Below are 68,105 nucleotides of genomic sequence, written 5' to 3' on the forward strand. Positions count from 1 at the left end.
TAGCCTATACATTTTAATCATGTACTTTTCATCAGATTTTTTTATAAATTATAATAAAGAAATGTACAGTATTGTAATGACAATAATGCCACAATGCAAAAAAACACCCAAAGTCTCATCTAGATGTTTGATTCAGAACAATTAAACAAGAAACAATTCAGAGAAGTGTCAAATGCACTGATGCAGTAATTTCCTACAGTTCAAAAAAAGAAATGCATTTCAAGACACCCAAAACAACCACAAAGATTACGTCCAAGATTCTGTTTTGACATCACACCCATCCCTCAACCTCACCCAATAAAAAAACAGATGCCCTGCACACTTATCATCACACTGGAAACCAGTGTATTTAAAGCTTACGGACACTGCAGTGTGCATCAAAACGAGGCTGTAAATATTTTTGAAAAAAGTAGGGGAGACCGACGGACAGAAGCGAACATCTAAGCTGGTTGAACTTGTCTTTCCAGGTTCTTCCTCAGGAATGACAGCAAAAATCTTTATACCACAAGTGTGGGGGAGGCAGTCAATGATGTCATATCAGCAGTCTTTTGGTCCAGAAAGAAACATTTGCCATCGGTGCTTATTTTTCAAGTCTGTCAGGCTGGGATGCATTCCAAATTCAGGTATTTCATCCGCAAGCAAAACCCTGATACCTAGGTGTGTGCGTTAAAGTACAGCCTTGCCAGCTTGTAATAACTTACCTTATAGGGGCCCTACTCGAAAGGGAGCTTTACAAGGATAGTAATACACCCAAACATTGAGATACATTTAAACATGACTTTCTTCCTTTCATAGAATGATAGTAACTATTCACGTTCATTATAATAATAAAAAATACAATGAATGTGACTGAAAGGGCGTCTCCTTTTCTGTCCCACGAAACAGAAAGTCATACGGGTAAGGAACAACATGAGGGTGAGTAACTGTTAAATGATGACAATTTTTATTTTTGTGTGACCTGTCCCTTTAAGAATTGATGATATTACAACAGCGCCCTCGTGAGAAAACAGCGTTAAGACGGAAACACAGCAGAACTGCTGGCCTTCATTTAACATGAAGATGTGTTTTTTTACACTCTAACAAACGGAAAGATATTATATTGTACCCCAAAAACACTTGTGAAAGAGAAAGGAATATACTGTATAGACAGGAAACCAGAATACGTCGCATTATTACTTACCTCTATATTGCGGTGTAAACTTCCGCATAGCCGCAGGGAGGCTCTTGTAAAACTGATGCTCCCGGGGGATGAGGGGCTTGCATATCGTCTGCTCCCCGAAGCGAAGCACACACGAGTGTCCCCCCACCTGGTGCACAAAGGGCTCAAGGAGAACCCCTTTCCCCATATACCCCTGCGGCTCTGTCTGCATCCCCTCGATGGCTGGGCTCATCCTCCGGGGGCATTAGACTCTCACTCCTGGTCCAGTTGGACACCACAAGACGTTTAACGTTAGACGGTTAAAATTACGAGATGGTCTCTCTATATTTCTCTCTGCCTTTCGTTTTTTTCTCGATTCACCCTATCGTTTACTCACGATCAGCGATGTAATGTCAACCGTGCAGTGGAACACTGCAGGACATAAACAAAAGAAGCCGGAATGAGGAAGAAAGACGACACGACAGAGAAAAGAGCTCTGTGTTTTGATTCAAATCCTTTCTTTTATGACACGAGTCATCTAGTTTGTATCTTTCTTATTTAGTTAAGTGCTCTATATTTGTTCTAATGGTGAAATATAAGGGATTACACCGAGAGAGAGCAGTTTAATCGCCTACGTGTCAACCACCTTCTCTCAAACTCGTCTTCTACTGACACCGTAATCTCTCACCGAACTGAGAAAATGTCAGCGCTGCAGCACTAACCCCGCCTCTAATATCAAACTGGCCAATCAGAGCGCCGGAAACGGTGTTGGGTGGCAACCAGTGGAGAGGACAGAATGCGAACAAAGAGTGAGGAAGGGTGGGGGAGGGGAGGAAGTAGATGGAAAACAGTCTGGGGTGGAGGGGGTGAAGCTCAGCAGCTCAGACTCAGCAGCTGTGTTTTTCTCTCTGTGTGACATGGATGTCTAGGGAAGCTGGTAAGTGCATACGTTAAGGCACTCGCTGCTAAGTTCACAACACGAAAAGTACGGGGAAACGAAAGCTGAACTGAAAATGAACTATAATAAACTAGCAGATAACACTGACATGGCCACATATTCTACAATCATTTTAACAATATAAACAATAGTTTGATGTGCGCTTTTCACTATACACATGAGATTTGCAATAGGCTAAGTTATATAGTAGGCTATCGCTTTACGTGAGTAGGCTAAATGCGGAAAAAGTTAGATAGACCTAGGCTACTTATAGTTTAAATATTTGCGATTATCTAAAAAAATCAAGCAGTTGAGCTATGGCTATGTGTTGATAAAGTTGGATAGGCCTACTTAAATGCTACATCCAAGTTTATATACAAGTTCCGTCATGAAACTATCATGGCGCATTTGTTAGCAATCACTTCGTTATCTGCATAGTAGCCTATTAACTTAGTTACTGATTGGTTGCTGTGGCATCAGCAGCCAATGAGCTTGCTGCTCAACATTTCAGATAGCTGGCATTGTTGCTGTTAGCAGTCTGCAGCACGCTCTCAGAAACCCTCCACCTTCCCCAGCTCCACCTAAATAGATCTGCTACAAGGGTTATTTCATATATGTTGTACTGCAGCAGCATGTCGTACTTGCTCACAGCAATGCCTGTGAATGAATTGGCAGTAGCATGTCTCTGTACTTGCTCTGCAGCAGTGTAGCAGATCTATTCAGCCAAGACCAAACACATTTACAATGCCACATCCATTACCATGCTAGTTTACATTTTGTAGTGATAAACATTTATGCGGTTGGAAATTTTTATATAGCCATATATTGCTTTACGTGAGTGTAATGTGTGTATGTGGGTAAAGTTAGATGTACTAGGTTTATATCCAACATTAAATATATTGCTGGGCGATAATTGGCCTATAGTTTAAATTTTGCAAAGGTATAAGCAATCAAGAAGTTGAGATTTGCAATATTATGCATGTAGGTGAATAAGGATGTACTTACAGATGTAATTGAAAGTCATGGCACAACATTTACATAACACATTGCACAGTAATATATTTAGTCCCCTATGTGTGAAAGCAAAAGGCAACTGCATGTGGCTTGCAAGTTAAAAATAATATTATTAAATATAGAACATACATATGAAATGCTATTGTAGCCTAGCAATAGTATGATATAATCTGTGTTTGGTAGAAATACAGGGAAATGAGAGGAAAAACAGGTGACATGATACCAATGGACCCCATGGTAGGGGATTTCTGTTGTGTAATTTGGTGTCAAAACTGTCAATCGTTCAGCCGACAAAATTAAATAGGGTGTCAGTGAACAGATCTTTGTTTTCTGAGGAACTGAGACTGCTGAGTTTCAGACAATGGCAAGATCAGTGTTTTTTTATTGGTAATGTGAAATGCTGTTATATGATATTCAGTGCAAAAAAAATGTGGTTGGTGATGAGAGGAAATGGGCAATATAGTTCTGAAGACATCAGAAAAAGTTAATGGAATACTGGCTACATGATTTTCCTCAGAGAAAGAGAATCTTAGTTTGAAGGAGGATAGATGCACGTATCATCAACAGTAGGAGATCTGCAGTAGTGTTGGACCACAGGCAGAGGGGTTTGACTTTAATCCCTCGCTCTAATCCTGCCTGCTGGAACTCACGAGTGGAAAAATGGGCCATGGAAAAAGTGTGAGAGAAGAATGAAAAGCATGAATTACCACTACAGGGCAGGGAACCCCTTTTTTAAGTTACCATATGAGATGGATATTATTATTATTGAATATGACTAGTCAAAGACCATCTTTTAAGTTTACTTTAAGTTTAAGGATTTAAAGTCCTAATGTAACTCTACACTATTTACATAATTCAGCCGCTATATTGTTAAATGTACCCAGGGGCGCGGGAAGAGGTTTTAGGTTGGGGGTGCTGATTTTTTTTTTTTTTGGGGGGGGGGGGGGGGGGGGACGCGGCGTCGGCGTCACCACTTTTGAATGAGAAACAATATCAAGACTATAAAACTCGTCAAATCTCCGCGTATCACAACAAACGTATCAGTGAGAACACTTGTTCAAATAGCACACACTTAAACCTGACTGCACATCACATTTTTTACTTTATTGATTCTGCTTTTATTCGTAACGCAATGGACCGGTCAACGGGACATAAATTAATTCTTAAAGGATGGTACTTTATGGGACATTTGCACAAAAATAATAAATAACTTACCGTAGCCTATTTTATAAGTCGCTCCAGAGTCGCATATCAGTCAAAAAATGCGTCACGAGGAAGAAAAAACATATAGGCCTATAGCTTAAGTCGCACTGGACTAAGTCGCATTTTTTTAGAAATTTATTTCACAAAAAAAAGAAAAAAACATGTTACAGACAGTTCTCAGCTACGGACGTGAGCGCTCTAAAGCGGCACTAAACGAATATGCTTTCAGTTTTTAGACCTCAAACTGAAAGCACAAAGCCTGTCTTTAAATTTAATTTCGTTTTGTATTAATTGTATCTTGATTTTAATCGATGTTTCATCAAAAAAATTGTCTGGTTTTAATAAATAAGAAGGCTATTAGAAAATAGATTATCAGGACACGGAGGCGCTGGCGAACCTGGAGCTCGTCTCATAATGAACCGAAACTCAGCGTAGGCCTATAAGGTAGCCTATTGCCTCACAGACCTGAGACATATAGATAGCTTGAAATGTCTACTTTTAAGCAGAACAATTCAAAACGAAAGAAAACAGACTGCGCTGCTTATGTAGGCCTAATTCGTATGAAATGTGCATTTCTCTCTGGCGCTGCGAAGATCGCGATTCGTCAACTTCGTGGCTATAGCCCACACTGACATAAAAAAATAACTGTTTTATTAGTAAACAATTAAAATGTCTCCTACTATATTTTACATATTTGCCTGTTCCTTACAAAACACTAACAGTGGGGTTTTTGACTTTTTTTTTTTTTTTTTTTTTTTTTTTGCAGCTGCGGACAAATTCTTTCGACACACACACACCTACACTCTGCGCTTATGTTTTAAAAACATAATTTAACATATATAACAATTTTTAAATAGCCCACTTAAAGTGTTTATTACAAATAAATGACTAAATGCTAAAAATGAATACATTTTAATGAACTAACATATGCATTGCATTTACAATTCTGTGAAAACAGGGGGTGCTGCAGCACCCCCAGCACCCCCACTTCCCGCGTCCCTGAATGTACCGATTTTTCATATCAACAGTAAAATATACAGGTTTAACCTGGTAATAACTCTTGAGACTCCCCTGCTTCACAGGGTAGTTAATAATATGCTAAAGTTGACATGATTGGTTACAAGGTAGTTTGTGATGTAAGAAACACAAGGTAGTTTGTGATGTAAGAAATGTTTTTGGATTTCTCAAAAACGCAATTTCAAACCGCGTTTTTGAGACTGTCTTTTTTCACTGCAATTTTAAGGAGAAAATACTCCGCAATGGTGCTGATTTATGAATTTGCACATGGTTTGCCTTAAAGCATATAAAAACACCACATAAACAACATTAAAAACTAGATTTTTACCACAGTGGCTTTAAATATCATTTAATCATCTGCATGTTTTTCCAAAATTTTTCTTTCTTAAATGGAATATTTTGTCCAATCATTTGCATAAACAAGATTGTAACTGGTGGCTGTCAAGCTAAAAGGGACAAAAAAGATAGGCTACCAAGTCTGTAAATTATATTCTGAAGCCAAACAATAGCTTAGAGTGAGAAAAAGACACATTTTAGTTGTTATTCGCTGAAATCTATTGTGCATTAGCAGCATTTTCTGTGATTCAGAGCTTTAAACATTAAAACATCATTACCGTGTTTCAGAGTGTGAGCATGGCAGGGTCAAAGGGGCACATAATTCATTTATTCATTAAAGGAACAAATGCAACTTGAGGGGTGGTATATCAGCGGTTAAAGGCCTGTGATACAAAAGCCTGACACTTTGATCTCAGAGACCTGTGAACTTGAGAATCCCTGAGAGAACCATTGTGCCTTTAAATAGAGTGCTCTTTGTGGAGGGCCCCCACTGATATTTTTATACCGTATGTTACGCTATGTAAACAGCATCTGCTAAATGACTAGTAATTGATTACAAAAATAACCAAATATACTTCTATTAAGAACTGTGCAGACCAGTATGTCTTTGCAAATGTTTAAACAACACTGACCTCCAGTCAAGTAATGAAACGAGGAGAGGAGCCAATTCAAACTGCTGACAGTGAAACACCAGCCTAATTACTGATCTGAGACGGAGCAGGGCGTTTTGGCAATTGCTCGCTGTTGCAATAGATTCTGAGATATGAAACATTCTGATCTTTGGCAGTGTAAATCTGAGACCTGAACAAGAATGAGAGAACCGAATAAATTAGTGATAGGTTAGCTGGGGCGTTTCCTTTTTTTTTCGAGTTCTAACAAGGGCATTAAAACCTTGCCGAATGCCAAGGCAGTACTCACATTCTCTTCATTCAATCCCAGACTTGGTACACTGTGATCCAGCCCAAACAAAGTCTGCAGGAGCATGTCAACCCTGTAACCCAATAAGAACTGGAGGTCAAAGCCAAGGCCAAGATTGGGCTTCATGAATGGAGACAGGTGAGAATGTGAGACAGTAATGCGATTAGGGCAATGCTAATCTCTTAATGTGGCTATCAATGGGTTAAAGACACTGAGATTGATGCACAGACTGGCATCATCAAACCTGGACAAAGTGTACTTGTTAGAATGTTCTGCAAATATAAAAAACATACCTGGGTATTTGGTCTTGAGATTTCTTAATGCAAATAAAAATCAAAAGTGATCCTGTTTACTTTTTTAGGCTATTCTAATGTTTCTCCGATATATCTGTCAATTCTTATACCATCAATTCTTGTCTTTTCCATTGCATTGAATACTAGGAATAAGTATTTCAGAAATATGTCACATTATGAAAGATAATGGATTGTGAATGCTGTCTGTGCATATTTATTCATTAAGAATAATGCAATCTATAATAAGGTATTAAAATAGAAAAAAAGGTTGGTTAGCTCTAAAAAGAAGGACATAAATATTCACCATGACAATTTTAATATTCTTTTTCAGCTTGCTTTATTAGTGGTTAGTGAAAATGATGGAGGTTTTCGAACTGAAATATCATAAACTAATGTGATACAAATTTTAAATGAATTCGCCTGTGTGTTTTGAATCAATTAGAGAGCGATGAAAGAATATTGAGTTTGTATGAGAGATAAATTAAGAGAGGACAGCCAAAGATGACCTTGAGGGACCAAGGGAGGGCCGAATCTCCTGATTTTGTCCACGTGATGACAGTGCACAAGCAGTAAGAATGGATTAGTATGGAGTAAATGAGAATGTGATGACTGACATACCTGAACCAACATAGAGGACAGCTTACAAGTCAGCAGGAAAGGAAAGCAATAGAAAAAATTGCAGCATATAAACACTATAAAGTCATCTTGGGAAACACGAGAAGACCTTTTCAAATGAGTATTTTGACCTATACACAAATGTTTCTGCTCAGGAGTGAGATCAGACTCTAAGTCTGAATCTAACTGACCAGCCAAAACTGACAACAATACAGGCCCATGGCCAAAGATCCCTAAACAGCCACGTCCTGCACTGGGTGGAAAATAGTTGGGCTCAAGGTAAGTCTATTTACCAGACAGCTCAGAGCACCCATAGCGCTTTACAATCATATCAGGGGGTCTCTCCTCAACCACCTGCACTGTATTCATACACAATGTTTCTCCGCAGTCTTATAGAGGTGGATATATATATATATAGATATACCTCTCCACTTACTAAAGCTATCTACTCTATGTGCACATCTATTTCATTAATATATCTATAAACTAAACCTTTAGTATATATTATTTACTAAAGCTTTCATTTTCTGTTATAAATACGATCCAATTTTAGAAAAATTGCCATAAATCTGTCCAAATGGACATGTAAATGAGATAATAAAACAATCATTTAAACAAATTACCTATAACATGCTCCAAAAGTGTGCAGTAGCTGAGGAATCAGGTAATATTATCGTAAAATACTCTCTGGATTTCTAATTTTAATAAACATGTAAAACATGTTGAGCATTTCTTGAAGACCTCTGGCGCCTTTAAAACTTCTTAAATGATTGCTTGCATGCCAGAGTTGTCTGCAGCTTTGAATTTGTGCATCCACACTATGAAAACAATCCATCACGTGCAATAAACATACGTGACTCTGAGATAATCCATCTTCAGTGTCAACGCATTTAGAATATCCCTTACATCTGTCTATATATGAAGCTCTCCCTGAGCTGGTGAGATCATGACACACAGAACGATTGATTTAAAATAAGCCACATGCCGGATACAATGAGAGAGTGGACTGATGTCTTTATGAAGGGTCATCGTTGTCGTGAACGCACACTTCCTCTCCAAGACAAAGCCTTTCTGAAACTTCCTGAGTGCTCTCCACCCTACCTTAGAGAATAGCATATCCTGCTGAGATGAACATGCTGTCCTAATGTGCATGGGTCAGGTTTTTCCCAGTGCTTACATTGTGGGAGCCATATGCCCTGCTTAATAGCTTAACACACTAAATAATGAAAATGTAAAAACAATCAGTATAAACAATGGAATTCACTCTTAATTAATTGGTTCATTTTAAACTCCCATATGTAGCGCTGGGAAGTCTGATTCGTTCTATTGAATCAATTTAAAAGTGTCATGTGTAGGAGTTGGAAGGTCTGATTAATTCTGAATGTAGCCTAGCGTAGCCTCTCATGTAGCCTAGCGTTGGAAAGTTTGTTTGATTTTAATGAATCAGTTCATTCTAAACTAATTTGCATTGAAAAGAATGCTTCATTAGTTAATCGGTTCATTATAAACTAATTATAGAGAGGAAAGTCAGATATAGTCTAATAAATTAGAAAAAGTTGGGACACTGTACAAATTGTGAATAAAAACAGAATGCAATGATGTGGAAGTTTCAAATTTCAATATTTTATTAAAAATACAACAGATGACATATCAAATGTTTAATCTGAGAAAATGTATCATTTTAAGGGAAAAATAAGTTGATTTTAAATTTCATGGCATCAACACATCTCAAAAAAGTTGGGACAAGGCCATGTTTACCACTGTGTGGCATCCCCTCTTTTTATAACAGTCTGCAAACATCTGGGGACTGAGGAGACAAGTTGCTCAAGTTTAGGAATAGGAATGTTGTCCCATTCTTGTCTAATATAGGCTTTTAGTTGCTCAACTGTCTTAGGTCTTCTTTGTTGCATCTTCCTCTTTATGATGCACCAAATGTTTTCTATGGGTGAAAGATCTGGACTGCAGGCTGGCCATTTCAGTACCCGGATCCTTCTACGCAGCCATGATATTGTAATTGATGCAGTATATGGTCTGGCATTGTTATGTTGGAAAATGCAAGGTCTTCCCTGAAAGAGACGACGTCTGGATGGGAGCATATGTTGTTCTAGAACTTGGATATACCTTTCAGCATTGATGGTGCCTTTCCAGATGTGTAAGCTGCCCATGCCACACGCACTCATGCAACCCCATACCATCAGAGATGCAGGCTTCTGAACTGAGCGCTGATAACAACTTGGGTTGTCCTTGTCCTCTTTAGTCTGGATGACATGGCGTCCCAGTTTTCCAAAAAGAACTTCAAATTTTGATTCATCTGACCACAGAACAGTTTTCCACTTTGCCACAGTCCATTTTTAATGAGCCTTGGCCCAGAGAAAACACCTGCGCTTCTAGATCCTGTTTAGATATGGCTTCTTTTTTGACCTATAGAGTTTTAGCTGGCAACGGCGAATGGCACAGTGGATTGTGTTCACCGACACTGTGGTGTTTTCACACCGACTGTTTTCTGGAAGTATTCCTGAGCCCATGTTGTGATTTCCAGTACAGTAGCATTCCTGTATGTGATGCAGTGCCGTCTAAGGGCCCGAAGATCACGGGCATCCAGTATGGTTTTCCGGCCTTGACCCTTACGCGCAGAGATTGTTCCAGATTCTCTGAATCTTTGGATGATATTATGCACTGTAGATGATAATAACTTCAAACTCTTTGCAATTTTTCTCTGAGAAACTCCTTTCTGATATTGCTCCACTATTTTTCGCCGCAGGATTGGGGAATTGGTGATCCTCTGCCCATCTTGACTTCTGAGAGACACTGCCACTCTGAGAGGCTCTTTTTATACCCAATCATGTTGCCAATTGACCTAATAAGTTGCAAATTGGTCCTCCAGCTGTTCCTTGTATGTACATTTAACTTTTCCGGCCTCTTATTGCTACCTGTCCCAACTTTTTTGGAATGTGTAGCTCTCATGAAATCCAAAATGAGCCAATATTTGGCATGACATTTCAAAATGTCTCACTTTCAACATTTGATATGTTATCTATATTCTATTGTGAATAAAATATAAGTTTATGAGATTTGTAAATTATTCCATTCCTTTTTTACTCACAATTTGTACAGTGTCCCAACTTTTTCTGATTTGGGGTTGTAGTTCATTTTAAACTCTCGTGCTGGAAAGTCTGCTTCATTGAACAGGTTCATTCTAAACTAGTCATGTGAAGTGTTGGAACAGTCAATCAGTTCTAAACGCTGTCATTTGTAGTGTTTGGAAAATCTGATTCATTGTAGTGAATGAACTTATTCGGATGATCCATTTAAATGAACAAATGCTCAAAAATTCACATTTTGAGTCCCAGTACAGTTTTCGACTCTGTTATGATGATGTTTTGTTGTATTTAGTATAAATGTATTAGTTCAGATTTGATACAATGCTTGTAGACCATAGGTCATTGGTGTTGGTTTTAGTCTAGAGTTACAGGAATTTAGAATATGGGAGAGAAGTGTGTTAGGTAACATTGTGGTTGCCACACAGGAGGACCTTGTTAATTTGAACTTTCCTTCACTTAAGATAGCAAACTCACACACCTGTGCTCATAAAGAGCAGCTGAGCAACCGTTATGCTCACACAAATGTGCATCATACTTCTGATACTGTGTACAGAGCTGGAAAGTGGATTCCTCAGACACTGGGAGGCATTTTTCTCTCCATGGTAACCCGTTGCTGTCACATTTGACCATGTCTGAATAGATTGTATTATACAATAGCATGATGCTCCTGCAGCACATTTGAGAAACATGCCAATGTGATGTTTGTGTTCTTATGTGTGTGCTGACTCAAAATCTGTGAATTTTTATGCACAAAGACAAGTTAAATAATATACAAATATTTTTTTGGCTGTCATTGTGTCCTAAATCTACTAATGACAACTCTAGTTTTTAACAGTATGAAATCAAAGCATGCGGTATAGTGTTACTCTCACCTTTTTTGTGGTGCACATAAACAATAGTTTGTATTTTATATTGCATCTTGTGCAATATTTTCTGTACTATTTATAATAAGGTAAATATAAAAAGTAAATATTTCCCATTTAATATTTAAAGTATTTGTTTTGGCTTAATGACAACATAAAACACCAATTATTTAATTTATAAAAAATTTCCTCAGACTGGAACAAAGGATCTTTATGCATAAAATATTTAAAAGGACTTCTAAAAGTGTCTGCAATAGCTATATATTACCAGTACACTCTTACAAATAAAAGTTCCAAAAGGGGATTTTCACAGTGATGCCATTAAAGAATGCTGTGGCCATTTTTGGTTACCCATAGAACCTTTCATGGAACAGTTCTTAAAAGAACCAATTTTTCTTAGTGTGAAGCACTTTTTAATAATCTGAAGAACCTTTAAAGAACCTTCTGTAATTGTAAGGTTCCGTGGATGTTTAAAGTTCTTCATAAAACTAGATGCCAATAAATAACCTTTATTTGTAACAGTGTACTACCTAAACTTGTAGTACTCCATGGTTCAGTGTCTATGTGGATCGTGGCCTCCGTAACACAATCCAGAGAATGTCAATAAGGAGAGAGATTATAAGCAGGCATCTGGTGTCATTTCCTCAACTAGAATTTAGCACTCAAAGGTGAGAGATACACAGAGATAATCAGAGAGTCTAGAGTTGGATGGTTTCAGTTATATGAAGAAAAGAGGGTGAATTCCAGAGCCTTGACACCCGACTCTCACGTGAGGGATAACATGAGTAAACTTCACCATATGACCCACTCACCTTAACCTGTCCTATGCATGCTAAAAGCAAAGTGTGCCTTTCTTGCACCGAAACTTGTACAGAAAGGTCAGAGTACAGCTGACAATGAAAAGAAGCTGCACGTATTTCGCGGACACTCATCCAAAACAATTAGTTCACTCAAGATATACATTTGATCAGACTATATCTTCCCATAATGATGACCTTGGCATTGCTAATAGGCTCATGCTCAGGCTCAATTTTATAAAATATTATATTATTAATATATTATATTATATTATATATTATATAAAATATTATTATCACTTATATAATTAATTGCAAAGGTTTTTTTATATTTTGAATCCGTTTTTATTTGTGCATTGGTTGTTGTTACGTCATATGGATATTTAACAACTCATTTGTACGTCAAGTTGGTTATAAGTGTATAGTGCTTTTCACAATACTTCCTGTTTCATAATCAGCTTTACAGAAAACTGTTACAAATGCCTCCAAAAGCAAGTCATGAGCAATGTGGCATGAAAAAAAAAAACGTCAAGTAAAATGAGATCATTTATATTTTATAGGTAAATTAGCAGCCATCAACTGCCAGCGTCCGCCATTGCAGACGTGATGCTGTGCTGAAGGAAAACAAGAAGGAGGGGAAAAGGTGAAAGTGTGAAACCAGAGTGAGTCCAGAGTAAATTACAGTATAGTCTCACGTGCGGTTAGAAATAGATATCTTTGCATGAGTTTAAGAGACAGACTGTAACCTAAGATAAGCTGTTAAATTTTTACATGGAAATCTGATCATATTAAAATGGCTACACCAATTATTCATGCTTCAAAAGCAACTGCATTGTCATCTTACAGTTAATATACTTTAATAGCCCTCATTACAGGTGCACACGTATACACACGCACACACAAACACACACCCTGCAGTGTGTGCTTTGTGTACTTTACAGCATGTTTGTTTGTCGCTGTGTTTTGGGTGTGATATAATGCTTAGTACCCAGTGTACCATAGAGTTTAATTGCATGTACAATAATTTAGGGTGTGAAAACATCCGCATCTGTGTACTTCTTTGCTTTAAGGGAGCTTAGAAAGTGTGTTTGTGTGATTTCTAAGCATGTCTAATGTCAGACAAAAAAAGAGAGAACAGCCTTTCTTTTTTATGCAGTATACTCCTTCCTCCTCTATCGATTTGCATTGCTGTTGGGGCAATGAACCATGTTGGGGAAGCCACTTTGAAACTGTACCTCGACAAACTGCATGCTCTTAATTTAACCCAACAGTGAGGACCTTATTTCTAGGAAAAAATATTCAAAATACATATTGGTCCCTGCATATATTCTGGTCAAGTGACCTGGTGTAAAAACACTGGTATCAACTCACCACACTTAAAATGGCTGCATGCCATGAGAAAGCTGCTGAGCCTGAGGTAAAGTTATATCTGATGTGTTATTTTCATATTTTCATAAGAGATACAAACTGTAAAATTGAAAATAAAGGCAAGAAAAAGGTGAAATTTTAGTCCTCTCTTTTGAGGATGACAAAAAAAGTTAATTTTTTATTTCCCGCCCTTTTAAAGGGTACAACTACTGTCAAGCCAACCATCAGAAAAAGGAGTTATAAGCAGGCAATATCATATCTTTCAAATTACGTTGCTATAACACATAAGGATAGTTATGATAATTTCACTGATCTGATGATAAATAATAATAATTATTAGATTATATGATTTTGTGAAAAAGAGCAGTATTGAGGCTATCTAGCACAAAAGCAAGGATATCAGGGGATATAGCATCAAACTTAATATAAAGACATAGCCTACATAATATATATAAAAAAACATAGGCTATTAAAAATGACATTAAACTAATTAAATTGATCAAACCTTTCTTTGCATATAAATGAATCAAAAACATATGGTAAAACAGGAGTATTTAACTAAATATTGCTTTATTTTATCACAAAATAGAAGTCATACAATGCCATGCTGTGTGGTGAATCAACTGATCCAAATCAATCGACAAATTGTTTTTTGAACCAGTTCATTAAAAATAACGACCGAACAGATTCACTGAAATGAATCGAGAATACCAGCGCGAGATTCGAGAAACATTAGTTTGAACGTTACATTATTTCATTATTTCAAGCATTATTTCGAAAACAGCTGAGTTTCTGTCGCACTATTGAAACAGTTGTAGGCTATTGTTTCTTATAGTGAGTTCCTCCCAGAGACTTCCAAACGCTTGTTTTTCTCTACTGTATTTTACCTTCATCTACTTATGAATAAACAGGTAACCAGACACGAACAAAGTGATAGAGGTAGCCTACGTTTACATGGACATATCTCAATTGGTGGGTCTATTTTGCATTATTTATATTAGCAACCATTTTGGCTTATATTAAAGGGATCATGAATTGAGAAATACAATTTTCCTTGAGCTTTTGACATATAAGAAGTCATCATACTGTAAGAATATCCTGTTAGTTTCAGGGCTGAAACCTTCCTTGTTAGTCCAAAAACAGCTTTTATTGCAACCAAGCCCAGAATATGACTTGTTTTGTCCCGATTTATAACGTCATCTGCCGACTCTGCACAAGTACAAGATCAAGGCCTACTTGGGCTAAAGGAAAACCCAACTTTTTGTTATTTCAGATATATATGAAAAATTATATTGAGTTACAACCTGGGTTGAAAAATAGTAAAGCAAAATGCACTAGAAAAAAAAAAATCAACTCTACTACATCGTTACCAATGTAGCCCCTCCCATTGATTCGCGCATGGCAAATAGTAGGTATATAACTGGATCAAGCAACTAAGCAATAAACATGCATTTGAAAAGTGCAAAATGATGTGCAGTGCCAGGTTGTGGAAAAACACAGTGCTTCCCTCTGACACTGGATTTGCAGAGAGACTGAAATTAAAAAACGATGCTGTGCTTTCTATATTGGATCCGACAGGAACGGCGCAACACACATATGTGAGTAAAAAAGTTTTTCCTGTGTCACTGTTGCTTTGTTACATATCGTTTGATATTTACTGATTATGTGTACGTGTCTAACCAAACCAACAGTAACCATGATTTCTTATAAGTCATGATTCGTGTACAGTCAGATGTTCTTTGTCTCAAAATCGTTTATTGCTGTTAATGTGTCAGTAAATCAAACCAGTGACTAAATCGTCAACTTCACATTGTTTCTCTTAGTAGGATGAAAATAATCTGTTATTTAAACTGTGATTAAATTATAAAGCAATAAGAGAACGCTCTTAATAGTTCTGGAATCTTACCAAAACTCCTGTTATAATAAACAAATCTCTTGTGTTTGCACTGTTAGTTATGATGAGAGCATTCGTTAGAGTGCTGAAATCGAGTTAATGATGAGATCACTGCATTCATGCGCTCAACGTGCTTGTGATCGGCTAATGCTCATCACTGCAACCTTTAATGCCACAATCTAAATATAATGCTATACATCTAAATATAATGATAATCAACACTTTTCACGTTTAATTAACCTTGAGAGCTGTAATAGTAAAAACGTGCTAAAAGTTTTCGAGAGAGTTCCACATGTAATACTTATTTCATATGCAAAGATGTTAGCCAATCACAGCAGTGGACGTTTACACTGTAGTCTCACAGCAGACACGCCCCTTTAAACAGAGAATTAAAATCAAAGGGCTTTAATCTGGTTAGGAAAAATGCCTTTTATTTCTAAATTGTGACAATTTTTGATGTAAAAATCATACTAACATTATAAGTGCAATAATAATAATGCAGAATAATGCAGTTCATGACCCCTTTAAACCATACCAGTAACTCTCTTTCCCTTCGTGAAAGTGTGGATGTGTGAGAGAGGTATCAGTGATGCAATGGATATCAAGAAGGTGATATGAGGCCTCGTACAGCAGCGGCTGTTTGAGAGTGTGGATGTTCTGATTGGCTGTTGATTGTTTTGTGGAAGGGTGATGATGTTCTGATTGGCTGTTGAATGTTTTGAGGCTGGGTGCTAATGTTCTGATTGGCTGGGTCCCAGTAGGCACGGCACACCTGAGACCAAATGTTGAGTGTCTGTGGGCTGTAGCGGGCACAGTGGAAAAATACAGAATCCGACTCTGCCAACTGTGAATAGGTTCACAAGGAGATGTGCATAAACACGGGCACACAAACACACCAAAATTCGCACTGGGCATAGAACACAAAAATGTATTTAGAATCCAACCAACACCTTTGAAGTATAATATGTGTGTGTGCTTGAGAGCAATTAGAGCAGCAATTGCCCCTGTCAGCGTTGCATGCTATTTTGATCACACAGTGCCCCACTTTTTTTCTGTCATTTACATGCGCACGTCTGAAAAGAAATTATCATAAGTATTAGCAAGTGAAATGCCCTGGGCCTGGTTAGACAAAAAGGGCCGCAATTTCAGTACCAAAAACAAAACCTATAATTCTATTCCATGTAGTCACTGTTGAGCCCTTTCCTAGAACGGAAATACATCAAATTTGAAAAACAATGATAAATTGATTACTGAGATTTACATGTTCAGCAACACATTTGTAAATGTGAAATCTACAGACCTATGCAGCTTTAAAACACTTACATTTTCTGGAGAAAATATGTTTGGTGTTTGCCAATGAAAAACTGTTAGGGCATTGTGGCGGCTTGCCAGGGTGTTGCTTGTTGCTATGCAGTAGTTAAGGTATTCTAATGTTATATTCGATGGTCTTTTGAGTTAATTATTTTTATTTAATTGATATGCAATTGAGTTTTGGGTGGTTGCTATTGTGTCTGTATGTTTTTTATTTTAGCTAATTGCTGTGTGGTTGCCAGGGTGTTCCTTAGCATTTGCTGTCTGGTCGCTAGGATTTTCTGGGTGGTTGCTATGATATTATTTTTCCTAGTTATACTCAGGCCCCTCTTTCAATGTCTATGTGGTTTTTTTTTTTTTTTTTTTTTTTGCCCATTTTATCATCCACTATGCTAAAATTGTTATTACTTCTAAAAGTAATAGTAAAACTCAGCTCAAAGAGCTGCACTATTTTAGGTCTGTTGCACAAACAATGCTATTACGCACTAAAGTGTAGGGTTAGTGGTTTAGAACAATCCCCTAACTCTAAGTAAGTATGATCTTGCATAACTCATCTTTATAACCAATCTGGTTGAAGAAGGAACCAGAGGTTATGAACCTTTGATTAGGTCATTGCATGCATAAAGATAGATGTTGCAACATGTCAGCTATGAAAACACAGAATTGTAAGAATTACCACAAGTCACTATGTGCTAAGAACTTGGTAAACACCCTGCAATCTTTTTATATTTTTCATTCAAATCCTGTTCCATCCATCTCCTCACACAATCACAACACAAAAAGTCTGGCACTTATAAGTCCGTCATCAATGTCTCATACACCCAATATCAAATTACTTTGAATATGGCAACAGTGGCCCATTAAAACCTACTTTATGACTGTGTCTGATTCTAATAATAAAACATGACCTGTTCATCTGTCCTGTGCAGTTATGCAACAAACCTGATTGTCCCAATAAGAAATGACCCACCAGAAGAGACAAAAAAGGGACCAAACTAGAAAAAAGGATGTGAAATGAAAATGAAAAATAGAGGGAAAGGTATGTATATGAATAGGTATGTGTGATAATACATTTAATCCAAGAGGGATGGAGACAGGCAAGGTCACAGAGGATGGTGGAGGAACAGCTGGGCAAAAGAAAGGCCGTATCAAAGTATATCAGAGAAAAGAAACTGTAGGAGAGAGATAAACTGGAGCGGAGAGGTCAGGGTGACATAACAGACAGACTGGATTCTGCAGGGAGTCACGGTTTCATGGAAGGACAGAACAGAGAAGATCTCAAGCATAGAGAATAGACCTATCAGTTGTGTGTGTGAGATGGTCAAAACAGGTGATCCTCAGAGAACCATGGTGAGAGTGGCTGACCCTCTAGAGGCTGATTTGGCTGTGTTTTGTTGTACATGTTGCACATAGACACACATATGCATGCAGAATTTTGCTTATAGGTGCTTACATAACGAACAAACAAAAAACAGCAACAAAAGAATGTCATGATATCTGAATATATCATGCACAAAACTAAAATTTAAACTTAAATTCACTGCAGCACATTCTCACACTATGTACTGCCTTGTAATGAATTCAGCTTGTTCATATATATTTGTTAAAGTGTTTCTGTTATGACTGAGGTGCCCTTGAGCATGGCACCTGTCCCCCGAATTTCTCCCCGGTCACCGTAGTGAATGGCTGCCCGCTGCTCTGGGGGTGTGTGTCCACGGTTTGCACTGTGTGTGTGTGTGTGTGTACCTGTTTTTCTATCCTGGTGGGGACTTCAACCTGAATGCACACAGACTCATGGGGACTTGTGTCACAGTGGGGACCTAAATAGAGGTCCCCATGGGTAAACAAGCTTATAAATCATACAGAATGAGATTTTTTGGAAATGTAAAAATGCAGAAAGTGTTCTGTGATGGGTAGGTTTAGGGGTAGGGTTAGTGTAAGGAGATAGAATATACAGTTTGTACAGTATAAAAACCATTAAGTCTATGGAGAGTCCCCATGAAGATAGTAAACCAGACATGTGTGTGTGTGTGTGTGTGTGTGTGTGTGTGTGTGTGTGTGTTCACTACTCACTGCTCTTATTATGCACTAACTTGGATGGGTTAAATGCAGAGGCCAAATTGGGTTACCATATTTGGCCTTCACATCACTTCACTATTTTTTGCTCTAAAGTTCTAAATTTGTCTTTATAAAATAAAACATATTTTGTTTAGTTTTTTTGTGAAGAGAATAAAAAAATAAAAATGTTCTATCTAATGCAAATGTATAGCTAAAAAACTGTACATTTTCTTTTTATAAAGAAAAAAGTATTTTTGTACAGAAATAACAGAATACACTTTGCAAATACATTGCTAGAATTAAAAATGTTTTAGCTACTGATAGTTACTGATGCAATTCCCATGAGTGCATTTCTGTTTTACTTGCATGTATCACAGATTTGTTTTGTGAGTGAATTACAGTAAAGATGATTTTTATGTCAAAATTATATTCTGTGGTAATGGATAGCATTGTCTTCTTGCACTGTACTGTTAATCGTGTCCATAAATTATAGTGTTGGTTTTGATATCATTTATTTAACACTTAACATTAATATTTAGAAATTGCAAAAAAGGCAAGAATAGAATAACAAATTTCCCCTTTATCAATAATTATTCTCTCCCTCTGTGTTTCTGGAGGTTTGAAAGTGTGGTCTATTCTCAAACATTACCAATTGGGAACACAGTGTACTAGACAAGAGCTTCCCATGTGATTAATCAACACTTTGCATTTCTTCGTTTCAAAACGGATAACAAAACCAGGCAAAACATTGCATTGCTCTCAGATTTCAAAACAGATAAGGGGGGACTGGTTTATTGAGTCGCCGACCAATGGAAACGAGTTAGAGATAGACAAACAGATAACATAACACACACAAGGGAAGACTGCCTACGCTCTGTGCCAGAGATGGCCTTTAGTGTGCCAGTCCGTGTTGTTTAAATATAAACATGGTGAACCCCCATGAAAGGGCACGCAAAATACAGAGCAATTTAGCAGTGCTGCATGCAGTCATGCTCACACAAAGGGAATAAACCCCGTGATTTATCCAACAGCCCACACAGACATCCAGCCTCCACATCCACACATAACCACCCACACATCAAACATCCAACACAAATGCCATCCACCCCTCTCGCCCCTCCAAGCACACCTGTCTGTTCTTCTCTGTTTTCCCTGACGGCCAGTGAAGTCGAGGCATTAGTTTCTCACTTAGTCACTCTTAAAATTTTTTGTTGTTTTTTAAATTAGATTACAAATGTTCAGTGTTTGGAAAAGTTACTTTTAAAAGTAATGCATTACAATATTGTGTTGCTCCTTAAAAAAGTAACTTATTGCATTAGTTACTTTTTATGGAAAGTTATGTGTTACGTTACTTTTGTGTTACTTGGGCTGGGCTAGCTTGTTTTCTTTTAATTCTATTTTTGGCACATGTAATGGCCCTTTCACATCAAAAGTGAAATGAATAAGACTCAGGCTGAAGGAAGTGCACATTTACGTCTGTACGATTAATAAAGTGAGATTAAATACATAAAGTATATGTGTTATATTTTATTATTACAGATATGTGTAATATGAATTTGCATTTCACTATTTTTGTTCATTTTGAGGAATGCTGAATCTGTTTTTGTGCAAGTGAGATGAGTAAATGCATGCTCACATTTAGTCTAGAACTACAATAACCATCATGATTAAACTGCACACACAATGCCTCACACACGATTTGAGGGACAGTAGAGGTGTCAGTCAGTAAATGGGAAAACAAAGTAACTTGTGTAAGAGATATTGTTGTAAATGTAAAAGTCATGCATTATTTTAGTAGTTTAAAAAGTAATCTGATTAGGTAACTTGCGTTACTTATAATGCATTACCCCCAACACTGCAAATGTTCAACTAAATGGTTCTGTATATCACCCAAAAAAAAGTTAGCTTGGTATTAAATTATAAAACAATAATTTTGCACTCATTTATACCATGCAAAATGAAACAAAAAAGCATTGGGCACTGTCTGGCTGTCAAACAGCCACTAAAATGATTAGTTGGTTAAAAGTCATGACAAAAATATTGTATTAAAATCTGTTTGCATTTGATACTTAGTTTGATATTTTGTTCTCTAATGCATTTGAGTGCCAATGTATATTTAAAAACATCATAGACAGAAGGACAGTGATCTCATTGCATTTTGGCAGAGCAGAGGCAGAGATGATTTCATGCATTATAGGATTCTTGAAGGAAAGCAGTGGCTGAGATGGGATTTCATGAACTGTCATTCTGATATATCAGGTGTGTTTATCTTCCATGTAGAATGTGGTAGGTTAGAGGAGATTATGTCTTGTGAGTGAATAAAGGAGGGAGATGTGTAAGAGGGAAGCAGAAATAGAAAGGGACATGGAAACAGTAAACCTCACTTCAACTTAAGTGGGATACCCCCAAAGTTCCCTCCCTTTTCATTCAACAGTCTTTCAGTCTCCCCTTTCATCGCCTCGTAGGTGCAGCGTGTATCTATGAAAAGAAAATAGGTCTCTCTATATGTGTGTGTGCAGGCTTATGAGAGTGTTTTGTGTCGGTGCTGGTTTGTCCGTGCCGGTTGTGTCCATGCTGGTGCCGGTATCTGTGCCAGTGCCAGTGTCTGAGTTGGTGCTGGTGTGTCCGTGCCGGTGTCCGTGCCGGTGTCTGTGCCGGTGCCAGTGTCTGTGTCAGTGCTGGTGTGTCCGTGCCGGTGTCTGTGCCAGTGTCCGTGCCAGTGTCCGTGCCGGTGTGTCCGTGCTGGGTGTCTGTGCCGGGTGTCTGTGCCGGTGTCCGTGCTGGTGCCCGTTCCAGTATGTCCGTGCTGGTGTCCATGCCGGGTGTCTGTGTCCATGCTGGTGTTCGTGCCGGTGTCCATGCCGGGTATCTGTGTCCGTGCCAGTGCCGGTATCTGTGCCAGTGCCAGTGTCTGTGTCGGTGCTGGTGTGTCCGTGCCGGTGTCCGTGCCGGTGTGTCCGTGCCGGTATCTGTGCCGGTGCCAGTGTCTGTGTCGGTGCTGGTGTGTCCGTGCCGGTGTCCGTGCCGGTGTTTGTGCCAGTGTCCGTACCGGTGCCCGTGCCGGTGTGTCCATGCTGGGTGTCTGTGCCGGTGTCCATGCTGGTGCCCGTTCCACTATGTCCATGCCGGTGTCCATGCCGGTGCCGGGTGTCTGTGTCCATGCTGGTGTTCGTGCTGGTGTCTGTGCCAGTGCCAGTGTCTGTGTCGGTGCTGGTGTGTCCGTGCCGGTGTGTCCGTGCCGGTATCTGTGCCGGTGCCAGTGTCTGTGTCGGTGCTGGTGTGTCCGTGGCTGTGTCCATGCCGGTGTGTCCATGCCGGTGCCGGTATCTGTGCCGGTGCCAGTGTCTGTGTCAGTGCTGGTGTGTCCGTGCCGGTGTCTGTGCCGGTGCCGGTATCTGTGCCGGTGCCAGTGTCTGTGTCAGTGCTGGTGTGTCCGTGCCGGTGTCTGTGCCGGTGCCGGTATCTGTGCCGGTGCCAGTGTCTGTGTCAGTGCTGGTGTGTCCGTGCCGGTGTCTGTGCCAGTGTCCGTGCCGGTGTGTTCGTTCCGGTGCCACTGTCTGTGTCCGTGCTGGTGTGTCTGTGCCAGTGTCCGTGCCGGTGTGTCCGTACCAGTGCCCGTGCCAGTGTGTCCGTGCCAGTATCCGTGCCGGGTGTCTGTTCCCTTTCAGTGTCTGTGTCGGTGCTGGTGTGTCCGTGTCAGTGCCAGTGTCTGTGTCATTATTTATGTGTTTCATTATTACTGTGTCTGTGTTTTATTTTTATATTTGTTCATTTAATTTCTTTCTTGAATGCTTCTGTTAAATACACCTAACTGTTTATTTAATTTGTATATTATAAGTTGTGTATATGTAATGTCTAATGTAATGTCTGTAATGTCAATTATAAAATAATGACAAAGATTTTTATCTTCGCCACTTTGGCCTAAATGTCTGCCATTCTTTTTTATTTTATATTTTGTTACCTTGTAAGGCTTTGTTTTTAAAATAGGGACTTTAGTTTGGCTGTAATGCTCAGTCACTTGCAAAATAGTAAAACCAACATGAAAAAGAATGGTGATAAAATCGTGAATCCTGATTTTCCTGAAACCAAATCATGATATGATATTTTTGCCATATCGCCAACCCCTAGGTTACAGTCAGTTGATGAGGGTGCGTGAAACAGTGAGTGTCCTACCAATTATTGGCCAATATTAGAGATATAGATATATTGGATATTTAATTGTGCATGCTCAATTTCCCTATTTTTACATATATCTCGTTGAATGCAATTTTTTTTAGCAAATATAAAAAGAAAATCTATTTTTCATACTGTTAATTATATACTGAAATCACTATGATTTTCTTTGTTTGTTTTTGAAATAATAAAGAATATTCTTATTTCTAACACTAATAATAACTTTCAATATTACTCCAAACTTTTGAGCATTACTGTACTTTCACTAGCTCTCTCTCTTTCTCGTTCACTCGCACACATCTCTACCATATTTCTTTTCATCGTGTTTATCCTATAGCTAAACACAGGACCTGTTTCCAATCCTCTTAACACTCTTGGCAGCTGCATGCAAGTTCCAGTGTATGTACGTGTGTCTGCGTAATCAGATCTCAAGCTTCAGAAAGATCCGACATTAATAGGAGATGAGTGAATCATATCGGTCAATGAGAACACAAGATCAGATAGATGCCAACACACAACACACACACACACACACACACACACACACACACACACACACACACACACAGTAAAACCTCATTCTAGATGCCAGCATAGCATGGACACAGCAGATTATAATCTCAGACCAGAATATTTTTTGCAAGAATTTTCTCTAAGTGAAAATATTACACAAATTTAGTTTTGAGTTTGATGGGTCTTAAAGCAGTTGTTGATGCATTTTACACAGAGTTGTCTAATGAAAGTGCGGATGTGAATTTTTAGCTTTACTAGAGGTCTGTGAAGCATTTTGCTGCCTGTCTGTTCTGATAACCTTAATTAAATTGAGGAAAACATTTTGTAATGTTAAATTTGTTCAATAAAACATTACATTTATGCTGTGTTCTACTCTTGCTGTAAAAGTTATCTTCAATTTAATTAAGTTTATTGAACATAATCTTTGTCAGACAACCGAGGGAAAAACAATGCTAAATGTGAATAATAAAATGCAACCATATAATTGAATTTATTTATTTATTCATTTAATTTAATTTGATATTTTATTTAAAAATCCGATATGTTTTGTTTTTCACATTTACAAACTTACATTTTAAAACTATATATGTGAAAACCTTCCTTTGTGATATTATCCAGCTCCCTGGCCTCTGACGTTAACAGTCCTTGGTTTGATACCATCAGGTTTTAGGGGCCGATATGAGTGCAGCTTTTTCTGAAGTGGAACATGCAGTTCCAGATTGGGTACAAGAAAAGTGGCTTGGGACGAGCGATCAAAAAGTCAATCATGATGTTCCAATTAAATGTAGGTAACCTCCTATAAAATACTCTAAGCCTCTAATGATAATAAGTGACTTTCTTTTACAGAATACCAACTCTAATATAACTGCTATTCGAGCTATTCAGAAAAGGCAGCTAATTATATATAACATCCTCTTTCCATGAACTCTGCAAAGAAAGTCAGCTTTCAACACCTTCTGCATGATGGCTTCTTTAAGCGTAACGTCCCACACGAGAGCCAGAAACAGGGGGTGGCATGTTCCTTGAACTCCCTGGAAATCTGGATTGATGATAGGGAGATCTGTAGGAGGTTAGAGATCATGGTCCTTTTCAGTTCACTAATGTAAGAGGTTAATTGAGTGTGTATTTCTATGTCTGTGTCAGCGCCAGTTTTCTTGGCAATGATGTCTTCAGTTTAGGGTTACAGCTGATGAGCCATGCTGAAAATGAAACGTTGTTTGACGAATCTATGCTCTTAGTTTACTCGCAGCATACACATGTGTGTTTGTATGCTAAAATACCTCTGCTCCTAGGCCATATCTAAACTTGACATAACTCTCTAGGCTAGGGTATCGTTAATGACGTCATTATCAACCTCCCAAGTTTGGTGAAGTCATCCGAGTGCTCATTGGATGGTCAGGACGTCACAGCCAGAATTGAGGCCAGGGTTTAGATACCAGGAGAGGGTGTGTGAAGGGAGATACCACCACCACCACCACCACTGGGTTTTCCCCTTTAGAAGGGAAACCTCTCCTATTATGCAATGCAGAAGGAGTCTGTATTACTTTTATCACACTGCTGATTTTAACTTTTAATTAGGATTTTTTGTATTTATATTTCACTGTGTGATCATTTCCCATATTTTTACATTTTAGATTACATTTGTTGTCATCTAACACTTACTTGAAGTTAATCTTTAAAGCTAATCTTTAATTATAATTTATATGATTAAAAAAATTCATATATTTTTAATTGGATAATTAATAAATAAATAATTTATTTTTAATCTTAGTAAATCCAATTTTTTAACTGCACATTAACGTTAACGTTAAACGACTTTTTTAAGTTATACATGGTTAATTTACTCATATGTTATACATTTAACTACACAAGATTTTTGTTGAAACTTGTATAGCCAATCTTTAAAAAAGTTGAGTTTGGAGGAAATTCTTTACAATGCTATGATGCCTAAATGCACTTGTATTAAAATAACAGATTTTTAGTGTTTTATTTAAAATTTATTTAGACAAAAGTGTACAAAATAAATATCTGCAATGTATTGATTATCATCACATAAAAAGTATTCTTGTCGCTTCATAAAATTAAGGTTAAACCACTGTAGTCACATGGACTATTTCAACGATGTCTTTACTACCTTTCTGGGCCTTGAAAGTGGTCATTGCGTTGATGTCTATGGAGGGGTCAGAAAGCTCTCGGATTTCATCAGAAATATCTTAATTTGTGTTCCGAACATGAACAAAGGTCTTACGGGTTTGGAACGGCATGAGGGTGAGTAACTAATGACAGAATTTTCATTTTTGTGTGAACTAACCCTTTAATACTTAAGGTTACGAGTTTGTTCAAATCCCTAAGCCTAAGTATGAGGACTAGTTAATAATGCTAATAAGATCACAACTGTAAAACACTTACTAGAGCTTTCAATGTGAAAGGTTAGTCAAAGTGGGTTGACCTGAAAATAGCATCACTAATGACTTTGTCAACACACAACACTTTTAATCAATAGCAGTTTGGCTGTAGATTAGATTAGATTAGATTCAACTTTATTGTCATTACACAAGTACAGGTACAAGGCAACGAAATGCAGTTTAGGTCTAACCAGAAGTGCAATAGCAGCAAGTGCAGGATATACAGTGGTTCCATAAGTGCAGAACATGGATATGTACTGAATAAATATTAGTGCATAAAACCTGGTTCAATAGCACCGGCCCAGTTAGCTCTGAATTATACATGTTAGGAGGCCAGAGACAAGGTCATTCTTTGAAAGTGGAACCCAGTAACACTAACCCGCCAACACAAGCAGGGAAAATTAGCACACACACTTACACATGCACTGACATGATTATACACACCCACAAAACCCTTTTGTAGTGAAGAACTGTATACTAACTGGTTAAATAGAAAGAGCCAGCAGTCAGCAAGTTCTCACACACGACAGACATCTATCTATCTATCTATCTATCTATCTATCTATCTATCTATCTATCTATCTATCTATCTATCTATCTATCTATCTATCTATCTATCTATCTGTCTGTCTGTATGTCTGTATATCTGTATGTCTGTCTGTCTGTATATCTGTATGTCTTAATGGTTTTTTTTTTTTGCATTCAGTTTTGAATGTAAATTCTATGAATTTAGTCACTACCATACTGTAATAATGTGTATTGTCTCACTTTTTTTTAAATAGTAGGCAGGCAACAAGTACACATCTTTGTTTACTTTAGTGTACTTGTGGTTTGTCAATAATACTTGGACATTATGTAAACATAAGGAGATGATTCAAATCCTGTTAATCATTTGTCTACTGAAAGGAGAGAACTGAAATCCTTGGTTTTTCTGGAGACTTACTTAAAGCAGACTAAGCGATTCCTAATTAGGTATCAAGCACTGGGTTAGTCATTCCGAACACATGAAAGAGAAAAGATAAGATTAGGATTTTGGGGATGCTCAGTCTACAGAACTTTTGCAGAGACAGCTGCTCACATTATGTACAAAACCTTCCACTGAAAAAGGAAATTAAAGGGTATAGTTTAACCAAAAATGAAAATTATGTAATCATTTACTCTCCCTCATGTTGTTCTAAACGTGTATTGAAATTTTTCTTGTATGGAACACAAAAGGAAAAGTTTACTAGAATGTGACACTATTTGTAAATGGCTGCAGTGCTCAAATCTCATTAAAATATGCACATATTCACACAAATCTACATCAGAGGGGTACGTTTGCGTTGAATAATGTCCTACATTTGGTCTGTTTCTCACACAGACCTATCTTATGATATCAGAAGACTATCAACTTTTTTTTAAGGTGCTTTGGTCATTTTTTGCAGCATTTACTTATCTTGTATGAAAAAAGCAACATGACCATTCAGCCTAACATCTTTTTTGTGTAGAAAGGGGTCATTTGCGAGGCATTATTTACAAGCTAATCATGGCTCCAATGCGTCCTTAAAATTTTGGGGTATTGAAAAAATTCTACCCTCCCAACGAGGAGGCGATATAGTAGAAGTCCTTACTACAAAGAGAGGCTTTCTGGATTTTCACTCTTAACACAGTGCTTGACATTTAATGGTCTTAATGAGGAATTGGGCCTCTCATGTTTTTTATAGTTCACATTTTGAGGCACTTGTATACATGTTGCTAGCGGGTTTATATGTATACTTTTATACTTTTTCTTTTTTGAAGGTGTTTAATTTATATGTATACACTTAATACAAATTTTTTTTTACATTTTTTTTATATATATATTTGTTTTTCCTTTTTTTTTTTTTTTTTGTCTACACCTGAGTGCTTGTATAGGACTGGTTAATTGATGCACCACACTCACCTAGGCCAGTGGCCAATGTCTTGAATTTTGATTCTTTAAAATCTGTACATCGTTGCCATTGACTGTTTGACTCTGAAGAAGACGCATGGGCGTCGAAACGTTAGTCGTTTTGCACCAATAAAAATGCTCCTTGGTCCTAGCTAGACCTTGGGTTTCCTCTTTTGATCTTTTTTGTGTCTCGTTAAAAGAGAAAATAATACCGATTTTTGAAACATACAAGGGAGTAATGATGACAGTTGTTTCATTTTTTAAATAAACCAATACCTTTAACCAGTTCAAACTAGAAGAAAACTGATCTTAAGCCATTTTGAAAGAATAAGAGACATAAAGACAATCAACCAAACATGTGTAGTTTATTCTCAGCCCAACTTTGACAGTCGGAGCAAATTCTTTTTGAAAAAACAGATAAAAGCCTGAGTGAAAGTGCTGCAATTACCCTGATGCTAATTGTATTGAACTACCTACTTTTCAGAAAAGAACAATAAGCGTATCAAAATCTGTCAAATTTAAATCTAGGCTGCATTGATGCAAATGGAGTGCATATCAAGACTCTACAATTAGCTTCATAATGGCCGCATTGAGCTTATCTGCCAAATTAATTACAGGTCTGATGATTTGCCATCTCTGGGAGCCGTGAACATGAGTCGGCCGCTTTGTTCCTGTCAGTTCACCTGCAGAAATCCATGAATCAGTGTGCATCACATGGAGATCTCTAAAGCAGCCACAGTAGCAATTTCAGACATAGTATGGGGAGGAGGAGTAGACTTACATAACGCTACTTTACAAACACACATTCACACTGCCGCACGTGTTCACAATGTTCCGGGTGAGACACATACCAGACAGAAAGACAAAACCAGATGTTCTGCGAGACACATCTGGATAATGGAAGGACATTGAGCATGAGTGGTTTCGTAGATCTGTTAAGTGAGAATGTTGAGTGAAAGGCTTTTATTTCTACAGCAAACTCTTTCTCCTGCAGCTGAAAGGTTGTTAATGTCTGGATCACACTCAAAACAAGGTCCTTCTGGTCACATTCCATAAGCATGCATTCTACCCATTCGGCTTATCTTTCGAAGAAATCTCTGAACAGCTTTTGTTTATGCATAGGGTAGTGTGTGTGAGACGGTAGCGGGTGCGTATGAGTTTGTGTAAGTGGTTGGGGGTGATGGCTATTAAGTATTACTGATTCCAGGAACAGCAGACAGCACGGGGTCTATTGATGCCTGTGACCCTCCTAAAGGGTTGTAACTGTTCATCACACACGCTTCTCTGTAGCCTCACATTTTTAAAGGCACAAAGTATGCAAATAAACTATTACAGACCTAAATAATAACAAACATCAATTAGCAAAAACTTTTGGATTTTAAAATAACAAACTGCAGTCATTAATTTTATTCCTTAAAACTCATCTTTGATAATCACAATGACATATTTAAAAATGACACTGTGAATAATACCATTGTACCAATACCAGAAATAATCTATTTGCAGCAATGTCAATATATTTATTAAGCAAAACTCAAACTCAGGAACAGAAGAACCGTAATATCATGAGGAGAACTGACAAAGAACAGAAAGAAACACAAGGCTTAAATACACAGAACAAACTTATCAACGAAATAAACAACAGGTGTAACTTATAATCAAACAATGAATAATCAAGTTAACCAACTGAAAACACAGTGAAAACCCACTACACCATACAAAGAACACATATTTCCTATAACAGCCAACCATTCTTATCTTTTATTTAGTTTAACTGTCTTTCCTCAATCTTTTTTTTTAATTTTTTTTTATTGTTCTGTCAAGGGTGTTTCCCCAGTCTTCTGGCTGAGACGGTGGGATAGACTCCAGCATCCCCACAGGTCAAGCAGTTTGGAGATTTGATTAACCTTGCAGCAGTTGATTTGTCTAAAGGGGTCATATAATTGTACATGCACTTTTACAAGTTGATTGTACTGAAATGTGTGTTGGCAGTGCCTGTACACAACCATCATAATGATAAAAATCCATCCAGTGTTTTTTTTTCAATCTTCTTATATGTTTTCCCCCATCTCAAATCAAGCCGTTCGATTTTGTGACGTCACAAAATCGACGCCCCTCCCACGATTGTTGATTGACAGCAGCGTTTCAACACAGACCCGCCCTCGCTCGTGAGCGAGCTGTCAATCATAGTCTGCATGGACCGGCACGGTCATTGTTGATACGCTGGAGCACTGGAGCAGAATGGCGTCTAAGCGATGGTGGTGTTCTGTTCTTTGGTGTAATAATGAATACAGCAGTCATTTTGATGTTCCTAAATCAGAACCGCTGAAGACGCAGTGGCTGAGTTTGTTTTCGAAGGGAATATTCCACATGATCAACGTCAATGCTTTCATGTTTGCGCGAATCATTTCACACACCAGACTGCTTTACAAGCTGGTTTTGCTAAGAAGCTGCTCCTGAAAAAAGGATCGGTACCAACTATTCGTGTTCCTGCTGCACCTCCAGAAGAAGAAGTGAGTGTAACGTTTTATTAACCTTTATATTAATATTTATATTAATCGTTGCAAATCGCTTGCTGCACGCTTCACGATGAATGCGGCTGTTTACACTCAGGGTACATTACGGCATGTTTTCTATGTATGACGTTCTCAATTTAATTCATAATCCCACGTTTATAATGAACAACGCGTTATGGTTATTGTGTTATTAAAAACGGTGTACGCACAGAACAGAGGGGCGGGGTGAGCAAAGCTCATTATCATTTAAAGACACATGCACTTAAACGGCGTGCTGAAAACAGAGCTGTTTTTGACCAGGTAAAATTCGTGTTTTCTTACAATACTAATGAGAATTTTTAATTAAAGTATATTACAAACTTTTCATTTAGACCCTAAAGAATCATATTAGCTTGTACAAAAATGGCATTATATGACCCCTGACTATAGCTTTGCATTTAAATATGGCAATGGTGGACTAAAGCCCCAAATGTCCATGCCTCTGCTTTCAGATTACAGGCATGAATAGTATCCACAAATGCCTCAAGCTCCACCTGGGCTCCCATGCACATTTGAAATTAGGCTTATGAATACCCAGGTGAGCGTCACCATGAATCATCAGCATTCTACTGAAAATCACAGCAACCACTCCTATATAAATATCTCACCCAGTTTTGGGGATAGTGAAACAGAGCCATTAATTCAACATGACTATTATTTCCCAATTAAAGTGCCAGTGAGTGAATGGATTTGACATTAAAATTTGAGCGACATGCCATTACGGTCCAGTCAAAGTAAACACAGAATGTTGGGCATTAAATTGCCTGCTTAAGATAAACATCTGTGTTATGATCAGATAATGAGTTGCGTAAAAGTGGCTGACTCCCCAAACAGATGAACAGACGTGTGGAGCACATGACCTACAGTACAAATCAAACTGTGATGTGCCCCTACAAGCAAGTTCCTTGGTGTTTTTTATAAAGAGCGATGACGCAGGCTAATGTAAAGTCATGCAACTAGAGCGTATCTCACAAGAATATCCAATAATTATGACGTTAAGCATTCCACAGAGTCTCTGTGTGTGTGGGTAGTTTATTTTTCACCCCGTCTCTCTCCAAGACAATGAGCCTTTTGCTCATCAAACAATGAAGGATCATTCACATTCTGTTCTCAAACTCTTGACTTGTCTTCCTACACATTTGGGTAAAAAACGCCCCAAAAATTTTTTATATGGAACTGGTCCGGTTTATAATGGGCATTTGACTATTGATCTTTTTGCTGTCTATTTGCTCTATGATTATGACAACCAGATTTGGCTATTTAAAGGCGATTAGAATGACAAAGCGCCCAAATTCCCATTAATCTAAAGTCAAGGAAAGCCAATTGCAAAGGAACAGAGGAAATCCGGCCTGATTGTCACACAGGAAAGTTGTCGCAAGGACTATCATCTATAAGGTTTCAAAAGTACAAGTCAAAAGTAGTTACATAGTTACATACAACAGTTCTTTTGTATAGTTTCAAACACCTAGTTCAAATTCTCTTAAATTATAATCATTATTTTGGAATTCTGTTCTCTACTGTTCTCTAAAAAGTAAAATTTCCATGTCATGTTTTGTAGCTCTTGGGTAAACATCATAATAAAACCACACAGGCATATTTTGAATAGGAGACTTTGTTGTCAGGACAAGGTTATTTTTCTATGCATGTCAGGCTTTTCATATATATATACAGTATATATATACACTGTAAAAAAATTCTAACCCCTCCAAGTCAAAATTTTCTAGTGACTGGTCACATCTAAAATTTTTAATTGGCCCAAGTGCAATTCTTGTTGCAATAGTCTGTTAACATTGGCTCAATGAGAAATAATACGTCAGACTAATTGAAAAATTTAGATGTGACCAGTCACTAGAAAATTTTGACTTGGGGATGTTTTTTTTTTTTTACTGTGTATCATGTGAATGCATTATTATTATTATTATAGTTCAAACGGGTTTCAGGTATCAGACGTCTTTAAGAACTCACGGAAGTGAAAAAGGGAAATGGTGATGTTGGCCTGGTGGTTTATCTCATGTTGCTGCTTACCATCATCAGACACGTCTCTGCAAATGTTTCAAGCCATACACATGGACATGTATTCAAAGAGTGGCGTGAATTATTTTTCCTTGCTAACATCTCTCTAGGTATAATAATAGTCTGCAGATATAATTCCAATTACAGTTATTTTAAGCATCATACCTTGAAAAATCTATATAATACTATTTCAGTTTGTCATGTAATGAACTGAGGAGTAAGAAATGGAGAAGTATGGGTCTTTTGGTTCATAAAAAAACAAACAGCAAACTGTTCATTCATGCGGTACATTTCACATTGAATTGCTTTGTGCACTTGGTCACGATGTATGGTTTTTCAAATTGGTTGTTAATGAAGGATGGGACGGTGCCAATTACCAGTGGGATCAACAGCATACCTAAAATCTGTGAGTATAAGCTTTGTTTCTCATTTCTTATGCAATTAATACATTTACATAGAATTATTAAAGGTACTGCAAATTATGTTATGATAGTAGGCCTAATTATTTACATATTTTATTGTTTCACCAATTTTTGCTGTTTGGCATTAGTCTGCCTTCCTTCCTTCCTCCCTTCCATGCATTTATTTCTTAGTAGTGACTGCCAGGCTCATGGACCCAGCCAAGTATATGGAGAGAGGGGGAGTAAGGAGAGAGAGAGCGAGAAAGAGAATGAAAAGCAAGTAAGACAAAAATGTGCATATTTTTTGCAGGCATAACAAAATACTCAATGCATCAAATACAAATATTCAATAAAACGAAATGTATATAGTTTGCATTACAGTTTGCATAACAGTCACATTCTTCTACCTATTAATTGCTGTGTGCTTTCAATTCTGTTCTTCTTCTTTTTATCATTATTATTATTAATGTTATGTTATCATAAAATTGTAGTTATCTGAATGTATTTTGCATTGTTTGCACCTAACCAGCAGCTGCTTTGGCAATGCAATCGCAGCACTATTTGTCATGCAAAGAAATTGCACTAAATCTGATATTCAAAGAGTGAGAGAGGAACATTGTGTGTTTCTGCGACTGTTCCACAGTTATGCAAGCCAGAAGTAAAACGTCAAACTTGTCCTGCACACAAGTGGAGCACAGCGAAATAAATCACTGAATCAAAGCGACCAAACGCGGATAGAGTATACCATGCTTCACAGCTGATGAGTTAACACATTGAATTAGTGGCTTGTCTGTGGAACTGGAAATGCATCAGAAAGGCCTTTTATAAAGTTGACAATGTCAGAGAAAGTAATAAATGGCATGATGCATGCAAGAGCAAAAATAGGCTGCCCCCAGCTGGCTGTATTGATGGGGTGTCAAAACTTTTTTTTGCAAAAACTCTATGTACCTGCATGCAGGCCAACAAAAATGAATAAGGCAGCAATTTGCTACATTTCTACAATAATACCATATTGAAATATTCTGAATCTAAAAACAGGTGTTAGTCTTTCAATTTCATTACCATCTATACAAAAGGGGAAACATAAATTTGCACCTGAACCATGTAACACTGCAGTGTCATTCATGTTTTGTAAAGAATTTTCACAAAAGAAAACATTGTATAATGCTACTTGTTGTTAATGTTTTTTACATAATTGTTTTATGAGTGATAAAGTGTGTTTGTTGGGTGCTGACAACCTTATGGAAAAATGACTTGATGTGAGTGCTTTGGTAGTTTTAGTGCATTTTGAATGTGAAATTAACTGCTGTGCCAAGTTGAAAATTGGTTAGGAGAACAGTATGAAAAGTTTTGAAAAAGTTACATAAGTATTGAGAAATTGTAAAAAAAATAATAAAAAAATAAAAACACCTCTGCAAATATGAACTGCATACAACTTGTTGAATACAAGGGACATTAAAAAGTTTAAATTACAATTTAAACCACAAAAGGTTATTTTAAAAATATACTAAATGCATTGAAATTACAAAAAGTAGCATAAAATTGAACATAGAGAGACAACAATTGATGCTAAAATGACAAAAATAAATGTTTCTTCACTTTTTTTACTCGACTAAATGAACTCAGTGGCATGAACTAAAAGCCACGAAACTCTAATTTTGATTTCATGGGCTCTTTAGCAACCTGTTTTTCTCTTTCTCATGTTTTGGAAAGACTTTATGTATCACTCTCTTCCTCAGCAGAGGCCTGAGCGGCACCTTTGGACATTCAGAGACAGACAGAGAGAATAGCAATCACTCCAGTGTGAATAGCTATGACGCATGTAGTTTTCTGGGTACTCCGTTTAACAACAACTCTACTTCCACCCGTTCTGGCAAACAGACACACACTAAAACGGTCTGAAAAGACCCCAAACAGAGTTTGAGCTGACAAAAGGAAGTCTGGATGACCTTTGTGTCTTAACTGGCTGTCGAAAATGGGCTGTTTAATAACAGGCTGAGCTGTTCTCAAATGCTGTAAAGAACAGCATTTCACTTTAACATTATACATTTCTCTTTCACTGCAATGTCCATGTAACTCATACCACGTGCAATTATAATTATTAACAGTAGCAATGTGCACATATTGCAGTGGCAAAAAATACTGACATATTAGAGTAAACAATTTAGAGTGTGACTTTATCAATATTTCATAGAATATTGGTTTAAGGCCTTCATTGTCAAACTGTAAGCAATGGTGTTCTAATCGATCTGGATATTTTACAAAGGATTCTGAATTTATGAAACGTTGTTACAGTTTATATATACAGGTTGTTGGCGCCACCATGTGGATATACTTAGAAATTGAAATGAAATATATATACACGAACATATATCAGAACTAAGGACTTAAAAATATGAGGACTACAAGATGTAACTCATCAAGATGCGAATGTGAGAATATCATTTCAACACATTTTTGAATTTGGTCTCTGTATTCATATTGAATGCCATCATATGAAATCATGCCTGATTTTTATCATTGACTAGGCTACTAAAATAATGTAATAAATAAACGATAATAAGAAAATAATAATGATGTATAAATTTATTTATTATTTACAAAATATTTATATATTTAGACAAATAATGACAAATAAATTCGTATAATAAAGTAGGCCTAATTATTAAAATATTTTGTAATCTTATCTAGACAGCAGAATTAGCAAACAGGAACATAAAGAGTACATAGAACATCTGTAATTAATATAGCCTATATGAAATCCATAATTACATCATCTGTTACGTCCGTCTACATGCTACTCATGTGACAACATCGGAATGATACACCACCCAAAACACAATTACTCATTTCTCCCACCCTCCCGAGCCCAGACAACAGCTAGTGTGCAATAGTGTGGAACACCTGTATCATATCACCACAACATCTACGTAAAGTGAACTACTGAAGGCTATGTATGGTGTAATGTGTATTGCTTGCTTAAATTTCCATTACATTAATTTTAATGAATGCTGACGTACCAGTCCCCCCCTCACCCCAGAATAGCCTATAGCCTGCATGGGAACTAAATTCTCTGCATTCCTTCAAAAATGTTATTGCTCTTACTAGCCAAGGAAATCCAGATCTTGTAGTTGTCATCTAGATGTTAAATGCGCTTAAATGCTGTTTAGACAAGGAAAGGGGTGTGCAAGCCTTAATTTTGATTTCAGTCCCTTGGGAGATATTTAAGTTGAGGAGGAATTGCGCAACATCACTTCCTTATGAGGTGTTCAGGCGTGTTCTGTGGGACTGACCGTATTCTCTGTCTCATGCTAATACAAGAAGTCGAAACTGTCCCGTCGAAGAGCAGTTAATCTTGTGAGTTTATTTTTCTTCTTCAGGCAGGTTCAACTTATCAAGTAGGCTACAATCACTGTTGTCATATTCTGTGGAGTTTTTGTTATGGAGTTTGACGTTTGAGAGCGCACGTTCACTCTTCATTGGACTTAAGAGAAAGAGGTAAAAGGCCACAGGTGAGCTTCAGGTAAATTCACACACTTTTTTTACAATCAATAATAGGCTACATTTGTATCACTTTTTGTCAGCGCTTAGACTTTTTGTAACAGTCCCGCGCCACACGCCACATTTTAGTTAATATTGCTCAGTATAGCCTAAATAGTTAGACAACTCCGTGACTAAAAACGAAAATCAAAGCTTGGACATGTTTGTTTATCTACTGTTAAAAGTGCGCGTACAGTTGCTTGTTCATTATTTTTACTCGGCAAGAAATTCGGTTACAGGGAGTTTACGCACGTTCCAATAGCCTACATTACAGAGAAAATCTTTCTCTTAAAGCTATATATTGCGTAATAATTATACAGTCATTTTCCGTCTACTTCATAGGCAAGTTCACTTGCAGTATTACCATGGATAGTAACAGTTTCCGCCAAAATACCAAACATGAGAACGCCTTCAGGCTGTATTATTTATTTATTGACAACGCTGGTTCCTTATACCACGTGACCACAATTTAACTATGGAAATATGGTGTGTAACTAATAAAATGTAAACCTTAAATGCAACAAGCATTTGGATTTTAGCTGCCAAATGCATATATGTAAATGTTGCCTATTTGGTAAAAAAAAAAAAATTAAGCCTTTTTAATTAATTTAATGAATCATAAATTCAAGTAATTCATTCAATGCACAGCATTAATTCATTTTAAAAGTAAAATGTGGTGTCAAATTCATCTCGCTTTAATTTCAAGACCTCAAATCAAATTTTATTTATTAAATGTACAATGAAACAAGCAAGATTAGTGTAATAAGCACTAATACATAATAGAGTAAGGGAGAACTTTGCAATACAATACAATATAATCAAAATGCAGATCAACTGAATATGTTGATCAGTTTCGTGAGAGCTGCATTCAGCAGTCTTAAGTTACTGTCAAAATAATGTAAATGGATGGAATAGATGTTGTTCTGACATAATGGAGAAAACATTTTGCAGTGATTGTTAATCTCACTTCCATCTATTTTTGTCATTTTTGAATTCAAAGGTCCTGGTTATCTTCATCATGTGTTAGTAACAGCAGTGACATCCCTTCACCTCAGGCTACATAGGACTGTGGAGATGTTCATCAGCTCCAGGACCTTGTTAAAGTGTGTCCTTTTGCAGATACATTTGACCTGTGCCCTAAAAACATGTCCTGCGATCCCGCAAATGAACATAAACTTCTCTGTTGCCTACCCTGTCTCTTTTTTCCAAACTACAAAATCCATACAGAACATAGTTGTTGAGGAATATTTTGATGAAGTTTATGTAGCCTCTCAAAATGTTGTTGAAGCCTTGGACAAAAATCTCACTAAACTATGGGAATTAAGAACTGGCCCAGTTGGCAGTCCAGACTGTCAGACCTGTCACTGTGATATTGAGAGTGAACCAGGAACTTCACTGGACACAGATAACCAAGTTCTTCTTTTAGAGCCTCAGGGCCATCTTGACTACCTGTACATCTGTGGGAGCACCCAGTATGGAGTCTGTAACTTCCTTGAACTTACTGAAGGCCAAAAACCTTCTAACCCTAAATGTTTTTTCAATGAAAAAGCCAACTCGCACTCGGATTGTCCTGACTGTGTTGCTAGTCCTCTGGGAACAAAGGTCACTGCAGTCAAAGATGGTTTTTCAACATACTTCTTTACAGCAGCTACCATCAATACCACCATTGCTCAGATTTTCGGCAAGCCTTCTCTTTCCATTCGCCGCCTACTTAACACAGAAAATGGTTTTGACAGCGAAGTGAAGGGTCTAACGGTTCTTCCCGAATTCCAGGATACATTTACCATTGACTACATCTATACGTTCTCCACGGAAGAATATGTTTATTTCTTATCTGTACAATGGGAGAGCCCAATGAAATCAAACGCCAAGTTGCAGACCCATCTTGGTCGGCTCCCGAAAAGGGACCGCGAGGTTTGGATGTACAGGGAGATCATTCTGGAATGCCGCTTTGAGCCCAAACGCCGGAGAAGGAGCTTTAGGGATGTTGTGTACAACTCGGTTCAAGCTGCTCACTTCAGTACAGCAGGCAAGGAGCTGGCTGATGAGCTAGGGGTGAAGATGGAAAGCCCAATTCTGTATGGGGTGTTTGCTGTATCAGATCAAAAGGGGAATCCTATCAGCCAGTCTGCCTTGTGTGCATTTCCAATAGACTACGTGAACAGAGCCATAGAAACTGGAGTAGAGTCCTGCTGTTCAAATGGGACGGAGCAACTCTCACGGGGATTGTGCCATTTACAGTCCTGTGAAATGTGCCCACATGAGGTGAGTTTGTATTCTCAGTGCAGCTTCTTGACAATTCACATTAAGCTACAAAAGAAGGTATTTTGAAGAATGTTGATAACCAGACAGTTGACGGTAGCCATTGACTTCCATGGTATTTTTTTCCTACTATGGATGTCAATGGTCCTTGCAACTACCCAGAACTACTTAGCAGATGCCTTACAACACCCTAGCAATGCTCTAGCAACCACCCAGATCACCCTAGAAACTGCCCATCAATGCCCTTGCACCAACAACCCCCCAAACTCCACACCTATTGCCTTGCAATGCCCAAGCAACCATCCTGTAATGGCCTAGCAACCCTCAGAACACCATATCAATGCCATAGCAACCACCCAGATTACCTTAGCAGTGCCCTGGCAACCCCAGGTTGCTTCGATGCCCTAGCAACCACTAGCAATTGCTTTACAATAATTTAGCATCACCCAAGCAACCACCCAGATCACCACTTAGGTATGCCCTAGCAAACATACAGAAACACAATATCAACCACGCAAAACACCCTAACGATGCTACAAAAATCCCCAGAACACCCTAACAACCACCTAGCAATGCAATAGCAACCACCCAGATTACCCTAACACCACCTAACAATGCTATAGCAACCACCCAGAACACCCTAGCAATGCCCTTGCAACCTCCCGAACACTCTAGTATTCGCTTAGCAATGTAACCGGCTGGCAAGGCCCAAAACATCATAGCAATTGCCTCACAATGCCCTAGCAACCTTCATAACACCCTAGCAACCATCTAGTAATGCCTTAGCAACCATTCGGATCACCATAGCATTAATTGTCAATAATTATGAATGTTTACTTTGCCTTACTAAAAAAAGCTGAATGAGTCATTTTAATTTGTCTACTGCCATTTTATGCTTTACCTGTGCCTCAAGACTTGTCCCCATCTTGTGTTTAGTCAAAGGGTTTATGTAATTGGTCTAGTTTATATTACACAACCTGTACCTTAAAAGGAGTGGACCATAAAATATTTGATGGTTAGTAAAGCCACTTTCAGGAAATGACTCACACAAACATTTGATTGTAGTTTAAACTCAGATGTGGAGCTGCACTTGCTCAGGGATCTCAGTGACAATCAGACTTTATCAGACACTCTCATCGCGTGTGAATTAAACGAAGTCTGTTGAATCAATGAAGTCACTTTCTGTTTTGTAGATACCAGCCGCCACATGCTCATACATGAACTAATACGTCACTCAATACCTTACTAGTGGACTGAACTTTCTGTGGCAAATGTTTTGTGCTCAATTTCCCTCAGGATCTTAAACAAGGCATTGAGCCAGAGCTGATAAATCAAAGAAAGTATGTAGTGGGCTGGTAGGATATTCAGTAGTGACGTCAACTGTTTGTTTTTAACCAATAGAAACACAGATACCAAGGGGATTGCCTGAAATAAAACAATATTTATAATGCTGTCCTGTAGTTATAGTTTTTCTAAGATTGCGCATTTTGTGTGCATCCATTGTAAATAATTTCTGGATATTCCATCCTGTACATCTCACATACATTGCTTTTGTTTTTCATTTCATGCAATTGCATTATATTCTACAGAATATTTTAATCCATTCATTAGTTATAGTGGATGTAACAAATGATTTATTAGATACGTTTATTACATTCACAAGTTATTATGAATTATGATAATGATCATTTATTTATACACCTTCTCAAAGAAAATCTCTCAGCTATCATATTACTTCAGAAGAATTGTAATATCCTGCATGTGTTGAATGGACCTCTTTAATGATACTATGAAGTTTTTACATCCTTTTTAAAGCATGGAAAATATTCCTCCTTTTATGTTCCATGGGAGCAAGAAAGTCTGTAAATATATATGCAGTGCTGGGTAGATTACTTGGATATTGTAGTTACAAATTACATGATGAAAATTGTAGTTGAATTGTGAGTTGATGAAAAGATAATGATTAATGTGAATGATATGTAATCATGTAGCCTAATCCATAAAAACGTAACTGTAATATGATGATTATGAGTTTTAAAATGAAATATAATCTAATTACAAGTACCACATTTATAGAATCGAATTACTTAATCCAGATTACATGTAGTTACTACCCAGCAATGTATAAATGTTCCTAAATTCGTTCATTTCTTCAGCAATGCAAATTAAATCCTGACTGGACAGAGTGTTACTATTGACAGACTGCACATATTCCACAAAATCCTAATTTGGTACAAGGGTTCAAGCTTTATGGGCAGGAAATCATTTATTACTGCCAGATGGCGTCTGGAGCCTTCCGTTTACAAGTGCTTCTGCTTCCTTTTCACTGGTTGCTGTTGCTGTGGATGCATTTTTTGCTGTCACAATGCCCCCCTTTTTGAAGTCAGTAAAGCAAATCATAATAAAAATGGCACAGGAAATGGAAAATAAGAAAAATGTTGATTTGATGGAAGTGTCAATGAAATTAAAATATAGCTGTTTATTCAAACAATACATTAAGCTTCACATATAGGCCTGGTTTCACAGACAGGGCTTAGATTAAGCCAGGATTTGGCCTTAGTTCAATTTGGACCTGTAAGTAGCTGGAGATATTAAGATATATTAAGATATCTCAGTGCACGTTGCTTTCAGTTAAAACAGCTCAAACATGCATTTTAGTCTGGGACTAGACTTAAGCCTTATCTTTGAACCCGGGGGATGGAGTGTATGTTCTTGTAATTGTTGATTTTGCAGTTTTAATTTGGTTAAATTGACATTTTCTGTGTGCTCTCTGTTTTTTTTACTGATTTTTTTTTTTGCTAAGCAATGTTACATGAAAAAAAAAATGTGCAGTCACAAAATATATTTATTCATTTTGTTCTATTTTGTCTAGAATGCAGTCGATTTGACTTGCAAAGCTCTCCCCACCATGGTGGCAAAGCCTTGCCACAGAGTGGACCTCTTCAATGGAAAGATGAACGATGTTCTCTTCACTTCTATTCTGGTCACCATCATTGAGACCAAGACTGTGGCACACATCGGCACGGATCATGGAAGGCTCTTGCAGGTTAGTAGTGCATCACACATTTTTTGGTAGAAACAGATTCCTTTTCGAATACTGTGAAAAATGTTTTGCATCTTACCGAAATTTACTTACATTTTAATATGGAGCTAACATATGTGTTTTAAAGCCTTTTTAGGTGGGTTTCAAACTCCAATCTTTCATCTCAGCCACTGTAACAGTGTTGTCTCTGCGTTGTGTTGTGTTGAGATCAGATGGACACCAAATCGCACTTTAAGATGTTTATTCTGTTGACAGTGAATATACAACAGCGGTGATCAGTTTCAGCAATCACCCTCGTGCATTCGCGGCCATTCTTACTCTCGACTGGCGCGAGTCTAAAAGACTCTTTTACATAAACTACATAATAAACAGCAATTAATAACACATTTGAAACTGGTCTGTACCTGTTGACAGTGAATATACAACAGCGGTGATCAGTTTCAGCAATCACCCTCGTGCATTCTATTGGAAGTGAACATTAAACTTGAGATTACAATACATATAACAGTGACACAAACCCAAATCATACAACATACTTCTAAACACACGTATAACTCAGTATTATCCCCTAAAATGGTTATATAATTAACGTTACTCAAATATATTTAATACACGGAGCACTCACTCACCGCGGCCATTCTTACTCTCGACTGGCGCGAGTCTAAATGACTCTACCGGAACCAGTTCATAATTCTACCAGATCTGGGCGGAGAGTGCAATTAAAGGGGCCATACATGAAAATAACTGTAGCAAGTGGAAACACATATTCGACCTGTTACACTCCCCCCTGCTGAATTCCACTTGCTTCTGCACAGAATAGCACCAAAATAATGACCAAAATTACATCAGGTACAGAACCTCAAGAACCATATACATTAATAATAGAGAAGAGAAAAAAAAAACATAGAAAGTGTTCAAAATTTCATGAAATTGTCAGTTCAATTCAGTGTAAACACTATTCCCTACAGGAATTCAAGTGGAAAGAGGGGTGGCCAATCCCCTAGACGCTCTTAGATAAACATGCCCGTTACATGTTAGCTAAACAATGACAATTCCTACATTTGGACACACAAGTTGCTCAGCAGTGAGACATCACTCCAGTCTCAAATTAATAGATCACAATCTCTTAAAATAACCAAAATACATCAATATAAACATCACAGTAACATTTGCATTAACTAATACCGCAAAATGTATACCAGAAAGCAAAGAAAAGAAAAAGATGAGTTAACATACAAAACTCAAGCAACATACTCATGTTTACCCCAGAACTTTTTGCTGGTTCATTATCTCAATGAATCTCGTCACTGGTTTAAACAATCTACCAGCCCTGGATCTCACACGACTTAGTGAACTTCCAGCAGGGAAGTTATGAACACTGATATTTGACACTGAATTGTTTTCCTCAAAACAACCACCAATAGGTGTTGAAACACTCAAAGAAACAGAAACAGATTTATCAACTTGCTCTGCAGAGGATTTATGTACATTCCTGTCCATACTCTCAACATCCTCATTACCCTCTGGTCCCAGCTGGGTAGTGTTAGAGCTGTCAATCACATTATGGTCTAATTCATTAGCCTGAGTGGCATCCACAGCCTGTGTTGGTTCAAAAACATCTGTAGCTTCCTCCACATTATCCAAGTCTGCATCATCAGAAGGTAGCTGTGATACCCACTCTCGTGTTCTGTAATTGGTAGCATCCTCAGACACATCAGCAACCACAGAATCGACACTCTCTGAGCCACTCAGGTGGCTTTCGGATGGCTCACCTTCCAAGTCATCATCAGGAAGTGGAAGAAAGTTAACTGGCATCAGAAGGTTACGATGTACAGTCTTCACAACACCAGTACCACTGTGCTGAATCCTGTAGGTATGGCTGTCTGCATTAAGGCCAACAACAGTGTACACAGTATTCTCCCAAAGGTCAGCAAGCTTCCGCTTTCCACGTGCTCCCTTGTTGGCAAGCAAAACTCTATCACCAACATCAATTGGTCCCCCCTTGACTCTCTTATTGTACAAGTCAGCATGTCTCTTAAGCTGTTTCTTGGCAGATGCCTGTGCAACACACATTGCCTCCTTCATATCTCTCCGAAGAGCCTGGACGTAATTGTCATAGTTTACAACATCAGGATCGTCTAGAACAGTTCCAAACACCAGGTCAATGGGCAGGCGTGGAATCCTCCCGAACATCAAAAGGAAAGGAGCATACCCCGTGGTTTCGTGGATGGTGCAATTATACGCAAAAGTCAAAGATTTTAGTACTTGCGGCCATTTGTGCTTGGTCTTCGCAGGCAGAGCACGTATCATATTGCCCAGCGTCCTGTTCATCCTCTCGCAAGCTCCATTCCCCATTGGGTGATATGGAGTTGTCCTCGATTTTTGGACTCCAGCGATATTCAACAACTCAGCGATCAGAGCACTCTCAAAGTTGGCTCCTCTATCAGAGTGGACACGGCCTGGGAAGCCATAAACACAGAAGTAGTTATGCCACAGTTGATGCGCCACTGCTTTTGCAGACTGATTTGGACACAAGAAGGCATTAGCCATCTTTGTGAAGTGATCTGTAACAACAAGAACATCCAGGGACCGGTTGGCAGAGTCCTCCGCTGACCAAAAGTCTATGCAGACAAGTTCAAGGGGCTCTGTTGTAATGATGTTCTCCAACGGTGCACGACCCTCCGGTTCTGGTGTCTTGCTGATCACACATCGACAACAGCACTTCACATACTCCTTCACATCCTTCTCTAGGCCAAGCCAAAAGAACCTTTGCCGAGCAAGATACAGAGTCCGCTGCTGACCTTGGTGTCCTGCTTGATCGTGAATGCCTTTCAACACCATGGTTTTCACTGCTTCAGGCACGACATACAGGTAAGTTTTTTTTTTGGTGAAACTATTCTTTGAAACCCTATGCAACACACCATTCTTCATCAGCAGGTTTCCCCAGTGTTTCATAAACCTCAAGACAGCCTTCGGCTCGTTCATTCGTTCCCTCCTATTTGGCCTCCGTCCTCTCTCAACAAAGCAAATCACCCTTTTTACAACATTATCATCCTGTTGTATCTTCATTAGATAATCATGGGACAGCACATCAATGTCCGGCGATTCTGATGGCATTATCGCTTGTGGAAGGTGAGGCAGCAACAAGGCATGTGACTTGGAGTTATCATTATGCCTGCATGAGTGCAGAACAGCTTCCACTTCCTGCTTTGACATTGTTCCAGGTAAGGAAACTTTAGCTGTATGACAGGCAATGGCCACTCCTTCAGTATTGGAGGAACTGTCAAGGGGGTGAGTAGACCAACGGAAGACATCTTGGACACAGCCTGTGCGCACAGCTGCAGCTTCTGCCAGCAATTTATCATAAGGGACTCTTGTCAGACGATGGAGTACACTAGGGTGCACAAAGGGCTCTCGACTCAGGGCGTCAGCAACTACGTTTTTTGGACCAGGAATGTACTTAATATCAAACTGGTATGGTGCTAGTTTAGCAACCCATCTGTGTTCACAAGCATCCAATTTTGCTTTGGACAGAATGTACGTTAAAGGGTTGTTGTCTGTCCAGACAGTAAATTTCTGACCCCTGAGCCAGTGATGGAATTTGTCACAAATCGCCCATTTCATGGCATAAAATTCTAACCTATGTGCAGGATATCTCGACTGAGCATAGGTAAGCGACTTGCTCGCAAAAGCAATCGGCCTGGCTGTCGTCCCATTGCTAGGAACCTGTGACAATACGGCACCAAGCCCATTACTAGAAGCATCTACTGAGAGTAGGAAGGTTTCATTGAAATTTGGATGAGCCAATAAGACTTGATCAAGCAAAGCCTGCCTTAATTTGTGAAACGCTCGACTGCATTCCTCAGTCCAATCCGAAGCAGACAACTCTCTTTGACACATTCGACGCTTCCATTTTCCACGAGGAACCTTTCTTCCAGCTGTAAGACTGAACAATGGTTTAGCAATGGCTGAACAGTCTTCAATAAACTGCTGGTAAAACACTACCATACCCAGAAAAGACCGTATTTTCTGCTGGCAGGGGACATTGGTACCCTCAACCATGAGATCATCCTCAGTGACAGAAGCAATGGCTGTGACTTTTTCTGGATCGGTAGCAATACCATCCGCACTGATGATGTGACCCAAAAATTTGACCGAACTCCGCAAGAGGTGACATTTCTTCGGAGCAAGCTTGAGATTGTGAGTCTTGAGACGCTTAAACACCATTTCCAAGCGCTCCAGCGCCAGCTCTTCGGTGGGTGCAAATACCAGGACGTCATCCAGATAACACAATAGACTGTTGAAATTCTGATCCCCGAATATAGTCAACATCATCCGCATGAAAGTGGCCGGACTATTACACAGTCCCTGCGGTAAACGATTATATTCGTATAACCCAAAAGGTGATGTAAATGCTGTGTATTTCCGGTCATCTTCATGAACTTCTACATTATAGTAGCCAGATGTGAGGTCCATGGTTGAAAAATAGGCATTTCCTCCCAAAGCGGCAAGAGCATCTGCTTGATGGGGAAGGGGATGCGCGTCTTTGATTGTGCGAGCATTAATCCAACGAAAGTCTGTGCATATTCTCAAATCTCCTGACTTTTTCCAGACTAGAACAAGAGGTGATGCAAATTCGCTACTAGATTTTCGTATGATCTCACGTTCTTCCATCTCATTCAAAGCTTGCCGAAGTTTGTCATATTGATTTGGAGCAAGGCGTCGATACGGCAACCGAAAGGGCTTGTCGTCACTCAGGCGGATACGATGAACAAAGCCTGTTGCTTTTCCACAGTCCAACTTGTGTCTGGAAAAGATAGAATGATACTGAGAGACAAGCTGCACCAGTTTTGTTTTGCAGGCTGCAGACACTTCACACGACTCCACATCCAAGTCAGTTAAACCCAAGTCGTGTAAGACTGCCGTGTCATCAGCAGAACAGGAGTTGTTAGGTCCCAATTTGACTGGTAAACTTAGAGCATCGGTTACACTCATCTCATCCTGTCTGTCAGTTAAAACATCAGCTGTTCTCTGAACTTTTTGCTTTAAATCAAATGAGGAACCATCAGAAAACTCAGAACAGTCAAAATCCTGCAAAGCCATGCAAGGAAAAGCATCAGCAAGTGTAGAATTCCTTTTCAAAGTCACTGCTCTCTCTGAAGGGTTTATCACTTTAAGCGGAACCCATCCATCTTCACGCATCAACGCTACGGTTTTCCCGACCAGCACTGTCCTTGGCCTTGATTTAACTCTACTGGGCTCCAAAATGACAGCACTGCCAGCTGAGATGTAATGAGTGCTTTGTAGTTTGGCCCAAACTAAGTTTTCAGTCATGGGTTCAAGTGATACTGCCTTTTTGATCTTTACCGTTCCCACTAGGTCAGGGACAGGACCATTTCTCCATTTCTCCACATTGGCTAGTAGATCAAGTAACTTGCTTTGCTCATTGATATCACACTCACGTTCAGACGCACTTATTAATAACTCTGAAGAACCTTTCAGCTGAAGAATCAAATGTTTCAAGAGATTACTGCCTAGGATAAGATCATCACCCTGGCCTTTGACTACCAAAGTTGGAACAGTGACATGACAGCCGTAAACATTCATATCCAGCTCGCACACTCCTAAAGGGTTAGTTCTGGTGCCTCCACATCCAACCAAAACAACATCTGTCGGGGCAAGTGAAAGGTTCGACAACACACCAGTACTCAGCAATTGAGGTAAGATCTTGGAGCTCATGGTGCAAGCCATTGATCCAGTGTCAAGCATTGCTTTTGCCTCTACCTTTCCACCAATAATCACTGAAGTGTAGAAGAGATCATCATATGGCTGAAGTTTCTGAGTATTTTGAAAGACAACTGTACATTGAGAACTATACTCTTCGCAAACACTTTTATATACAGATTCCTGATCGTAATCCAACAATGATCGGGGGTCATCATTAGGCCTTGCACTCACCCCCTCCACATGCAGGCCTAGTCGTTTCCCGTATGTGGAACAGCATCTGTCTCAGGCATCACACTAGCAGTGAAGGCTTTAGCTTTAGGACACTCTGCACGTGCATGACCTGATTTGTAACAAAGAAAACACAGATGATTTGCTCTGCAGTGAAAATGGGTGGTGTGGCCAACATCTCCGCACACCTCACATGGTAGAGTAGGCCTCACTCTGTTTCTCTGTGACTTAAACGCATGCCGCTCTGTGCCAGCCTGACGACTTGATTGCCCATGCTCCAAGACACGTTCCAACATTGCTAAAATTCGCTCCATTGGTTCAACAGGTTCTGTAGGCTGAGTTTGACATAAAACAGCCTCACGTTTAGCAGCTTTGCTAACCTTTGTTTCAGGAGGCTGGACAGCAACTTCCTGTTTCAAAAGAGAAATGGCCGGGGGCGCTCTAGAAACAGAGCCACATCGTCTCTCTCTTCCATACTCCTCCAAACGTGCATGAACATCAGCCGCCGTCCATTGTTCCAAAGGTCTGCATTTGAATATAAGGGAAAGCTCAGGGTCAGGACAATGTCTGATAAACATTACTGTGAGCTCATTGGATAGATTGTCAATCTTCTTGTCCTGTCTCTTTAAACAGTCCTCAGCCATATCCATGGCCCTATTCAGCCTCAGCCAATAGTCAAAGGGATCCTCACCAGCGTGTGGAAGTGTGCCATAAAAATCAGCTAATGGCATGCTAGAAAAAGCTGTGTCACTGAAATGTTGTTTCAACAAATCAAAAATAGGACTCGGGCCTTTGCACAAATCAATGGAAGGGTTACTACGCAAGCCCACCCTCACAACTTCACGAGCCCGCCCCAAAAGCCTACTTAGGACTTCATCAGCTTGTTCTTCGATAGGCGTCCCTATCTTGCGCAAATATGACAGCACTATGGCTTCCCACTCATGTACAGTGTACGGCTCAGCCCGATCACCCCTAAAACAAACAGGTTCCTTGATTTCAGATTTTAGAACTCTGCTCAAAACAGATGAGTCTGCACTACTTGAACTGCAGACTTTAGACTCTAAACAGGAAGCAATGCTCTCCCCAATAGAGCGTCCCATTCGTTCTACCATCCCCACTATTAATTCCATCGACTCATCCCCTCTCAAGCTGGGTTGTTTCAGTCCACCTTCACTGAACTGGGGGGGTGGAGGACTTGAATTGACATTTACATCTTGCACAGCCTCTAAGGCAGACATTGGAGTAGATGTAACAGGAGTATAATCAAGTCTGCCTCTCCCAACTGACGGCATAGGAGTAAACATGAATAGACCTCTACCCCTTCCAAAACTGTTGTCTGAATCCATATCCTATATTGACAGTAGCACTGATGAACAACAACAAAAAAAAAACAACTATATATTACTCAAACAAAAGGAAGAAAAAAAATAATTCTACCCTTTTTTTAACATATATATGTAATTGTGTTCTTTCAAAATTTCAGAAAAGCACTTTCATAAAAAGAGAAAAAAAAAAAAAAAAAAAAAAAAAATTCTGAGTCCGAAGTTCAGTCAAAATGAATGTGCTAATTTTCAGAGTTCAAAGTTCAGTCAAAATGAATTTGCTACTTTTCAGAGCTCAAAGTTCAGTCAAAATGAATTTGCTGATGTTCAGAGTTCAAAGTTCAGTCACAATGAATTTGCTGATTTTCAGTCTCCCCAATAGTACTTTTCAATAAACCAGTCAAAAAAAAAACAAACAAAAAAAAAAGTAAAATTTTTTTTTTTTTTTATATATCCTTCAAAGGTTAATCTTCAACAGCTATTATTGTCAAATAAGCAAATGTTGCCTTCAAATGGATACCACAATACCAGAACTTTGTTCCTCTCTGCAGTGAAACGTGTTCCTTCACTCCACCTTGTGGACAAAAACGGTATTGCAGCAAACAGCTCCGGCGCGAAAACTCTCGTCACCCACGGCACGAACTCCTCCGGAAATCTCCGATCAGACGATTCACCACGCTGCTTCCAGAGTCACGGTCACGGCACCATTGTAACAGTGTTGTCTCTGCGTTGTGTTGTGTTGAGATCAGATGGACACCAAATCGCACTTTAAGATGTTTATTCTGTTGACAGTGAATATACAACAGCGGTGATCAGTTTCAGCAATCACCCTCGTGCATTCGCGGCCATTCTTACTCTCGACTGGCGCGAGTCTAAAAGACTCTTTTACATAAACTACATAATAAACAGCAATTAATAACACATTTGAAACTGGTCTGTACCTGTTGACAGTGAATATACAACAGCGGTGATCAGTTTCAGCAATCACCCTCGTGCATTCTATTGGAAGTGAACATTAAACTTGAGATTACAATACATATAACAGTGACACAAACCCAAATCATACAACATACTTCTAAACACACGTATAACTCAGTATTATCCCCTAAAATGGTTATATAATTAACGTTACTCAAATATATTTAATACACGGAGCACTCACTCACCGCGGCCATTCTTACTCTCGACTGGCGCGAGTCTAAATGACTCTACCGGAACCAGTTCATAATTCTACCAGATCTGGGCGGAGAGTGCAATTAAAGGGGCCATACATGAAAATAACTGTAGCAAGTGGAAACACATATTCGACCTGTTACACCACCATAAATATTTGCAACAAGCTGCAACAACCCCGAATCCTCTCCTTAACAGTTGTTAAAAAGTTTAAAGTTCATATCTATCCCTCTAATCAGTGGCCAATCTGATCATAGGCCAGGCTTTTGTTGGCTCCATATATTGGATGGTTACTATGAATAAATTTTTTCCTTATATGGACAAATGTTATGCATGTTTCATATTTGTGTAGCTGTGACTAAGTATCATTCTGTTAAATGTGTACATATAAAAAACATAAATAAATAGTTTACTTTTCAGGTCATTCTGAGCAGATCAGTCCTTGAAGTATTTGCCAACTACTCTCTTGTGGAAGACATGCAGAGAGTTTCACGAATGGCTGCCATTCGTTCTTCCGAGTCTCTGCTCTTTGTTGTTGGAAACAAGGTATGCATGTTTATTCTGTACAGTTCAAAAGCTTAACAGCCGTCAGCAGAGAACCGAAGGTTTAATGTTTAAAATATACCAGTGCACTGAGAGTGACTCATAGTTTTCATCTGCATTTTTCTGTTTACATCCATCCAATGTCAAATCTGTCTCTTTTCATCCTGTGTACAGCTGATAGATGTGTCTCCCAGAGGTCCAGGCTGTGCCCATTTCCTCAACTGTTCAGTCTGTTTAGCGGCGCCCAAGTTTATGGGATGTAGCTGGTGTGGTGGAGTCTGTTCCCAAAAGTGTGAAGATCAGTGGAGTAGCATTTCCTGCCCTCCTGTTATCACCCAGGTAACGCATTGCCAGTGGAGTATGACGATAATTTGCCAGTAAATGTAAACTCACAATAAACTGTCTGTCTTTTAAGTTTGCATTCGTCATCATATAAGGTGAGTGTGCACTGATAATATCATTGTAGTCATATCAGGGCAGGGGTGTGTTAACAACCACAGTTCTTGTTGGACTCTCACCCTTGTCTCACACCGGATGGAATGCCAGCTTTAGCTGTGTAGTTATTTGAGTGAAAAGGAACCTTAATTTTGTACTATATACAACATTTTAGAATAGTAAAGTCATCAAACCTGAAATAACACAAATGGAAGTATGAAAATTATACAATGATGTAAAATGTAAAAAATAAATAAAAAAAAATAATCTATCTTGTACAGTAAGTTGCTAAGATGTATGCTGGGCATTTGTAAGCTGCTCCTTTGCTCTCCAAAGAATTGAAATGAAAACGAAGAAAAAATTTTGTTGAATTGAATGTTCTATTCATCAAAGAATCCTAAAAAAAAAAATAATCACAGTTTTCACAAAAATATTAAGCAGCACAACCATTTACAACATTGACAAATCAGATTTCTGAAGGATCATTTGACATTGAAGACTGGGGTAATGACTGCTGAAAATTAAGTTTTGCCATCACAGGACTAAATTACATTTAAAAATATATTAAAGTAGAGTACATTAGTTTAAATTGTTACAAAATTTCACAATGTTACTGTTTTTACTGTATTTTTTATCAAATAAATGCTGCCTTGGTGAGAATAAATTCATGAAAGACAAATTCAGTCTGTGACCAGACTCTTGACTGAAAAACTAAGTAGACATGTTGTACAGTCATGTTTTACATTAAGGTCGGGGCTGATCCAAATAACATATTTCAGTCCTTTTGTACTATTGTCACATAGTGACTATTATGAGCTTTATGCACAACCCTAAAACTTGATTTTTGTGCACTGTTGCTTTTCAGTTTTTCCCCAGTACAGTGCCCATAAATGGTAAGAGTGACCTTACTCTCTGCGGCTGGAACTTCCAATCAGCTTCCCAACCTGCTATCACTCAATCCTCTCACCAGGTTAAAGTGGGAAATAACAACTGCACTGTTATACCAGAGAAAAGCAGCAGCTCCCAGTAAGTAACACACATATTTTAGTTTCCCCACAAAAAGGTTTGACAAATACAGGGTTTTTTTTTCTTTCTACTGAAACAAGAAGCTGTGGCAGGGGTGTATCAAAGCATATCCTTTTTTTTTTCTTTTTTTTTAATAGCCAATACTCAGGTCAAACTAACGTGTGTATAACATTTAGAAACAGAACAGATAAAACATTTACTGCTCAACCGGGTTTTTGTGTGGGCACTGGGCAGGAGTACTTTGCAAGCACAAGCTTTAAATGAGTATCAATTACAACTTAGTTACAGACCAGATACAGGTGAGCAAGAATTTCATAAAATGCACAAATGTTACAGATCACATACAGAAACAGTGAAACTCAGGGAAATTGATACACAGAACAAAAATCAGTGCAGTACAGACCACCTTTTCTTGGATACAGATAACCTTTGTTGTTACTCTTATTGATGACCGCGACACTAATAAACATGGACTATTTTTTTATTTTTTATTTTTTTTTACACACATACATACATATGTTTTTTATCAATTGTATTTTAGCTTTATTTACCATTATAATATTTAATATAATTTATATAATAGCTTTTATGGTTATATTTTCAGTTTTCAATTAATTAATTTAATTTAAATTTATTTCTGGTTTACGGTTTAGATATTTTGTTATACGTGTCATTTTTATTAGTTTGTTTTACAACATATTTATATTTATCTTTACTTTTATTTCAGTTTTAATTTCAGTACCTCAACTTAAACATTTTTATTCAGTTAGTAGTTTTTTTTTTCCATCTATTATTTATGTTATTTTATTTCAGCTTCATTTCAGATAGTGAAATCTATTCATGAATGTTATTTTTCATTCATCTCTCAGGCTGGTGTGTAGGCTTGATGGTACAGTGTCAGGCCTGGAGCAAAGTGTTGATATAACAATGGAAGTGAATGAAAAAAGAGTGGGAAGTGGATACTTCATCTTTGGGAAGGCTGGCATACAAGACTTCCGTTTTGTGGTAATGACCAAAACATTCTCAATCTTTAATTATTCCACTTGATTATGTTAAGTAATTATGTATGATTTTGCTGTTTTAGATTGATAAAACTCTGTCATACCTAATATCTTCCATCAGACCCCAGAAATCACAGATATCAATCCAAACTTTGGACCTAAGATTGGAGGAACCCTGGTCACCCTGTCAGGAAAACATCTGGATGCTGGTGGAAGCAGAACGGTCAGCCTTGGAGACAGAATTTGCCCTGTTGAAAGGTTATTGTGCCAGGTTATGAAATTCACTGTTTAACAGTTATAAGTCATGGTTTAGAAATAAATAGGGATGTGAGTACTACATTTTTAACTACTGCTTTCTGAGGATCTTCCTCCTGTTATTTCCCCACAGCATCTCCAGCAATGGAACGGCTATCATTTGCAGATCTGAAAGTGTTGAGGAGACTTCAGAAGTAGATGTGAAGGTTGTAATTGATGAAACAACTATTTCAGCCTCAAAAACATTTATCTACATGGAGAATCCTGAGGTGACGGGTGTGAAGCCCAACTGTGGTTTTAGAAGGTGAGTCAAAACATTCAGTTTTTCTTTTGTTAACCATTTAATGGGGTCTTTAACAGTAAATGATGTGAAAGGCCATTAAATTGTTTGTTATGTATTTTTTGGGGTGTTGCTACAATGAAGAGGATCCAAAATAACCATCACTGGGCAGAATCTGGACTCTGTTTCCCAGGCCGTCATTAACTACAGAGTCAACAACACAAGACCAGTGCAAACTGTAGGACTCATTTGTAATTTGAAGAGCCATGTTTGATAATAGTGAATATGTTGCTACTTATTGGATAATGTATCTCCTTAGGTGTGTGTTGGTCAAAGAAATCCCACCCAGATGGAATGTACAGTCCCAGAATGTGAGGAGTCATCAGGAATTCTGTCTATAGATTTGGATGGAGCCAAGGAACTCCTGCCTCAGACTTTTACCTGCCATGCTAATGGAGAACCCATCCCGTTTGAAAAAAAAGTGCTTAAGCTCATGCCAGGGCAGGACAAAGTCTCATTGCATGTGCGTCTAGAATGGTTGCATGTATTAAATATGGGGTTATATAGTCTCACATAGCCAGACCTTTAACTATAAAGTATAGGATCTGACCAGGCCAAGTTTTTACGTTTTTGTTAAATGTTGATATTACATTTTTTTTTTAAATATATTTAAATATAAAGTCATTTATACACATTTTATCATTTTTAAATAATAATAATATTTTTTTTTTTAGTTTTTGAACCAAATCTTAATTTATTTTTTCAGAAATACAGTAAAAACTGTAATATTGTGAAATATCATTCCCATTTAAAATAACTTTTAGTGTATTTTAAAATGTATTTTGTAATATTTAAAAATTCTTTAAAATAACCAAAATTGACTGACATGACATGTAAATCAACACAATAAATGATTTATTAAATTTAAATGATTATAATTAAAAATGAATGCTGGTTTTAAGTCATAATTTGCATTTATAATATCAATTGAACTATTATTCTTCAAATGTTTATGTATTATAATCTAATCAAATGCTTGTTTTCATTCCAGCACAAAAAACTGACACTGGTGTCCGGTTGCATGGAAATCATCATGACAATTAATGGAGTGGATTGCAAGGCCACAGTTCTGGACAATGAGATCACCTGCTGGATCCCCAAAAATATGGAAATCCCTAGCCAGGGGGCGCCAGTCAAGGTCAGAGTCTGTAACATATTGAATTCAGCTTTGATATGTTTAAGCTGGCTCTGTTTTTTATTCATGATGCTCTTCTCTTCCACTTTGTTTTTCTCAGTTGTTTGTGAATGGAGAAGAATATGACATTGGTATGGTCTTTACTACAAAGAATAATTTTATTTTGGGCATGGTGCTGGGCATCATAGCTGCAGTTGGCGTGGGGGCAGCTCTGGCCTACGTAGTCATGGCACATAAACGCAAGAGAAAGAAAGGTAAGTGCCCTCAATAACTTTTTGGTACCAAGAACAGGATGAGGGGCTCTTTACTGTATGAAAAATAAATGTCAGATTTGGTGAATATGAATGTAAAAAACAAAACTGTTTGGTTGGCAGCTGCACTTGGTCATGTTCGACTATCCATGCTTTCATCTCGTGCGGCGGTGGAGAATTATGACAGATCACCTGATGGTGACTACAGAAGAGGTGAGACAACCTGTGAAAACAATGAGACATCATTTATAAAGAGCATCCATTCTTCAGTGAAAATAAATTGTGTCCTGTAGGTCTGGGAGTTTCTCCATTCCAAGCCTTGAGCACAACGTTATCCAGTCTTACGATGGACTCTGCAGCAGCTCCTTTGATGCCATCTCAGACGATCTCTATGTCTTCTCTCCGGCCAGATCTGTTGGAGGAGGTGAAGAATGTTTTGATCCCACCCAAGAAGGTCAAAATCCAGTATGACCAAATTATTGGCAAAGGTACATTTCTCAGGGCAATAGCAATCCATCTGATTTTGGTACATTATTTTCCATTTTTCCTTCATTTAATAGTACATTCTCATCCCAAATCTTTCTCAGGTCATTTTGGAACGGTGTATCATGGATATCATATTGATAGTGATGACAAAGAGATTCACTGTGCGGTCAAGTCACTCAATAGTAAGTTAATTAACACTTTTAAATATTAAAATTGTGGCTGAAAAAAATGAGATGGTAATTATTTTATTTGAGTTATTTTTTTAATGTTAAGGCCAATTACTGAATAATCTAAAAAATGTAAAAATAATTTATCATTTTAAATTTTAAAAGTGAATTCAGGCATCACAACATTATAATATACAGAATAAAAAATTTGCTGAAGATTACATTTAACATTGTTATCAAAGTATTAGTGTTAATAAAGAGTAACTTTAAGTGAGTGTTAGTTATCATTATCAACCGTTATATAGCTCACATTGACCAATATCAGTAAATTCAAAAATCTTTATCAGCTGATTGTCACGGGTGAGGTGGTTGAGATCAAGCGCACGACAAAGGAGATTCAATAGGAGACTTTAATTCAGAAATAATACCAGGAAACATAACCACACATCAACTTAAAGTAAAAGATACAAGACAAGGAACAGGGAGAAACAGAGGGCTTAAATACACCAAGAACAGATCAGGGAAACAAGACACAGCAAATCAACTCAATGACAGTGACCATGGAAACTAACAAGATACAGCTGACAATGAACAGAGGAGGAGCATGCAGGTGAGGGCCAGGGAGGATTATGGGAAATGTAGTGATCATGACACTAATAACCAGTGTTGTACAAATAAATTATGCATGCCTAGGTTTAAAGCTTATGAAAAGACATATATTAATTTTTCAAAAGACAAACAGAGTGATATTCAACATTAACATGTCTAGCTATTATGGAAAAGACAATCGTAAGTAATATCATCTTATTCTTTCTTTAAAGGGATCACTGATCTGGAGGAGGTGGAGCAGTTTTTAAGAGAAGGAATCTTTATGAAGGCCTTCCACCATCCCCATGTCCTGTCTCTCCTGGGCATTGTGCTTCCCAGTGATGGACTTCCCTTGGTGATCCTGCCATACATGAAACATGGAGACCTCCGGCATTTCATCCGCTCTACACAGAGGGTAAGCACATTCATTTTATACTACAAATCAGTGTCTGGAACAACACACTGTATCTTAACCCTTACTTTAATCATCAGAATTGATAGGTTGATGACTCAAACCCAGCTCATCCCTAACCCCATCTAAAGCCTAACTTTAACCCTAAAATATGATTTGTCGATAGCAATGTTGCTCCAGAACCAACAAGGATGTTTTTCCAGAAACATTTTAATATTTTTTAAATCAGGTCACCTTACTAAAATGTTACACTGAATAATGCCTCATAAAAACATATCTTTCATGTTCAGAATCCCACAGTGAAGGACCTGGTTGGCTTCGGTCTTCAAGTTGCCAAAGGAATGGAGTATCTTGCAAACAAGAAATTTGTGCATAGAGACCTTGCTGCACGCAACTGCATGTAAGTAACCGGCAACCTTAATTATCAAAATGTGTATAGTAGATTATGTATATTCCAAACTGTAATCAACAGATTTTTTTTGTTGTCTTACCAAAGCACAATGAGTATGGACAAATACATTTCTATCGAATATAATGGAACTGCTTTTCCTAGGCTGGATGAGTCCTTTACAGTGAAGGTGGCTGACTTTGGCATGGCACGAGATGTCTATGATAAGGAATACTACAGCATCCAGGACAGCAAGAAAGCAAAGCTGCCAGTCAAATGGATGGCTTTAGAAAGTCTGCAGACACAGAAATTCACCACTAAATCAGATGTGGTAAGTTTAAACATGAGAAATCTTTATACAAGAATCATGTTTTTAAAATCACATGATTAATAGGGGTAAAAAATAATAATGTTTATGTAAATGTATCAAATAGAGGAATTAAAATTTTAGCAGGTAGGCATGATGCTACATTCTTTATGTAACATACATACAAATGTATGCATTTTATTCCCTCTAGTGGTCTTACGGAGTGTTGATGTGGGAGATGATGACAAGAGGGGCCAGTCCATATCCTGATGTGGACCCTTATGACATTACATCATATCTGATGCAAGGCCGGCGACTGCCACAGCCACAATACTGCTTTGATTCCATGTATGATTTTACGTGTATTTACCTGCTGCTCATTTTAAAGGGGGAATTTCATGTGGAATCAAAACTGACTTCTCATTGATTATTTAATATGTGCCAGATATACTAAACAGGGCAAATTAGCATGAGAGTGTAATTCCAAAAAAAGCGCACATAGGACTGGAAAGCTCAGCTATATACTATGTACCATATATATATATCATTTTGGATTGTGTATTTTACTTTTGTATTATAGGTGGTCCATCCTGATGCAGTGCTGGCATCCTGAGCCTGAGAAGAGACCAGGTTTCCCTACGCTCGTACAAGCTATTCAAGAGATCCACTCCGACCTAGAGGGGGACCATTACATCAACCTCCAGATCACCTATGTGAATCTAGACCAGCCCCGGCCCTACTCCGCACTCTCCCCGGCCCCACCCGTGCACTCGGACCACTCTTCTTCCACCTGACCCTAGTCCCAAATGAAGCCTGAGCTGCCTTCATCCTGTGGATTCAACGGCTCGTATAGTCCTGTGAAGTTTGTGAACCAAAGAGCATGCACTGAAAATGATCTGCTGTATTTGGAGAATCCCAATGTGTGTCCAGCCAAAGACAATGCACATTCTTTGTGTGCCTCTGTAATGGTCATGCTTCTGGGAAAACGTTTCACAGCCGAATTGCTGTCTTGTCTTTGGGATTTTAACAATTTCTGGACACGTGCACTTTTTAAATGAATGCAAGTCTTTTGTTGTGTTACAGTATGTTGATAGTATGTTTTATACTTTTTTAAAGCACATGAAATTGTTTATTACCCTGATAACAACTGAATCATCTGTTATTGCTCATACTTTACAGTACAACACGGTTCTATCCGGAAGATTCTAGCAACAAGCCATTTTTATGTTCACACTGCCATAAATTATAAGAGCAATATTACTTGAAATATGATTCCATCAGTTTCATTCTACTACTTTTTTTGTGATATTTTCTTCAGTGTAAATAAAGAGTTCAAACTAATTTTGTTGACATTAAATTACAAACTTTTTGCATAGTTATTGCAAACGCAGATTTTAATGATCTTACAAAAGTTGTACAAAATTCTTTTGTCATTCCTCGAGAATATATCCAGCTAAGAACGTTCTCAGAACTTTGGCTAATGTTCTGACAAGGTTCTCTCAAAACTATAAACAATGGGGTTTTTTTTTCAGTTACGTTAATAGAATGTTCATTCTAAGTTATCTGGTCATTAATAATGATCTCAAAACGTTAGCACACAAGCATTATTTATACATCGTTCAACATTCAAAAGTAACAATCCCATAATGTTTGAGGAATGATCAAATTTAATGTTCCCTTAACATTCACAAAACCAACAAAAATGTTAAAACAATTTTTTTGTAAAACTACGTTTTGAACGTTAAGAGAACATTCAGAAATGAAATGTTTACATAATTTAATGCAAACATTTTCAAAATGTTCTTATATTTTTGTTAGCTGGGTATAGCTCAGCTGTAAGGGATTAAAATGGTGGAATACTTGATTACTCAATTTAAATAAAGAAAATTGTTTAGCACTTTACTCTTTAGCGACAATGGTTGGTTCTAGCTACTAAAATGACATCACTGGGGTTGTGCAGGCTATTGAATAATATGAACCATGATGCTAATAAGCTACATTGCTTTTAATAAAGTAATAGCTCAGTGACCTACAATAGCTGTGACAATGTTCTGATAATAAATTATTCTAGGATTTTGGCCATACTTGGAGGGATTCACCTTCCTCGTCACTGGAGGTCAGTATAGACCTTCTGTAGGTTATTTTACTTTAGTATCGCTTGCATCATGTTATGTTGAGGTTTGTCCTCTAGTGTACTGCAGTGAGTCATATAGTTGTCACATTGGGAAGAAACGCAACACTTAAATGCCAGTGTCATGAAATGCTGAGTCATTTCTGTCTTTTCAGTCTAACTGCTTGCCTTGATCTCTTTAAAATCCATTTAAATCATATATTGGAAAGTTATATTCACAAGTGAGAATTAATGTCAACATGTCATGAAATGATAATAGACTGGTGCAATCCATAAAGTGATTGTTTTACGCTTCTGCTGTTAGTAATGCTTTCAAAAGTCTCGCAATTAATGTAATTTAGAGCTGAGATTTTGTGATGAAATAATAGCAACAATAGGTGCGAATAAAAATAGATCAAAATATGCATTACCATTGAGATACAGTGTAAACTTGACTTTCAGCCTCCTTACATGTCTGGCTCAATTCTGTTATGAAACATCTACTTCTCAAGATCCAACAACCTCTTATGGATAAGATCAAGTCAAGACTTTTTTTTTTTTTTTGAATATACTTTTTCACTCATAAATACATCATGTTGCAAAGTAAAATGGGTTGCAAATGCCATTCCATGCTCCAACAAACTGAAACAAGTTATTTCAAGCACAGTTCAGCTTCCTCAACAGGAAAATGACATGATGCAGGTATTGAAACATAGGCTACATCTAGAACACTATATACCTCTATAACTTCCCAGAAGCAATTTGATTGCATAGCTACCAGCAACTGTCCTTCATCTCAACTCACTTTGAAGACACGCTGTGTATTTAACTCTCATTGTTTCCATCACTCAGCCTTTGTTAGAGACCGAGCAGAGTTTGAGCAGAGCAAAGTAAGTGTGGGAAAGAGAGAGCGAGAAGGGCTGGAACTGAATGATGGAGGGTTGCTTCTGTTCAATAAGCTTGTTAGTGGAGGGATTCTGGAACAGTCACACATGACAGAACTACATGAACTTCAGGCTCTCCAGAATCCCTCAGACGTAGACGTTTCTTTAAGCATTAATCCAGTTTATGTGGTTTGTCTTCTCTGAAAGCGAGGGATGAGAGGGTCTGGCAATGATTTGTATGGGTGATTTGAGATGAACAATATTTGCAAAAGCACTACCGATTTTTCTACCCAAAAATTGGTGTGTCTCATAGTGTTTGTGCAACATGAATGATACTTATTAAGAGAAGTGTGCTATTGCTAGTGCTATTCTAAGCAATCAGACCTAATAAAAAATGTTTTCTTAGTCTGTTTTCATGTCTCCTTAATTGGTGTGCTTTTATTTTGAAGTTTAGTGTCTCTTGTCTTGTCTGTTCATGATTCCTCCATTGATTGTTCAAGTGTTGTTGGTCTTTGTTTATTCAAACCCTGTGTCCAAAACCTGAAAAAATCTGAGGTAGGATGAATAGGAACACCACATGTAGACTTTGAGAGTGCTACATTGACTTATTAGGTTATCAGTCACAATCTTGTAGAATATTCCATGAAAATATACATAAACCCTATGTGAGCTGTTTAAACAGTGTTTCTACAGGTGTGCTTTATTTGCGTCTCGTTTTCAATCCTCCTCGAGATCAGAGTATTGTTTGTGTTTTGTCAGCGGAGTGCTGGAGTCTTTAGGAAGCTCAGGATGGTGAGGATGTTTCAGATGTCAGAGCCACAGCAGGAATAAGTCTTCTATTAAACACTGTGTTCTTCCTCGGCAGCTTTGAAGCTTATCTGTACATGTACGGTATCTGTGTGTTTGTACTTTGCCAAAATGTGCTAGCATGTTATATGTTTGACAACAGTTCTTCTAACGCTTGCATTGTCGATAAAATTGATGCACCTCTTGATGGAAATAACATCACAACATTTATTTATTTATCATTATTTGCATTCATTTTTGGTCAAGATCTTGTATTGACAATGCAAGAGTCCAGCACTCTGTAAAGTCTCCTCCAGCACATCCCAAAGACTTTCAATGAGTTTAAGGTCTGGACTCAGAGGTGCCAATTCATGTGTGAAAATGATTCACAATTTGAGTCTCATGAATCTTGACATTGTCATCCTGGAATATGGCTATAATGTGTCTTCCTACAAGCTACACACTCCATCAGTGAGGGTTAGAAGAACTGTTGCCAAACACATAACATGCTAGACACATAATAATCACTGCAATAATGATTCAACCATAGATTCTTAAACATTTGCCTATTTAAATCCAAATAGCGAATTTCTTTTAAAGCCGGGTAGTGTATGTATATGTGTATCAAATAAATACAAGCTTGCTGAGCATAAGAGACAACATTAAAAAAAGTTTGTGCGATATATATAACTGTGTATATACTATACTGTATTTTGGTTATATTTCTATTTTATTATATTTTGTTGTTGATTTTAATGCCTTCCTGTTTCAGTATGTATCTTGACTGTCCAAGCTCTACCATTAACTCAAAAGACACGATTTTGTGCATTCATGCTTCTTTACCTGACATCTTATTTTCTGTATTCAGTTTGGATTTTAGCCTTGAGTCTGTGTGTTTCCAGCAAACAGAACTGCACTGCATTCTTCCATCTTTCTACCACTGCTTCTCTGCATTGTCGCAAAACATCTAGAGATATTATGTAAAGTCTCACTGAGGTCATAAAGGTACAGATTGGTATTCACATGAATGCTGTTGGGTTGAATATGTCTGTGGATGGGAATTAATTGAAAAAATGGTTTCCGTGGCTTGAAAAGCATTTTTACAGACCCAAGGCTATGCGGCATTGGAGTGAATGCTAAGGTAAGCCATTTTGATCTTTGCAGATCACATTGAGAGTGACAGAATGTTCTGCTATGAAAGAAAGTTTGAGGTCTTTGGTTAATGTTTCACCACTTACTATCAAAACAAAATAAGAAAATTATTTTACTTTAGCATATTCGCAAAGAAATATTTCTTGCAAATGGTTGTAAATTATATAAGTTTGCTATTTTTTTTTTTTTTTTAAATGCCATATAGGTAGAGCTGGATATCTGGCAGTTTGTTTTGTTGTTGGAGCTTAAACATCTGAGAGTAACACCAGAGGAAGATGTTACAAAGAGAGCTCGTGTATGTTTCAGGACATGTATTCTTAATTAAATGTCATGTCTTTGGAAAAGAAATCATTTAAACCTGGATATATGGAAAGACAGAATTGACATGAATATGAACATAATCTTGTTTAATCATCTATATGATTTTCTGCTTATATTTCATACTTATATGTGGCATTTTTTACTTGAAAACACTAAGGATGATGAAGTGTGCATTAACGGAAGTTTAAAATGAACATTTTAGCTGCTTTTATTAAGTAAACTCTCCATAGTGGGTATTTGTTTAGTGGTATTATTAGGGGGAAAAATTGTTTGGGCTAAATAAATATTTCACCAACAATTTCAGGCCATTATCCTCCAGCTATTTGATATAGACTACTTCAGGTCGTATTACGCCAAATTGTTCTAATGGGCTCATATCATGTGAAATCAAATTTCCATTGATCCTTTGAGATAAAAGAGCTTGATGTGCTATAAAAAACACAAAGTTTCTAAAGTCAGTTTTTTAAATCTTGAGCTAATGGAGGAAAATTAGTTTATTGATGTTATCAAAGCATATTCTTGACAAACATTTTTAGTGAATTTTTTTTTTTTTTTTTTTTTTTTTACATATGTACCTGTATACCTTTTACTTACATAGAAAATAGCTTACCAAGATGGCTGCTGATGAATGAACTTTTAATTTGAATTTTATGGGAAATGGTCATGAAAAACTATGACTTCGACCCCTTTAAAACTTTATTTGAAAATTCATACTGACATTATGCTGACCTTTGAGTTTAATGAGTTACGACACGACCAGCACTTTCCTCGTATTGCTTGTGCAGCTCAATTAACATGCCTGGGTATGAAATATGCATCAACTCGCTTCATTTATAATACATAAAAGCACATATTCACATTACTCTGTTAGCTGCAGCCATGTACTTTTTTTCAGCACTTTTCAGCGTATGTATATACTGCGAGGTTGCTGACCTACACAAACCATATACGCCAATGAAACTGACGAAAATGTGCACCAAAGGCTTTGATGAGGTGAATGTTTTTGACAGATCGATTATGCAACAGTGATGTTCCCTGCGTATTTGGATTTTGTTTCTCATTTTACAGTTTCATTCCTCTTCATTTATCTGGCTGGGCTAGTTGTCACAGAGGGAAAGGCAGAAAACTATGGTTTTATTGTTTCATTTGTTTACATTTAGCTATCTACAGACTATTTAATGGCAGACAATGCAATACTTTATTTAACCCATGTGATAACATGCCCCGGTATTGGTAAAAATGTGTTACGTGAACTGTATTTTTGCTAAACAATAACGCTGTAAATATTCAAAAGCGTTTTTGTAGTCAAGACTTGAGGAGCCTATTTTACACAGATTATAAAGTACAGTTTATTTAGAAATAAAGCTACACTGAGAAATATTAACTGGAGTCATAAGTGTGACAGCTTGCCTTGTCATCTCCATAGATGTTTTAGCATTGTTTTTTGTAACATTTATTGTCCTCAGTTATGCAGGATATATTAATGAATGAAACCTTCTAGTCAAGCACTCTATTCTGACCTTTTTCCTTTAATTTATATTTAATTATCTGGCAAGTCACCATTTGTATTTATCCATCTTACAACTATTACAAACCCCAAGAATTGTTAATATTTTTGAAGTCTGTAATCCTCACCAAAGCTGAATTTGATTGGAAATACTGTAAAAACAGTAATACTGTGAAATATTTTTACAATGTAAAATAACTGTTTTCTATTTCAATGTATTTTAATTTATTCCTGTGGTGGCAAAGTTGACATTTTTGCATCCATTAGGCCTACTCAACTTCAGTGTCACAGGATCATGATAAAAACAGCATTTATTTGAAATACACTTTTTTGTAAAACTATAAATATCTTTACTGTCACTTTTGAGTTTAATTTGAAATCTTACTGACTTAAATAAAAAAGGAATATATATATATGTGCCAATATATATATATGTATGTATATGTTGCTTACAACTTATTATTTTTCAAAATACAATGCTGCCTTTGAATGGCCTTCAATAGACAAAAATGCTATTGCCTGGATGCACAAAGAAAAATGTATGCTACAGAATCTCCTTGAAGCCTCCCTTTTTCTTTTCCTTCTTCTCTATATTGCTGCAGCTATTCCAAAAGAATTAAATACTAAGACAAAAGTGACTTTGACAGTGTATCTCTCTGAGATCTTCTGTCTTTGGCTGTCTCCATTTGCTCTGTGTCTATAAAATCTCTTCAGCAGAGTTTTTGTGCCCCGGGCTCTTGTTTTTTTTGTTTTTTTTTGCTCAAAGCTGGTATATTGCAGAGTTCTATGCAATACACCTGAGTTAAGCCTAGGAGACAGCTGTGCTTTTCTATTTCTTCTTGACAGAGGTAGTCATAGAAACCCTTTACTCTTACTTTGGAAGGCTGCTTCTAGCAGCTGTGAAAACTCTTATGTGAATCATCATTATTAATGCAACTTGATTTACCATCTGCAACTCCTAATAACAGACCAAAGCATCCAGTATCATTGTAGATGCTCTGTGTTTTTCACCCCCGTTTCAGCCCACAAAAGTGCATTCATTCTTTTGATTAGGGTGTGTGTGATGACTTAATGTCACTTTTATGCTTTCATATGTTGTTGTTGGTGTTTAGTTTGTTTTATTCGCCCAAGAATCAGCATGATTGTGCTAAGCTCTTTCTGCACCACTTTATTGTGCTCTGTTGGCTATAAATTTGGATTATATTTGAGGTTGGATTTGTGTGTCATAGTATACATGCATCTATTATTTTAGTGGAGGCTTCCAATGTGCATTTCGGATGAAAATAATATAGAGTGCTATTTTTAGTGAATCCATGCAGTCATTCTTTTGTGTGACAAAGAGGGAGAGAAAAAGCAGGCGGTGCGGTGATCTATGATCTTTCTGAGCGCTGTGCAAAGATGGAGGCAAAGGTCAATCCTAAACCTAAAATGACAATTATGCAAAAATGTTTTCTCTTACAAAAGGTCAATTTGCCTCTAAATATTTCAATGAGAAAATATTATTAGTTTAAATAACCGAATGCTTGCCTTTTAAATGTAAAGAAAGCGCTTTAAAAAGCCTTTCAGTTTACATTTTGAGCAATTTCATGAAAACATGCTTACTGAAATTGAATCTTTTTATTTCTTGTTTTGTGCTATATCTAATGTTATAAACTGCATGCTGCGACAAGCAATCAAATGAAACACGCAGCATAAAGCAAATAACAGATTGCAAGGCCCAGCATGTTCTAAATAATCAATTTGTTATTCTTGCTACTGTGCATATCTAAAATAATAGATATCTGTCTAAGTACTGTTGCTGGGAAATCCGTTTGCCCGGTAACAGTTAACAGAGCTAGAATGCTAAGTTTGCCAGTCTATAATGTGGTGTTTTTTTATTTATTTTTATCTTCATTAGGGGGATTTTCTCAGCAAATATTAATGTGAAATTAATGTTATTAAACAATTCGAATATTTTGCATTTAATTCTATTACAATTTTAAACTGATTGACAGCTCTTGTATGTTTGCAGATTTTAACATTAAACATCATCGTATAATATTTCTTTTTTGTATATTTTTATTAATATATGAATATATCATAAAATATAACAAAAAACAATGTGCCTGAGAGGAACACTAAAATCAGCGAAGTGAACAAACTAATCAAGCTTAAAGTCAACATGAAATCAAAATTTACAATAATTTTTTTATGGAATATTGGGGTGTATATGTATTATAAAAGATTTATCTTTTTATTTTATTTAGTTATTCTGGTACCCTCTAATCTTTAATCAAAATAACTCCCCCCTCCCGTGTTCATGGCGAAGGGGCGGGGCAACCTGTCACACACATGAGATTGACCAATAGCAAACCACAACGATCCAACCATCCAATCAAGTCCCACCCTCCATTTTTCTTGTTTTGAGAAGTCATTTCACAATGATATACTTCACAACACATATTTTATATATATATATATATATATATATAGTAGTTTGGATCAAAACCTTTCATCAAACTTTTGAACAATAATGAACACATTTTTAACAATACCCATTCTTGTCTTAGGAGAACTTTGATTAACTTTTTTCATCCACTTCAAATGTTCACTACTGTATATAAAAAAGGATTCTTAAAGGGATAGTTTACCCAAAAATTAAAATTCTGTCATCGTTTACTCGCCCTCGTGTCATCCAAACCATTATTAATGAATTTTTTCTGAGGAATGGAAACAAGATATTTTGAGAAATGTTTTTTCCATGCGCTGGAAGTCAGTGGTCACCGAAACATTCTTCCAAATAGTATCTTATGAGTTCCACAGAGAAAGGAAGTCATAGAGGTTTGGAATCTCTTTAAAGGTTGATGAGAACATGCTGCTCACTAGTGTCTGTCTTTGTTGTTCATCGGCCTTGACTCCTTTTAAACCCATAGCTGAGATTTCCATTGAGCACAAACACGACTTGTACAGTCTGTACTGTATAGAATGTTTCAAGTTATATAAACTAATAATGGGGTCTCTTGTCAAAAATAGAACGCTTTGAAACAAATTAGTTCTTGCACAACGTATTAAAACCTATTGTTTAATAGAGGACTTTCATTTCTTAAAGTCATCAAATCAATCACAGATAATGGGATTTTGTAATTTATTGTGCAAGGAGAACATTAAAAGAAAGATTACTAATGCCACTTATCTATTTGCACCATGAACAATATATAGTACACTTTTTGCACCACAAGTACATGTAAAGTTTACAGCCTGAGTCATAGTTTAACCTCGAAAACCTACAGTGCTGATGGATGATCAGGGCAGAGCAAATGGTTAATTCCATTACTTATATTCCATGACTGCGCTTACACACACACACACACACACACACACACAACACTCATCTTCCAAGGACCCTGATTTGGTTTCTGTGCTTATCACCATGGCAACCTAGCTTTGACGCTGAATATGTTGGATGGCCAACAGAATTCTTTAGAAAATCACGTTGCTGTATCAATTGATTTCAAATTTGTGCAGAAAACATATATTTGCTCCATTGTGAGTTTGTGCTGAGGAGAAGTGAACCGTCGCCACTGGGAATCATAATGCCAGCCAACTCTCAACACTGGAACTGACAAATCACAAGGTAACGTTAACCGTCTTATAGACAAACCAAAATATGCGATACTACATTCAAACACATTTAAAGCTAAATATGTCGTGTTAGTATTCATAAGAAAAGAAATAGTGCTCTTTAGTGGCCTTTAGATCAGGTTTGAGAGTCTGGTGTGAAGGCTTGTACTAGATTGCTCTGTAAGAAACAACATTATTAAACATTTACAGTCTGCAGAGAGATAGCTACGTTTCACAGACAGGACAGAGGCACTTGAAACCGAAAAAAATCTCTCAATGTCCGT

At 37.6% G+C, this 68,105-nt stretch overlaps 2 protein-coding genes across 4 annotated transcripts in view; one reads left to right on the forward strand and one right to left on the reverse strand.

The window, feature by feature from the left end:
* ip6k2a (inositol hexakisphosphate kinase 2a) overlaps positions 1 to 2,497 on the reverse strand; it is a 9,239-nt gene extending 6,742 nt beyond the window's left edge. Inside the window, exon 1 of the mRNA XM_084426376.1 lies at positions 1,181 to 2,497. Within this exon, the coding sequence (XP_084282502.1) occupies positions 1,181 to 1,391 (211 nt within the window). The 5' untranslated portion in view covers positions 1,392 to 2,497. The remainder of the gene's footprint in view (positions 1 to 1,180) is intronic.
* Positions 2,498 to 36,116: 33,619 nt separating this feature from the next.
* Positions 36,117 to 58,833, forward strand: mst1ra (macrophage stimulating 1 receptor a). 3 transcript variants are annotated; one of them, XM_084426393.1, is made up of 21 exons: positions 36,117 to 36,355; positions 37,373 to 38,637; positions 41,507 to 41,680; positions 50,548 to 50,673; positions 50,845 to 51,009; positions 51,971 to 52,131; positions 53,001 to 53,136; positions 53,254 to 53,390; positions 53,521 to 53,691; positions 53,812 to 53,905; positions 53,987 to 54,190; positions 54,719 to 54,865; positions 54,963 to 55,116; positions 55,237 to 55,326; positions 55,407 to 55,601; positions 55,701 to 55,781; positions 56,588 to 56,769; positions 57,057 to 57,166; positions 57,320 to 57,485; positions 57,673 to 57,809; positions 58,042 to 58,833. In XM_084426393.1, the coding sequence occupies exons 2-21, from the start codon at positions 37,447 to 37,449 to the stop codon at positions 58,253 to 58,255; spliced, it is 4,035 nt and encodes a 1,344-aa protein (XP_084282519.1). In that variant the 5' UTR covers positions 36,117 to 36,355; positions 37,373 to 37,446; the 3' UTR covers positions 58,256 to 58,833. The 3 variants fall into 3 exon arrangements, with proteins under 3 accessions (XP_084282519.1, XP_084282517.1, XP_084282518.1); XM_084426391.1 differs by having other exon boundaries at positions 36,119 to 36,344; positions 50,536 to 50,673; XM_084426392.1 differs by having other exon boundaries at positions 36,119 to 36,344.
* The last annotated feature ends 9,272 nt before the right edge of the window (positions 58,834 to 68,105 follow it).

The sequence above is a fragment of the Rutilus rutilus genome, assembly GCF_951802725.1.
Source record: "Rutilus rutilus genome assembly, chromosome: 12".
NCBI classification, from domain to species: domain Eukaryota; kingdom Metazoa; phylum Chordata; class Actinopteri; order Cypriniformes; family Leuciscidae; genus Rutilus; species Rutilus rutilus.

Bases quoted from the DNA above. Each gene is read 5' to 3' on its own strand.
- mst1ra (XM_084426391.1), top strand. From the start codon at position 37,447: ATGTTCATCAGCTCCAGGACCTTGTTAAAGTGTGTCCTTTTGCAGATA. The intron at 41,681-50,535 runs GTTAGTAGTGCA...ATAAATAAATAG, and splicing joins ATCATGGAAGGCTCTTGCAG to TTTACTTTTCAGGTCATTCT. The intron at 50,674-50,844 runs GTATGCATGTTT...TCCTGTGTACAG, and splicing joins TCTTTGTTGTTGGAAACAAG to CTGATAGATGTGTCTCCCAG.